General features: G+C 38.1%; 1 protein-coding gene across 3 annotated transcripts; it reads right to left on the bottom strand.

Moving 5' to 3' along the window:
* Positions 1 to 8573: 8573 nt before the first annotated feature.
* On the bottom strand, positions 8574 to 44960 carry LOC106066176 (homeobox protein engrailed-like). Of its 3 annotated transcripts, none has more exons than XM_056004543.1 (6): positions 44825 to 44960; positions 44278 to 44389; positions 31666 to 33680; positions 11438 to 11549; positions 10687 to 10861; positions 8574 to 9568 (listed from the first exon to the last, which is right to left on the bottom strand). In XM_056004543.1, exons 3-6 carry the CDS (start codon positions 33632 to 33634, stop codon positions 9506 to 9508), a joined length of 2319 nt encoding a protein of 772 aa, XP_055860518.1. In that variant the 5' UTR covers positions 33635 to 33680; positions 44278 to 44389; positions 44825 to 44960; the 3' UTR covers positions 8574 to 9505. The 3 variants fall into 3 exon arrangements, with proteins under 3 accessions (XP_055860518.1, XP_055860516.1, XP_055860517.1); XM_056004541.1 differs by having other exon boundaries at positions 44559 to 44939; XM_056004542.1 differs by having other exon boundaries at positions 44685 to 44939.
* Positions 44961 to 60948: the final 15988 nt, after the last annotated feature.

Raw genomic sequence — 60948 nt, 5'->3', positions numbered from 1 at the left:
AAGTTGGGGGGGGGGGGGTATAATGTTTGGCACTATTCGTTACAACGGTGGAGGCGTCTGGACATTTGTTACGCAAGAAAAGAAAAACAAATATTGAAATGAAATAACAAAACTTTTGTGGATTAGTTTGTTATTAAGTTTGTTGACGTTTATTTGTAAAATTATTTTTATGAACAAGTACAGGGGTCCCCTTGACTTTCTAGAGCGTTCCTAGAATTTTACTAACCACTGTGTGATAAACAACAAATACTAGTGTACCAATAACATGGCTTTATTCGACAAAATTAGACTACAGTAGACAGTGACTTAAACCAGCACGTATCACATAACACTGGTAAAGTACTATAAACACACACACACGCTGGACATGACCTTCTGACCACACTGCACGCACGCAGAAAATAAACAACTCAGTTACACTACACACTGGTTTTCAACAAAAAAATTGATGGAATAAATACCCCACCTTTTGTTTTAAAACACCACGGTGGCCGCCCGATTTATGTGTACATTGTACAGTATTGGGGAAGAAAAACTGGATACCTCATCACAGCGCCGAAAGAATTCGATAACTTTTCCCATCATTTCTATCCAGGGCCGGCCTTACAAATTGCGGGGCCCAATTTAATAGACGCTTGCGAGGCCCATCTTCTAAATTGTACAATAACATCTACTTCTATTAATTAGATAGTTCTATCAACATTTATTGTACAACGTGCATAGGAAGCAACTCGTACGCAATAAGCGACAGTGGGTTGATAACGTTGCGTCAATCGTACGATACACTATATATATTAACCATTTAAGTCCTGCATCTTTAATAGCCTGTGACAAGAGCCATGACCGATACTGTTATGCTAAATGTAAATTGAGGGGAACCTGCCAAGCGCGGGGCCCAATTTAGAGCGATCCTTCTAATCGACTTAAGACCGGACCTGTTTCTATCGAGGCCATGATGAAAAAATGTGATTTTGGGAATTATGTCTTGGTTACAAATCGAAGTTACTAGTTCAGTTACTCTGGGGGGGGGGGGGGGGAGGGGAGTATTATGTTTTGTAACGATTTGTTACTAGGTTTAGGGTGGGTGGGAGGGGATAAAAAAACATTTTTTGATGTTACACAATATCCGAACGTTGCCTTAAACATTGTACAATGTAAAGAGTATAGTGTCTCCTTCCATAATTGTGATCTATGGGGCAGACGACATCAACGTTTCCTTTTAACGAAGGTGTCTCGTGGCCAGCGCAGTGACGTTCTTTTAGTTAATGAAGATGATTACGTCATAGCTCAGTACTCATGCAGGAGATAGTTTCGAACTCGTGACCCTAGCGATGACTTCCGGAGCGCATAAAGAGTAAACATAAAAAGAGCTATACTGTTTTAATTTCTCCGTCTATACCACAATATATATAAAACAATCTTGAACGGGTATTATTAAGCTTTTTGCTGCAATATTACAAACGGTAGAATATTTCCTATTACATAGGTCTGTGTAATTTAAACCGAAGTAGGGGAGCTAACCATTTATAAAACACTTGCAGAACAGAGCAGGCAAACCAAAAGTGTAAGAGTTTCCTCCACTTGAGCTGATGAAATTCTTCAAAGATTAGAAATGAAATGATAAAAACATCTTCACTCAAGGGCTGACCTTTCATACCTCTCCTCCCCCCCCCTATTTTTTTCAACACACACTTTAATTATGACTAAACTTTAACCCTCTCCGGCCCGCCATTTTTTTCTTTCTTTGCAAACAACACGCTTCATGCCACCATCTTTGTTACATTAGATTACGGTCTAAACATGCATCTGCTTTTTTTAAACATCTCCCATGTTATGGTAGGGGGCTTGCTACGAGCGTGCCTGCAAGGGAAGATAACCCCACTGTCAGTCTATCTTCAAATGTTTTAATTATCCCCCCTCACTCCCTCTCAAGAAGTCGCGCGAAAAAAAAGGGGTTAAAATTTTGAAAGAACCAGGGAACATGCATGTAGAGCAGCACGTAATTTTTGAAGTCCAGGCATTTCTGCGATATCTGGGCGCGTGCGACCTACTTGACGTAATCGCTATAGGTCATTGTGTGTCTTGCTATTGTCTAAATAAAGATTCCAAGGGGAATTAGCAGTTTATTTTTGATAACAAAAACATAAGACGCGTATTTTTTTTTGTGCCAGGTCTCCCAATGAATAATCAGCAACTGAATCAGAAATGATTAAACAACCTCCCTCGCCCATTTTTTTTTATGTTCTTCTGTTTGTGATAAATGTGTGTTTGTAACTCCATTTCCATTTTTACTTGCTGACGTATATTTAATGTGAAGTTAAAAAAATAAATATGGAAATTAACTGAAGCTCAAATTTAACAAAAATAAAATGACATAGACATTAAGTTATACAATTAAATTAACAAATGCAAATAAGTAGCCTATTACTTGCGCATCTTGGACACTGACTGCAGAACTAGAGAGGATGATCCTGGCAATGGAATTGAGATGCTACAGAAAGGTCCTAGGTATCACTCACAAAGACCGCATCACAAACGAAGAAATTAGAGACAGGATTAGTTCAGCAATCGGACCCCACGATGATCTTCTAACTACTGTCAACAAACGCAAACTAAAACTCCATCGTCATATCACAAGGTCCTCAAGGATTGCAAAAGATTTCCTTCAAGGAACATATCAGGGAAAAGAAGTTGATGCAGATAGAAAAATAAATAGGAAGAAAACATTAGCAGAATGGCAGGGTCTGTCATTTAAAGAGATTCAGTCATATGCAAAAGACACAGAGTAATTGATAAAGGCGGTCGACAGATCTTGTGTGGTACCCCAACGGTTCAACAGAGTAAGGTGAATAAAGGTGTTATTAATATTCTAATCACAATTTTAAACACAAGATGTTATAGGATATTCAATTATACTGTCAACTTTCTTAAATCTACTAGCTATCGCCAAACAGTTTTAACAAGCGTCTCCGAGTTGATTTTCACAGTAATGTCCTTTTCCCTTTGATACTTCTCATGTGACTAAAGAGGTTAACTCTTTATATACAACTGCGGTCACAGGTTGGGCATGTGGAATGACCTATCCGTTGCTGGGGAAAAGCCTGGACGGAAAATTTACAAGGGGCTTGACTGTCCACACGTCAGCACTCGCCTCTTTTCCATACTGACCGGATTCAAAGGAATGGAACACTATCGCACTTTGTTCACTTTCTAAAAATATCATCTCTCTTCATACAATTACCGTATTTTCGACCATATACCCCGCACTCACGTATGCCCTGAACCTTATATACCCCGTACCCACGTATGCTCTTGAACCGTATATACCCTTCACCCACGTATGGCCAGAACCGCATATACCCTTCACCCACGTATGGCCAGAACCGCATATACCCTTCACACACGTATGGCCAGAACCGCATATACCCTTCACACACGTATGCCCAGAACCGCATATACCCTTCACACACGTATGCCCAGAACCACATATACCCTTCACCCACGTATGGCCAGAACCACATATACCCTTCACACACGTATGCCCAGAACCGCACATACGCCGAACATGCGTATATCCTGAACAAATTACAAAATAAGTAAAAATAAATTCACACCCTTATATACCCCACATGTTCAACGCCGGACTAGCCATAAACGTGTCTCAGTTGATTACAGGTATATATTAAAGTACCTCTGCCTCGTCGGTACTAGATCTCTCTATTTTCTAGAGGTTTATACTAAGATGTACATTTCACAACCACACAGCGAACTATAGGAGGTATAAAGACCTGCTTGTTTGGGATAGTTTACGTCATGCTATGTTTAAAAATGAAATAAATTATGTATATTCCGCACAGCTGCCATTTATTTAGAAAAATAAAATGAAGAAAATACAGCGTATTACCCGCGGGTTATATGCGCGAAATACGGTAACTCATTCTAAAACTTATCTGCACACTGTCTAAAACAGTCCCTTTTCTTATTCTCTTTTTTCTTACCTTTTCAAAACCCTAAATAATAATATATTTATATTTTTCAAGTCATCTATTTAATTAGGAGAACGACACTCTAAAATGATGACTAAAATCTAAAAGAAAAGTTCCCCCTTCAGACCTTACGATCTATAGGGCAGATGATATAAAAGTCATCTGCTACTGTGGCCTACAATCAACGAGGCTGTCATGTGGCCAGCAAAACGACAAACAGACCTTTAATTTTTCGGCCAACTAACAACATGTACCCATTAGAGCTGGGGGAATTAAAAATCTCATCTTTCATTAGAATTCGAACCCGGGAACCCTCGGTTCTGAAGCCAAGCACTTTACCACTCAACCACCGTGCCTCCATAACTAAAGATTCTACATGTTAACTAAGGGTGAAATGTTGAATTAATCAGCCGTTAACGTCAAACGGTATGAAACGCAGATTTTGGCGAAATTGGTAGACGTGTGTAACAATTTAAAATATACAATCACTTTATTTTCATTTTGATAGTCATTTTTTTCTTCTTCCATAAAACTTAAAGTCGCTTATGGGATGCTATGACTGGAACTCGGGACCATTGTGACACAGTAAGAGGAGCAGGCCACAGGACAAATCTACTTACAATATTAATATCTATGCATATTTTCAATACCATGTTTAAGCTGTAATGAATGGACTATTTTTGTTACTCGTAAAATTACGCTACAACCACGGAACGGGTAGAAATGTGCATAACATATCAATACAATATTCTATCAAAACTAATATTCTGACCAATAGACTTATTAATTTAGAATTTCATTTTATTTTATTCACCCTGTGAATCTTTTAGGAAAATGGATAAAGCAAGGAGGAAGGGGGAGGGGCAAGCAATATAAAGATAATTGTATGAATCACTATATCCTCGAAGAGGCTTTTAGGTGTGGGGGGGGCGCCAGGGGAGAGGGGAGTGTAAATAGCAAGAAGAAGTAGTTGCATACAAACCATAACAACAGGAATGATAACAAATGCAATCTCATCTTGTCATTCCAACGCCCCCCCCCCCCCAGTGCGCCTTCCCCCCCCCCCCACCGTAAACACTTGTAGGCCCTCCCGTGCTGGTCCACTCATCTTATAACCATCAAGGGGGCCAGATAAGAAATGTCTAAACTGTGGCTCTAGCCTCTGATAGAAACATGTCAACATCTTGCAGCGTGGATTATGTCCCCCTTACCCCCACTTGGCTCATTTCTTTTGTTTCCTGTGATAAATTTTTCCGAGTCCAACGGTCAGACTCTAGCACTATCTCTGGCCCTTTTTTTTTTTTCTTTTTACATTGCTATAGGTCAAAGAAAAAGTTAGTAAACATTGTACAAGGCCTGACTTCTTTTTTTTTTTTTTTTTTTACAAAAAATTAACATGATCATAACTGCAGGTGCCATCTGGTAAGCGCTTCGGATTATTAGCACGTCTGTTCAGGTTCGAACCTCAGTCTCTGTTCTCCCCCTTTCTATCGCCTGATCAAGAAAATGTAACGACAGTAGAACCAACTTTTCCATGTCACAATCTTAGATTTTCATTCTTTTTCTTTGCAATAACATTTATTAACTTATAAAGAATGCCAACCTAATTTACGAAGATTAAATTTTACATAAGCGTACTCGAGAATAAACGTATACAATAGAGGCAATGCAATTATTAAATAAGATATTTTACGCTTTTCTTTTGCATTAATTCACAATGCTGATTACCAATCAGCAGTAACCTTAATATCTTCTACAGGTTAATTTATATGACTAAACTGAAGAATCATGCTTCACTCTTGTTTTGAAACTATTCAATTTTGGTCCTTACTGTTTCAAAGTAACTTTGTTGAGTACAACGGCTTTGTCTGCATTACTTGTGGCAAAATATGCAAGTTGCAATTGGGTCCGCTTAGTCACGTGAAATTCTGCGCTCGTCATTCATATTCAGACTCAAAGACACTGCCCTAAAATCCGATGTATATGATTTAAAACAAGATGTACACAGTGAATACTTTAAAAATAAACACTAAAAAAGTGGGCATCTCTGTAAATGTTACCGTGGTGGCTTTTTAAATGCATACAAATAAACCTTGATCACTCAGGACTCATGCCTTCTCAGGGAACTAATTCAACTTATACCACCACATCTTTCAAGTACGATTTCTTTCCCTTGTTTGATACCAAACAAAATGATAAAATACAAATAGTTAACTAATTGATTATTTATTTTTTTTAATTATTCATTCTTGTTTTGTGAGGTACTACAAATAATTGTGCTAAATGTCAACTTGATCCGAGATTGTGTGTAGGAGAAATAACGTGTACAAACTTTTTTACCAGACAGACAGAACGAGTTGATATTACCTTTGTAAAATGTTTACTATTGAGTCAAAATACTGTAAGTGATGTGCCATTCGTCCATTATTATTTGCCACAAGATGATATGATGATTGTGTCACCGCTTGAAAGTGTCTATTCTAATTGCAATCGCGTTGTACGTCCGTACCATTGTTGGTTTAATGCGCATGTCATATGTATCAAGTTTCATATGTATATCCTATATATCATGTATATATTTCAACTATATTTACATTATAACATCTCAGAAGTGGTCATTCAGACATATATTTTGATTTGGCAAACAATGATCTTTCGTTTCACTAACCATTCGTTACTTCCATTACAACCAGTACTATTTATCAGAAATTTCATTTGTTGATATCCAAAAGGTTTAAAATGTAAGTTATATCTGTATCATTATAAATTCTTTGTGATAGAAACTGAAAATGTTTTTAAAAATGTGTACCTAATTTATGATAAAAAATTTTTATTCATGTGTCATGTTAATTTTGGTCGATTTTATTATTTTATAGTTTCATATCTTCAAATATACAGAAGTTTTTAAAAAACCAGAAGATGGTCACGACCTACGTGTACGTGTTCATCTAGTTATCCGTGTTATTGAAAGACGTGAACACACAAGGTCCTCAGGGATCGCAAAGACCTTCCTTCAGGGCACCGTACAAGGAAAAAGAAGAGGCAGACAGAGAAAGCGATGGGAAGACAGCAGAGAAGAATGGACTGGCCTGATCATTGATAGTGATCCTATCCAACACAAAAGACAGAGCGGAATGGAGAAAGATCGTCTATAGATCATATGTGGCGCCCCAATCGTTCATCATCTATGATTTAGGTGAAGGTAATGATGAAACCCTGCTAAGTCATTGATTTTCCAAGCTGATTTATACAACCCGTTCCACGCTCTTATGGCACAATGGAAGAAGAAGCAATTCTTATCTTACCTTATAAAATACACTTGCACGAATTTGTCCCAGCTTATGGAATAAGAAAAGTTCCTTTAATTTGTTATCTTATCATATATACCAAAATAAGGGATCCCCCCCCCCTTGCTTGGACAGAAAACAAACATGCTTTTTAAAACATGCAGTCGTATTATTAATTACTTAGCCTAAAATCATTCCATCAATAGTCTTGTGTCTTTCATTTCGCTATGCCATTTCTAGTGTGAGAGCACTTCAGGACTTTGGTCCAAGAACTAAAATTTGTAGATTTAACCTTAGATTTGTACGCATTTCGACTAGAGGTGTACCGAACATTGTTTTTGGATAACCCGCGTACAACATTCGAATTTTGTTACTGTTTAGTGAAAAATTAGAAACTTAGAGGGTTTTTGGAGGTAGTTTCATTGAACCCACCTTATGGTCTCCGCCTCTGTCTCCAGAGTCCAATGTCGATGATGATGTTCTGTAAATGTCTTCCTGTCCCTAAACACAAACACGGCGATAACATGGCGCGATAACAAAGTCATCCTCTGGCACGTGATATCAAAGAGCTTCTTTATTCTCTTCAGTAGCTCACATTCTTCACTTGAAGTACGGTGGTAAAGGCGGGCGGGGGGTAGGGAGGCGGAGACACATACTTCTGGTATGAGGCAATATATGTAAGCTGGTGATTCCAGAGCTTGGGGATGGGGGGGGGGGGTGTTTGAAATGGGACACAACGTAAGGGGAGGGGGGGTATGTCGCGTAGGAAACAGATCATGATATCTTTGACACTTTCAAGAGTGTCATATGTAGAGCCTCTTTGTCCCCTCCCCCTCCTCCCATTTGTCTTAACAGGAGATATCAAATATGTGTTAGTATGTATGTTTCTAAGTGTGCCCCATGTGAGGAAGTGTACCGGGTCTGTAGCAGCATATGTGTATTCAAACAGACTACTAAATAAGGGGAGTCATCTGTTTATAACAAACTGTTTGACGAATATAACAATCTAGATCCATACGAGAGTGTTTCATTATATAGTTGGCTGTCTACTTATTATGATATTTATTCTTTCTCTCATTCTTTCTTCCTTTCTGTTTTTTTTTCCTTTCTGTTTTCTTCCTTTCTGTTTTCTTCTTTTTTTTCTTCTTTCTATTTTCTTCATTTCTTCCTTTCTGCTTTCTTTTCTTCGTTTATGTTTTTTTTCTTTCTGTTTTCTTTCATTCTTCCTTTCTTTCTTTCTTTCTTTCATTCCTTTTCCGTGAATTAAAAACAAACATACTAAATTTATAAACAATAAGTAGCTTTATTGATTTTTTTTTCTTTTTTAAAATTAATTTTTGTTTACACATAAAACAAAAAATTAAATATGCAAAGACATAATTAATGAAAATATATCTATGCACCAACTCATAAACTTTTTTTAAAACTTCAAGCTGAAAGAGGATGAGAGATATAAGATTTTCTTAATTGGATATAACAGAATGGCAAATATACAAAAGTTTACAATAGCAGAGTATAATTACTTTTCCTGAAACAAAAAAATAGTTAGCGCCTAATGAATTTAGTCTGCTGTTGTTTTCTTTTAACAAATCATTCCCTATTAAAAAGTTTTCTTTTTTTCGAAGGCAATTTTACATTTCAAATTAAGCATTACATTAGCCATGTGTCATTCATGCTACAATCATTCGTGGATGATTCGTCAATCATACTTTTTATATCACTTTAAGTATATATATACATTGTTTCATATTTTCTTGACAAACAAACTAAAAAGCAAATCTAATAACATCGATGCAATGGCTGCATGCAGGACTTTAAATTGGGAACTATTTTTATTGAACAAGAAAAATCAAAACAGAAAAATGTTACATTTATAAGTCTTCCTTTCAGACCTTGCGATCTATAGGGCAGAAGATGTAAAGATCGTCTATTTCAATGGCCGGCGGTTAATAAGGGTGTTATGTGACCAGCACAACGACCAACCGACTAATGTCAGATACCTAATAGAGTTTGGGGGACTAAGAGGTGGTCCTAAAAATCCACAAAATTCAAAATCCCAGTCTTCACCGAGATTTGATCTCGGAACCCCTCGGTTCGGGAACCAAGTGCTCTACCACTCAGCCACCGCAGCCCTGTTACGTTTGTAAGAGACAACATTAATCATCGGGAGTCGGTGTCTTGTTTGTTCGACCTATACTTATAGATCGGATAGTTTCGATCTAGATCAAGTAACTAGCTGGACTCTTCTCCAGCATCTGATGATGTATCTTTAGACGTCTCTTGGTTAAGGAAATCCTGAGAAGCATAGAAATCAGATTGTCAAGGTTGGAATCATATTAACTGTCATTTAAAAATCAAATTAGTATTTTAACAATTGGAGTTCTTTTGTAGGTTAGGGGGAGAAATATTTGATGTAGTGTAGTTAGAATTTCATCTGATCGATCAAGCCAAGAGAAAAATTTACTCCAGGCGACTCCAGCAATAAGGTAATCTATTAATATGTAAATGTTTTGTTCGGTGATAGGGCGAAGGGCTGCCAACCAAACAGTCTATGTTTAAATCCTAATGATTAGAGAGGTATTTTAAATTTTTAATCGCTAAGTGTGTAGACCATAAAAAGATGAAGCCTACTAGTAGCACTGTCTACGGATGTAGGCTATTACATTAACTCGTAAAAGAAATTTGTTAGATCAAATAAGTATTACACTGTAGAGACACTTCGTTTAAACACCATGCTCTGAAGGCCGCTTTTATAAGAGAATATTATCAAACCTTTAACAATTTAATACATAGCATAATCCGTGCGGCCCCTTCGGCGGCCCTACCGGTCCACTTAGGTACCGGTCCACCGGGCATTTCCCTAAATGCCCATATAGCCAGTCCGCCCCTGCCACTAGTACTAGTTAGACAATATATGGAAGGGGCTTTTTGGAAGGGGCTTTTTGGAAGGGGCTTTTTGGAAGAAAATGTTCGGGACGCTGTCAGGTATAGAGATTTTTCAGACGTCAATCCCTAGATGAAAACATTGTGTCGTTAAAATTTCCATATATAACGGTAATGGTTTTATTTACTTTGCACTCATTAAAATGTATTTGTTACAACGAGTGAGAAAGTAACAGTTTATAGGATGTCAATGTTACAAAAGTAACTTTAAAAAATAGTTATTCGGGACATAAAGTGCACTATTTGTCTGTGTCATGTTGATCTTTGGCCACAAAGAGCTATGTGAAAATTCAATGTTACAAAAGTAACGCAGAATGATCAAAACTTCTGCCTCATGTTATGCTGGAGTTATATACACTTAATGAATGAGCAATGTTGACCATTGGTCATTTAACGCACAAGGTTCATGATAATTAAGTAGGCCAATATTAGTATGTTTTTTTTTCCGACTAATTAGAGTCGTCACTAACTTTGACGGTGGAGTGGTTGTATAGTCCTTGTTCCATCAACTGTAAGGCCAACGGGTTTCTGGAGCCGACTGTCTTCTTGATCTTTGCGCGCTTGTTCTGAAACCAAATCTTGATCTGAGATTCCGTCAGGCCGAGTTCGTCTGCTAGATTTTTCCTGCGAGTCTCCGTCAGGTACCTGGAAATACGAAGAAGACTTTTTAAAAGATAAAAAATAAACTTACTTATGGACTCTCACAAATGTTGCAACAACTTGTGTCTGCTAACAAAATAAATGTTAAAATTATTACGCTTATTGCAGGTAGATTAGTATTTTCCATAGTTTAAAGAGTGGTATTGGTCTGCGCGAGACAATTATCACTTTGCTGGAGGCAATACAGCTTTTTTCGTTTTTTTTTATATAATTAGCCCACAAATGAGTAGCCGCACAATGATTATGCTTGCCCTAAATATGGCAAAATATGTAGGTTACAGCTGGGGCTGAGTTGTCACGAGAAATACTGCGTTCCTCGTTAATCCTCGGACTCGAAGAAAGGCCTTATTAGTTTTATTTTCTTAAACAGTCAAATAGAAATGCACGGATTAAAGAACCGAGCGGTCTGTGACTCAAATCCCTAACTTTTAAAAAAATCGAATGGGTACCTGTTATCAGTTGATCACGATGTAAGTAAATTTGGTCACTGCGTTGGCCACACAATATCATCCTGCTAATAACCTTATGCCATAAACCCAGCATAAAAAAAAAATTACTGACCTGCAATCATCAAATTCTCTCTTCAGCCTTTGGAGTTGATCGTTGGTGAAAGCAGTCCTGGGCCTCTTCTCGTCTTGTGCCTTGTTCCGTTTTGGCTTCCTTGACCTTGGGCCTGAAACACAAACAAATACTGCCTAATAAACAGTGACTGCACCCACGCTAGTAAATAACCCAAGTATTCAAGTAAAATTGTCCTCCTGAACGAGGCAAAAACTGGCCACCAAATCTCGAAAAGATCTGATGCCTCCGATTGGAAACAAGTCAGCCCCTTGTAACACTCAACAGCAATTGCAGAAAACTGTTTCCCAATGGATCCCAACCCATATTGAAATAGAAGACAATGTGAAGGCACTTTGCCAAGTGTGGAAGAACCAATACACCACTGAAAATAGCGCTCTACCATGAATAGCCGGTTCGCGGCACACAATTAAGATCCAAAGAAAAGCCTTTACCAAAGACAGGGTCACACGAAAAAACTCTTCAATAGAACTCCAGCTGACAACGGAGTTATTATTATTATAGCTTTTATATAGCGCTACTTATAGCATGCTCCAATCTCCTTTGTGGACCAGTGGGGGGGGGGAGGGGGTATCTAGGAGTTGGTTTTCCGTGCTGCCTTCAGGCGCTCAGTAAACACAACTCTGCCCGAGTCGGGTGACGAACCTCGGGCCCCCTTCTAGGTAGCCAAGCCAAGCCAAGTTCAAGCCTCTCGACCACGCTTCCCACAACATCGGATGTGAGAAAATATGTAGGTCACAACTAGGGTTTGCGTGGTCACTTATCGAAAACAAAGCCGCATACTGCTGGTGACATCCTATCATGTTGATTCAGAAATATATATATCTTTTTTTTTGTTTGCTTTGTTTTGTGTGTGTGTGTAACTCATTTATCTATAACTAGCTCATAATAATACTTGTATGATGACATCATTTGCATCATAGATTTCGTTTAACGTATAAAAAAGGCAAAATACATAAGCTACCACGTTTCACGTGGATTGGGATCACTTAATGTGAACCTTACTGTTTCCCTATTGGATATAAATATGATGCAATTGGATCTGATGCAATCGAATTTGGAAAATTGAAAATGTACAATAACTTGGTAAGAAAATAATGACTTAAAATTTAATAATCTCCTTCTACATACATAATGCATACTGGCTGCTTCTAGTAAAACTACTTCTATGAATAATACTGTTAGAATGAAATGTGATGAAGTTCCAATGAGTGTGTCTTGTGTCCAGAACGAAAAGTATTTTCTCAACGTATGTCGGGTACTTATTAAAGTTGAGTGGACTCAGTTACGTCATACACATTCACACATCACAACATCCCAGTCTTCATCGCGACCCGAGGTCGAGATCCCTCGGTACTAAAGCCAAGCGCTTAGCCAATTAAACACTTAAACACCACGCCGCATGTAAGACGTATAAAACTTAGATCTCCGTGACACTGGTCGCATCGCCGCATGAGTCGAATGGAACTTTCACCCTGCGACTTAATTGAGCAAGGTCGGCAGAAAAATCGTGGGCCGGATCAGACCACATCACAGGCCGGATGTGGCCCACGGGCAGTAGGTTGAGCATCATTAGGATAGCGTGAATTTAAACAAGAAGAGCTGCGTATCTTATATAGCTTCCATCTCACCCCCAAGTCTGAGATCACGGCCGTTGTTTGCGTGGAATTTCACGGGTAATTTGCGACATTCATGAAACCAACATTGGAGTCACCCAGAGTGTTCTGTCTAATAAAAAGTTGGATAAAAGTAAGCTTAGAGCTTGCGAAAATCCGGGATCCAGTTACAAGGAATTCTGGAAAAGTTGGACATCTCAATGGTAGTAATTAAGATATATAGGCGACCGAGACGTCGCGGTTGAATGCATTTTCACGCGTAGGAGAACCAGAGGACTAAAGGTGTTACACAGACAATGGCCCGAGGGTCAGATAGGGCTGACATTTTGTAGTTTATATTTTGTTTTATTATTTTTTTGGAAAATAAAAATTCCGTTTTAAGGTGTCTTTTTTTCCCCCTAGTTCAATTGAAAGCATTGTAAATGGGTATCTCTTGTCTATTATAGCACACATTTAGGAAATACTAATATAAGAGCTTAAACTCATGTTGAGATAATAAAAGCTTTAGAAGACTACTAGACGCAAATAATGGAATAGGTTTCATTGTTAGCGGAAACATAATTCTAGAAATGGATATAATTTAATGGGAAATTAAGTTGGATCGGTTGGAATCCACTAGAAAGCCACGAGACGAGCGTATTTGAGCACCTGCGGTTGACAGGTTCTCTCTTTACAGTTTTATGCCAAGTCATGTAGGCACTGTTTAAAGCCCTCCCCTTCCCATTTGTACACAGACACCCTCTGAACATAGGCTCAGGTGAAATGCAATTGTCGATACATCGTAGGAAAAAGAAAAAAACATCTGAATTGAATTATTGTTTTACGCGTTTCGGGCGTTCCTTCGGAATTGAATAGAATTAACCCCTGTCCAAATTTCCAGCAGGGCGGCAGGGAAAGAGAAGGTATAAGGGTTTGAAATAATGACTATTGAGATGACAGTCCAAAGCGCATACAACTCGACCAGGCAGAGTGTTTCCAAATCAGAAACCCCATTAGTAACGATACATGCTGAGAATTACTCGGAGCACGTGAAAGGAAGCGGGCAGTGAGTTTTAAGGCTGCCTTGCCACCGTACAAGGACAGCCCTAATGCCGCTCGCGAACCACTTCTCTCTCTCTTTCTCTCTCTCTCTCTCTCTCTTTCTCTCTCTCTCTCTCTCTCTCTTTCTCCTTGTCTCGATCACCCTTCATTTAGAACGCGACATTCATAAAGATTGTGGTCTTCAGAGTCCTCGAGGCAGTGGCGACATCGTGTGTCGTAATTCTCTCTGGACCATCCGAACCAACTGGACAGTGACCGACTCGGCACTGAACTAGGACAGCCAGTTTCGCACGATTAAGTTGCCACCACGCGTCTTTTCGGCCTGGTCTACTCTGCTGCCTATGGAGCTCACGGCTTTTGTCGGAAGAATCCCAACTGTCGTACCAAAGTGCCAGTACTCGGGTGTCGGCCAGGGATCGTACACTCTCGAAAGTGCACGGTTCATCATGCCGCGGACTGTTTCCAGATTCGGCTCTCACATCCAGTGGCGTAGATAGGGTGGGGGGAGGGAGGGGGAGAATTTGAAAATTCCCCCGGGCCTTCACTTGAGGGGGCCCCAAAAGAGGTTTTTTTTTTACATTAAATATTTAATATTACAGAATACAGTGGTCCCCTAAGAGGTCAACCCCATCGGGCCACCAAATGATGACAAATTACTAGATACGCCCCTGCTCACATCTCTACTCTGGAGAGATTCCTGAATACTGATTCTAAAATGAACAGTAACTAATATACACCTACTGATTATACGGTTATTAATAGCAGATCTACTGAATGGAAAGTCTAGATACAGGGGCCGGCCTTAGTCATAGGCAAACTAGGCAGCCGCCAATAGTCTTCAGTTGGTGGGGGGCCTTGCTGATGACTAAAAGAAAATCAATGAAAAATTCGAAGCTTGGATCAATATTGGCATTTCCGGTGAAGATTGGGACAGCCACATTAAAACTTTTCGTAATGTTGCTTTTTTTTCTTTTTTGTTTTAAGAAAAAATGGATTTACATTAAAACCCGCCAAATTGGAGGTGGGCTTTAGTAATGTAAAAATTTCTGGGTCATAGTGTCGGACAGGGAGTTGTCAAACCTGATCATAGTAATGTGAAAAAAAAAAAAAAGATTTTTTTTGGAATTCAAGACACCGACTGCAATAAAAGTAACTTGGCGGTGTAATAGGTTAATTAACTACTACAGGAAGTTTATACCGAAACACGCGGATCTAGTTTTTCCTTTTACGGAATTACGTCGAGGAAAATCCACGAGAGTACACTTGGGTTCAAATCTCAAACATAGTAGAGCACTATGACTCATCTTTATAATTATATCTATGTCTCTACCGAAATAGCCGTGTGTCAATTTCAGTTATTTGTCGATTAAGGAAAAGATGGGCAGGCATGAAATAAATTACGACATTTAATTATTTTATTCATTTTTTTTTTGGCTGTCTGTTTTTTTTATCATTTAATTTGGAGCCACCAAATTTACTTCGACTAGGGCCTCCAAATATCCAAGGTCGGTCCTGCTAGTTACTAAGGGATTTACCGACTAGAAAGTCCAGTTACTTTATGGAATACTGACTTGAAGGTCTTGTTGCTTAGAGAACTACTAACTAGGAAGTCTATTTACTAAGATATCTACTGACTAGGAAGTCTATTTACTAAGATATCTACTGACTAGGAAGTCTATTTACTAAGATATCTACTGACTAGGAAGTCTAGTTACTAAGATATCTACTGACTAGGAAGTCTAGTAACTAAGATATCTACTGACTAGAAAGTCCAGTTACTTTATGGAATACTGACTTGAAGGTCTTGTTGCTTAGAGATCTACTGACTAGGAAGTCTATTTACTAAGATATCTACTGACTAGAAAGTCCAGTTACTTTATGGAATACTGACTTGAAGGTCTTGTTGCTTAGAGATCTACTGACTAGGAAGTCTATTTACTAAGATATCTACTGACTAGGAAGTCTAGTAACTAAGATATCTACTGACTAGGAAGTCTATTTACTAAGATATCTACTGACTAGGAAGTCTAGTAACTAAGATATCTACTGACTAGGAAGTCTAGTTGCTAAGAGATCTACTGACTAGGAAGTCTAGTTACTAAGATATCTACTGACTAGGAAGTCTAGTTGCTAAGATATCTACTGACTAGAAAGTCTAGTTGCTAAGATATCTACTGACTAGGAATTCTAGTTGCTAAGATATCTACTGACTAGGAAGTCTAGTTGCTAAGATATCTACTGACTAGGAAGTCTAGTTGCTAAAATATCTACTGACTAGGAAGTCTAGTTGCTAAGATATCTACTGACTAGGAAGTCTAGTTGCTAAGATATCTACTGACTAGGAAGTCTAGTTGCTAAGATATCTACTGACTAGGAAGTCTAGTTGCTAAGATATCTACTGACTAGGAAGTCTAGTTACTAAGATATCTACTGACTAGGAAGTCTAGTTGCTAAGATATCTACTGACTAGGAAGTCTAGTTGCTAAGATATCTACTGACTAGGAAGTCTAGTTGCTAAGATATCTACTGACTAGGAAGTCTAGTAACTAAGATATCTACTGACTAGGAAGTCTAGTTACTAAGAGATCTACTGACTAGGAAGTCTAGTTGCTAAGATATCTACTGACTATGAAGTCTAGTTGCTAAGATATCTACTGACTAGGAAGTCTAGCTTCTAAGATATCTACTGACTAGGAAGTTTAGTTGCTAAGATATCTACTGACTAGGAAGTCTAGTTGCTAAGATATTTACTGACTAGGAAGTCTAGTTGCTAAGATATTTACTGACTAGAAAGTCTAGTTGCTAAGATATTTACTGACTAGGAAGTCTAGTTGCTAAGATATCTACTAACTAGGAAGTCTATTTACTAAGATATTTACTGACTAGAAAGTCTAGTTGCTAAGATATTTACTGACTAGAAAGTCTAGTTGCTAAGATATTTACTGACTAGAAAGTCTAGTTGCTAAGATATTTACTGACTAGAAAGTCTAGTTGCTAAGATATTTACTGACTAGAAAGTCTAGTTGCTAAGATATTTACTGACTAGAAAGTCTAGTTGCTAAGATATTTACTGACTAGGAAGTCTAGTTGCTAAGATATCTACTAACTAGGAAGTCTATTTACTAAGATATTTACTGACTAGAAAGTCTAGTTGCTAAGATATTTACTGACTAGAAAGTCTAGTTGCTAAGATATTTACTGACTAGAAAGTCTAGTTGCTAAGATATTTACTGACTAGGAAGTCTAGTTACTAAGATATCTACTGACTAGAAAGTCTAGTTACTAAGATATTTACTGACTAGGAAGTCTAGTTACTAAGAGATCTACTGACTAGGAAGTCTAGTTGCTAAGATATCTACTGACTAGGAAGTCTAGTTACTAAGATATTTACTGACTAGGAAGTCTAGTTACTAAGAGATCTACTGACTAGGAAGTCTAGTTGCTAAGATATCTACTGACTAGGAAGTCTAGTTACTAAGAGATCTACTGACTAGGAAGTCTAGTTGCTAAGATATCTACTGACTAGGAAGTCTAGTTACTAAGAGATCTACTGACTAGGAAGTCTAGTTGCTAAGATATCTACTGACTAGGAAGTCTAGTTACTAAGAGATCTACTGACTAGGAAGTCTAGTTGCTAAGATATCTACTGACTATGAAGTCTAGTTGCTAAGATATCTACTGACTAGGAAGTCTAGCTTCTAAGATATCTACTGACTAGGAAGTTTAGTTGCTAAGATATCTACTGACTAGGAAGTCTAGTTGCTAAGATATTTACTGACTAGGAAGTCTAGTTGCTAAGATATTTACTGACTAGAAAGTCTAGTTGCTAAGATATTTACTGACTAGAAAGTCTAGTTGCTAAGATATTTACTGACTAGGAAGTCTAGTTACTTAGAGAACTACTGACTCTAGAAAGTCTAGTGACTGCACAGTTGTTGTATCTACAAAGAAACGATGTACATTTCATGTTTGTCTGCCATCACCAACCGACACACAGGCCTACAAACAGACACACAGGCCTACACACTTAAGTATGCACAGAAACATTGGTACGGGCGCCCGCTGTAGGCTTATTTCTACCGCCCCTCTTCCTTTCCTGTAGTGTCATGTCAACTTTCCTCCCCCGGCAGCCCTAAGTGGGGTATCATTAACCAAAGTGTTGACTTGTGTCTATTCAGCCCATTCACGAGCAGGACAAGGGATGGAAGCCTTATTAAGGAAGGAGATCGACCATCGTTAGCGTCTAGGATTTCAACGGGCTGGGTTGTTGTTTTTTTTTTGTATTCTAGAATTTTTTTTACTCCTGTGGGACTCCAAAAAGGGCATCTCTTTATTGAGCAGAGAAAGAAGTCAACCGCCTCCCTGGATTCTGCGCCCCGCCCACAAAACAACACGTCCAAGTGTCGAGGTGACATTAGTGATCCAGGCGATGACTGAAATTATGCTGCCAGGGAAAAGGTTCGGAAGGAAAAGGGGCGAATGCTGAGGGATGACAAGGGCGCCGGGAGAAAGCGGGGGGTAAAAAACCAGGGGCGCAAGGGGGCGTTCGTAAATCATTCAGAAAAAAGAGTGGCTCACACCTCATCCATCATCCACTTGAACGTCATTATAATCATCAAACGCACGAGGAGTTCAATACAAGGAAATACACCACAGAAAGATGGGGCGGGGAAGGGGGGTTCTTACACTATTTGACTGCCTGGGACCACCAAACGTGTACACTGTCCTATAGGCTCTCACGTGAGTCCCAAAGCCCGAATTATGTCGCGTTCTTGTATAGGTACTTATTTATTAGTACAATCTGTATTATTCATATCCGACTGTAATTGTTGGTGTGTTGTACTGAGAAAAAAAAAACTTGTCTTAAAAAGTGTGAGAAGTTATGCTTGCATTATAATATAGTTATAAGATGTTTAATGTTGGTGAGATCAGTTTTACAGGATCATTTTTTGTTTAGGACTAATATATAGAACTGATAGTAAGCAGAGGGAGAGAGAGCGAGAGAAGAGAGAGAGAGAGAGAGAATGAGAGAGAGAGAATGAATGAATGAATGACTGAAAAAGACAAATAAAAAGAGATAAAAATGAGAGAAAGAAAGAGACTAAGAAAAAGAGAGTCAGAGGAAAAGAGATACAAAGAGATAGAGAAAGAGAAATGATTAATGTAGACCTTTCACAATTTCCTCTATTTGGTGGCTGCTGGAAACCTATCAGAAACGTGTAGAACAGTGTTTGTATTTATAGTCATAGTTTCGACTGACTTATAGAACAGAAGAATATGATTGCCCATGGAGACTCTAGTATTAAAATAAAATCATTTAACAACATGGACATTTAATTAGTTCAACAAATTTCACATCCTTTAGAAAAAAAAAATCACTAAATCAAGTTGTCGTGGCTCTCTGGAAGACCATCAAATTTTCTATGTTTGTGCTTTCTGTCAATATAGTAATTTATAAATTCTGAATTAAAGAAAATATCTTAACGAACAAGAATTGAATATATATTGTGGGTTGTTAATAGAGCAATATTTGTCAAACTTCAATTTTTTAAATTGTATTTGGGATTCTCGCAATAAAAGAAACAATGTCAAGGCCGCTGAGTTGAACCATTATGTTTGCATAATGTACAGTGCAATTACTGAGCTACAAACGACAGAGCTTAAAAAGTTATACTCTGCAGTGTGAAACAAGTTACAGAAGCAATGAATAAATACCTTTAAAAAAAAAAATCAAAGATTTACTGCTGCAGGGGTGAACCACCGTATAGGGAAATACAATAAACATGCGTATGTGTGACCCTGCCGAACATAGTAAAACAATGGACGTTTGGGCCACGAGGCCTTCAGCAGCTACTAATCAAACACACAAAAAAAAAAAAAAGACAAAAAAATAAGAAGTAAATATAGCTTATCAATTATCAATACTTCTTTTATTCTGTAGATAGGTATGGTGTGGGAACTTTCTTTTTAAGGTTGTTGTTTTTTCCACCACATATGAACATCTCTAAAAAGGTTTTAAAAATTTGAAATATAAAATAAAAATTGCGAAGCTACATGTTTTGACTTCATTAATGAAAAGTTGAATAGAACGCGTATATTTAGAGATGGAAAACTTTTCTACAGTTGCAACTCAACATTAACAATAATTATGAAAATTAGGTCGAAAATTACCCAATCAACCGCTGAGTTCAAGTCATGTGACGAAACAGTATCCCATGGTCGGCGTCATGTAGATTTCAATTGGGAGAAGGGGCGGGGGGGTTTAAAAGGCGAGACAGGAAGGGACTGATGATAATAATTAATGGAGTCTTCAGTCAGTGAGAAGCCAGGCATTGGAAGAATGTCGAAAGAAAGAGGAATTATAGTCTCGACTTGGGAGAGGGGCGCTGAAAGGGGTTGCAGGCGGCCGTGGCGACGTTTAGTAGCTAATGGGTAACAAGATCCCCCCCCCCTGTTTTAAAAAAAAAAAAACCAGAGACCCAAAACAAAAACAAAAACAAAAAATTGGAAAGGAAGTCGGGTGGGAGGAGAATGGAAGAATAGAAAGAGAGGTATCGGGGCGCCTCGTTGACGTCTGCTGCTATTCTAGATTTCCCAATCATCCTAAGATGTCTCCGTCTTTCTCAGTGTTTTTTTGTAGACATTTGGGATTTAAATCGCTCAGCGTTCGTCCTAGCAAGATGTACATAGCTCACACTCAGTTTTCATCGCTATGAGTGCCGAAACGTTTATATAGGCACTCACACACAAAACACATACACTTATTCAAATCTCTCACTCACACACCTTCCTGGTATGGTTTTAAAAAAAAAGGGAAAAAATGAACGAAAATCAGAAATAGTACAGACCAGCAAAATATAAAAGAATGGAAGAAGACTCCAAGATAAAAGAATGTCTCTTATTCTCTATGCTTGGACGTATACATACAAGACCCAGTTCATACTATGAGATAATGCTTCTGCTGTATGGCCGCCATTTCGTTGTCTGCACTGATTAAGTCAACCTAAAGCTCGTTATTAAAATATCTTATTTACATAATGGAATGCATCAAAGAAATCCTTTTCCCTGCATGGAAACCCAACCCCAAACACACATACATTTTCACTCAGACACTCTCTCTCTTTTCTCTCACACACACACTAGTAAGCACATATACACACGCACGCAGCTCCGCCTGAAACTGTAAAAGCCTGTTTTAGATTCGATCCCTAGTGGCCCATATTAACCGCGTTTCTTACAAGGGGTGTAACTGAGCTGAAGATCTACACCTTTCATTATATCCACAGCCCAACTTGGTATCTAGAAATAGTTCTTATATAAATATCATGACATCATCTGTTCATCACACTAGTATCTCATTTCCGTACCATGATTTAGGCCTAATTATTTAAAAAAAAAAAAGGGGGGGGGGCGCAGTGGCTGAGTGGCTAAGCGTTTGGATTCAAACCTGGGGTTCTGGATTTAAATCTCAGTGGAGACTGGATTTTTCTAATTTCGGGATTTTTAAGGCGCCCCTGAGTCCACCCAACTCGGGTGCCTGGCTTCAGTTGGGGACAGTAAAGGCGGTTGGTCATTCGACATTGTGCTGGCGACACGACACCCTTCTCGTTAACCGTTGGCCAAACAAACAGATGACCTTACCAACATCTGCCCTATAGATCGCAATGTCTAAAAAGGGGAACGTAACTTTTATGAGGCCCCTCCTGTTCCACGAAGAGCGCAAAGGAAAGATGATGATGATTTTTAAAATAATATTTGTATCGCTCAGATTTCGTATTTAGTTCTAACAGGTGGTATCTCAAACTCTGATAGTTCTGACACACGCCATCTTACATGAAATGTTACATTGAAATCGTTGTAAAAAAAATACTTCCATAATACAAGAATTAATATACAAATTTTATAATTTCTCCTATTTTATATCAAATATCCTTTTAAAAAATTATAACTGACATTAATGAACGCATCCAATCATTATTTGATTTAAATATATTAAATTTAAAATATTCTTTTTTATGTCTAATCCCCAGAAGGTCTATTTCAGACACGAATTGTGCCTGTAAAGAAAGTATATCCTTCACCCTTTGGAAAAGTAAAATTATCTCATAATAAATGGGCGACTGCCTAAGATAAGATAAGAAAAGATAAGATAAGATAAGATACGACAGAAAAAAACTGCTGAAAACAACAACCAAGCAACAATGACAAGCTTGTACGATGTGGATGTGCTTGAGTTTGAGAAGGATTAACTTTAGGAAGTGGGTTTTCTCCCTAACTCTGATGCGACCTGTAAATCTGTGTTCAATGACCTGTCAAATGTCTATAAAGATGTAATATGTCAGTACGATCCTGCCCCCCCCCTCCCCCGATGTTGGACACAGGGATGACAGGCGGACACGGTTCATCTATCAATGTCTGCTGTAAGTACTCTCAGTGTTTCACACGAACTAATGCTGTGAGAAGATTTGTAACAAAAATTGTAAAAAAAAAAAAATGTGTCTCGTTCAGAGGAGATGGGGTAGGGGTGTTATGGAGTGTGTGTGTGTGTGTTTGTGTGTGTTTCTATGGTGACGGTGGGAAGAAGTCAACGATTGGTTCTGAATGATACAAAATAGGCGGCAATGTCAACAGTAGTCTTAGAAAGGAGAGAGACGACTCCATATAGCCAGGCTGAAAGAGTGTGTCATTGTTGGGAGATTTTGTTCAGAATACCATTTTATATTATTTCTAAAGTCTACTACATTGATTATGTATCATCTCAAGTTGAATTTGTTTATAGTGTAAAAAAACCCACTCTACTTAGCTTTGTTCTCAAAGAAATTATTCAAGTTATTTCAAGTTAAGATATAATACGCCCACAGCGGTTTAATTGTCTACTAAGGGGTGGGCAAATTAAGACCCGCGGGCCACATGCGGCCCGCCGAAATGTTTTATGCGGCCCGCGGACACCTATAGAAATCAGTATATACATTTAAAAATGTAAATACACTAAAAATAATATCTATATAGATTATTGAAACTGTCTCAAAATAAAAAGTTTCAAGTAAACGAAGATTATTCTTATTGGCTATACTTCAATACACTCTGTCTAAGACACAATCTTAGGCCAGTATTTATTCAATGCTATGAAGAACTGTGTTGAATTTTGGGTATGCTTGGAACAAGATGGCAAGTGTAAGTATATATATATATATATATATATATATATATATATATATATATATATATATATATATATGCGGCCCCCCATTCGCAATTTTTTTTCAATGCGGCCCTCGATACAAAAAGATTGCCCACCCCTGGTCTACTAGCATTACAGTGTTCATAAGTCAACGACTGTCTACAACAAGTGGCAACGAGCTATTGGTTCGTAACGACCACAGGTTACCACGTCACAGTCGATGTTTAGGCCTACTATGACAACTAGTCTCAACCCGTCTCACGGATAGCGTTCCATATGTGTATCACTCATACCTATCTTCGTGTGCTAGTATTACACTTTTGAACCTCTAAAAAATCTTTTAATAATCTTAACTCAAGAAAACATTAAGAAACTAGATCAGACACAAAACAGAGCAGCGAGAGGCATAACAAACGAATATTCATATTTGACTAGAGTAGGATCTTTAGTAAAATCACTAAATTTAGAAAACCTTCAGGACAGAAGACTCAAAAGTAAAGTAGCAATTATGCATAAAACACTTAACCAAATCTTCAAATACAAAAGCAAAACCTAATAAAGTACTCAGAAAGACACATATGCTAGGATAGAGACATGCAGATACGCCTTATTCCCAAGTGCTATTAGAGCATGAAATAAGTTGCCTGTGTCAGCCAGGAAAACTGATGACTTGGCTTAATTTAAGTCATTGATTACCATGCGTGACTAAATTTACCTAAGAACACGCGTAATCATCTTCTCTTTTCTCTAAGTAACGTTTGAATTTTATAAGATAAGATAAGATTGCTGCAGTTTTTCGCCCCTTTCCTCCCCCCCCCCACTCTCAACCAAATCTAAAATTAGTTTTGTGCCCCCAAGGGGGGCTTTCGTAAGTTCCCACGGAAGTGTCTCAACACTGAACAACATCCCGGTATGTCTTGAGTGACAAGACGTAAACATTAAAAAACATGGATTAATTAGATCAGTGGACGAAACAAATCAACACCTTTCAATTAGCTGAGAAACACTAGTTACATGGTTCCCACCGATCTTCAAGTACCATCAAACACACAGGGCCGGTCTTAGGCCACTGCAACCTATGCGGTCTCTAACTTATATATAATAACAGGATTTCCACGGCCTCCTGATTTTCAGGAAATTTCCTGAAATTATGAAAGTCTACTGAAAAATGGACAATATTGTCATATTTGGGGTGTCAATAAATAAAAACAGCATTGTGAGCTTTCGTTTAATTAAAAATTTATTGCAAAGACGAAAATATTTTCTAACTAAAATAATCTTAATTTTGACATTATGCTTATCCCTACCCAGACTAGGCCCCGCGCAATCCGTTTCGCATAGGGCCCCGCAATAGCTAGGGCCGGCCCTGCACACACACACACACACACACACACCAAAACACACCTAATGAATATAGAACAATAAACTCAAACAGGCACACACATACAAAGTGTAAAGGGCAAGGTCGACGCAGAATGAGGAGAAATACAATCGAAATAATAATAATAATAAAAATAAAAAGCAACGGGGAAAGAAATGAAGTAATTCGTACTACAGTTGAACAAGGAGAACAAGAAGGGGAAAAAACCCGGGACATACGTTTGACAGACGATGTTGGAAAGAAAGACAACTATGATCTTTTATTAGTTTCATATACCAGTTCCTTCCCTTACACGCTTAATAAAAATTTCCTTCTTCAAACCAAGGCTTAATTATCCCCGAAAGGGGAAAAGACGCTATTAGTTTTGTGTGGCCTGTCTGTCCGTCTGTCCGTCCGTCCGTACGTTCGTCCCGTTTAGATCTCAGAAACTAGAAGAGGAAATGAAAATCGGACATCATGATATTTTAGATCATTCAAAGTTCTGATGCAATGGCTACTTTCTTCTTTTCCAAAAGTGAACCATGTAATTAAAAAAATTATCTATGCAAGCAGATTTTTCATAAAAATACACCACTTTTACAACTGTTCACTATTAATAATAATAAACAATGGAAGCTCTTTAGTAGGGATATACATGCTTCACATATTTTAAACCAAACTATGCAAACGGATTTAGATTTTTTTGTCAAAATTTTTTTTTTATATTTGTATTGTTAAGTCAGGTAAGTTACATCAACTAGATATTCATTATAAGACATCAGTTAGGCCAGGTTCACATCTGACTTCACATTCAAATTCACCTATCCTTTGGTCTGCTGAACCACCGGGGCACCACACAATATCTGTCAACCATATCTGTCATTTGATTTTGATAGAATTTCATTCTGGTGTCTTTTTTGAAAATATTGAAACCTTCCTTTGTACCTGCCTGGTTGGACCACTTCGGGGGCCGATTTTGAGTTTGTGTTTCCACACAAACTGTCTTTTTAACCTTGGTATAATTGTTTTTATAGTCATTAATATTATACATTCTAATTATTTCATGTAAGAAAAGCTGAAGGAGACACATTTAACAAATTGCAAAAGTTTGTAAATTTTTGCTATTTCCAAAAATGCTAGTTTCACAAATCGCTACATTTCACAAATCGCTGATTTTACAAAAGCTGCATTAAAAAAAATCCTATTGCTTATTTCATAAGATAATGATTCTACTAATTTTAGTTTCACAAATTGCTATTCACACATTGCTAAATATCACTTATAATTACATAAATAAATAGCTACATTTGGTAAATGGCTATTCTTCGTAGACAATTAACTTCATTACTCTGCTCGGTTCTAGTTTTAAGATAATAAATGACTCTTATTAAAGACGCCCCAAACTATTTCTGGACAACAGCGCGTGACGCATCGATTCCACTGACCTCTACAAATTGTAGCTGTCAGCGACGGGTCATATAAATGGCCAAGAGTGTCACCAGCGTTTCATCGAACTCCCGGGTTAAATCACGTTGATTAACTGACCATGGGACATCAGGGATTCATTTCGACCTACACCCTTCTTTTTCTGAAGTGCGCAGGATCGCGCTGATTTTCTGACACATCACCAATTATCTTTCGGGCAGTGCCTGCTGTCATCAAGCATCCCTGGAACCTTCGGTCAGTACCTGCTGTCATCAAGTATCCCTGGAACCTTCGGTCAGTGCATGCTGTCATCAAGTATCCCTGGAACCTTCGGTCAGTGCATGCTGTCATCAAGTATCTCTGGAACCTTCGGACAACCTATGTGTTTCAGTGTTTGGGCTGTATGTACCACCAAAGGAAGCGACATAGCCAACTTTCCAGTTTTTGTTGTTTTTCTGGTGGGGGGCGGTTTGAATAAATCCATGTTTCTACTAATCTGTATTCTTTGCGTTATTGTTTGAATGTTGCTTTGTTTTACATATTATGAATGTTCCTACAGAAGTGCCAAAACCTCTCGCGAGACAGCAGGGAGGAGGGGGGGGGTAGCGGTGGGTAGGATGGGAACCAGGGACCATCGAGACCACAGTACACAGCGCATGGAGCACGACCTGGTTTGAAAGTCATGGTTATTGTCTATTCTTCATAAAGTCTTTAGCTTCAAGCAACAAGAACAAGCTCAATCATTACGTTTAGAAAAGATCTTCCAATGTATGTATCACGTTTTAATAATTGTATTCTTACACCTTTTTTTTTTCAAGTACAACTTCTTACTTGTAATAATGTTATCACACCCAAAGCAAGTCCGTTCTGAGTCCATGTAAGTCAAGAACCCGGATCTAATGAACCCCTTCACGCCATGGTTGTTACGCCGCTGATGCTACTATTTTCCTTATTTTGCTTAGCTTGCAAGAAAATTGACATAATGCCCAAAGTCATCTAGAAATTGTTTCTATAAATGAACAGAATGTGTGTGTGTGTGTGTGTGTGCTCGCGTGCGTGCGTGTGTGGGTAGGAGGGGTGGGGGTGGGGAGTTCTCCCAAAGGACTTAACAATCAGGGGAGACGATTCATTGAATTGAATATGCTTCTTCTAATCGTCCTCTTTTGAGAGTTGTCCGCCACGGCTAAAGCTAGCCTCATCTTCATGGCCGCTTTCATATTCCATGTAACATACCTCTCCTCCCCTTGCGTTAACGTGGAAGGGAGGGGAATGAAAAGGAGGTGGGGCGCCGCTAGACGGGGAAGCAAAGTTATGATACAAAGACAGAGAGAGAGAGAGAGAGATGGAGAGAGAGAGAGAGAGAGACGGCAAAGGTTATCTAATTCACAAATTAAAATCAGTAGTTTTTTTTTTGGTTAAAGACGTGTCATTCGAAGGTCATAGAGCAACTGTCACCCATCTGACAAATAAATGGCTTATCTGTCATCTTAATGAAAATTGTCTTGTATTTGAACGAATCCTATCATTTGACATCTGCCATCTATTTTTTTTTTCCTATCAAGAAACATCAAATACATTTGAAACTATTTTAATATTTGTTTTAAACTAAAAAAAAATAACATATAAAATGTAAATAAAAACTCGCGAGAGAGAACAAATAAAGCAATACAGTATGAATTATTAGAATATTTTACAAAGCTCACATCAACTTAATCTGTCTGTCTGTCCGTCTGTCTGTCTGTCTGATACAAATTTTGAGCACATTGTTTCTTCCACTTCCCTTTGCCAGATCAAGTTGAAACTTTGCCAAATTATTTTATTGTCGAAGACAACACATTAAGTGTTTAATTTATTTGCAATTAATTAATTTTGATATCGAAAAGGGGAAAATAATTATTACAGTATTGAGAGCTATGCCTGTAAATGTGGAGTTATACCCCCTAGATAACCTTTTTTTAATTATTTAAAATATTTTACTTGTTAAGAATAATTAAAAAAGCGTAAAACGAAGTTGCGTCTTAGGTCTTCATGTGTCCCACAACAACAAATGATAATGCAAGACTTAATAACTTTTGAATTAAAAAAAACATTAAATTAATAAATTTTTAATTCATATATATATATATATATATATATATATATATATATATATATATATATATATATATATATAAAATTGAAGACTTTCCTTATTACATGAATGATACTACAACCTAAACCAAAACTCCTCAGGGGTGTTGAGGCAAGATTTGAACTCGGGACTATTTTGTCAACTCTTGGAAGTTCATACCACACGACCGCTACTTAATCAGATGCGGAAGAGAGAACCCGTCTGAAAAAGTAGTCTTCTGACATCATCATTATCGATACGATGGGCTTAGTAGTGTTACATAACAAAAAACAACATTACTTTTTTGTTCTAAGAACTAAATGTTGTCAGCTCGATGGCTAGGAATAATGGCACATTTGATTTTTGTCTTGAATTATGGAGTCGGTGATCTGAATATCTCATAACACATAAATAATCAATAGCCTAACATAAAAGTTATCTCTTCAAAGAAGGAAATAGCATTGAAAACTAAGGCCTGGTGCAAGTGTAACCGAAAAAAACAAAAAACACTAAAAACATAGCGAAACTATCTGGGTATTTCCTGACACCTAAACGAAACAATTCAGATTTTGTGTTTTTTTTTTGTTCGGTTATTAGATTTAAAATCAGAGCACATTAAGAGGGGCCCCCATCTTGTGTTTGGTTATTACAGTGTTTGATTGTGTGGTATAGGGACGTTTACAAGTCTCATTAAGCGGCTCTAGCTTCATAGTGACATCTTCAAGAGCACTAAAGACTATCTTATCCCTGCAATCTTCTCCGTCCCTCCCTCCCTCCCCAGCCACCCTCTCCTCTCTCCTCACCTTTCGTCTTCCGTTTCTCGGCTGCTACCTTCGTGGCTACCCCCACTAGGTAGCGTCTCTCTACTAATTTGCCAGCTAAGTCTAGGAAGATAACTCTTGAGTTGATCAGTCCGTCAGTTATCTTAGAGTGCTTCCCCCCCCCTAACGAACAAAGTGGAGATAAAGACAACTATGACACAATGGTGTTATCGTACAATGAAACTGTTGCCATAATGAACATCACATTCTATTTTCTCTCTTTGTTTCTCTCTTTGTTTTTCCATGCTCTCTCTCTTCTCTTTGTTTTCTATTTGTTACTCTCTCTCTCTCACATGGTGTTTTTCTTTGCTTCTCCCTTTCATTTCTCTTTGTTTTTCACTAGTCATGCTTTCTCTTTCTCTCTCTCTCTCTCTTGTCATTGTTGTTTCTCTTTGTCTCTCCCTCTCTCTCTCTCTCTTTTCTCTCTTCCTCTCTCTCTCTCTGTTGTCATTATTATTTCTATTTGTATCTCTGTTTACCAATTGTCACACTTTCTTTCTCTCTCTCTCTCTCTCTCTCTCTCTCACTCTCTTTGCGCTTTCTCTTTGCTTTTCTCTTTGTGTTTTTTTTTGGCTTGCAGCAATGTTTGCAATAGTTTTTAAAAGGGGTGAATACAATATTTATTTATTTATATTTAATGTTTACAAGGGCTTATTGTATGGTCTTGCAACTGCCCACACAATTTTCTTTGTCAGCTTAGTTAAGGTTCTCATGGATTTAACCCAGGTCTGCAATCAGAGGTAATAATCTCAGCATCATAATAGCTGCTAGTGACAAGAATGACTTCTCATGTAAGTGGCACTAGTCTATTTTATCGGAAATTCCCGTAAAGACGTCACCATTCGAGAAGCTTAAAGATATAACTCAAGAATTTTCAATCACCAAAATAAAGTTGTCCATAGTAAACTATCTACACGGGAAAAGGCTGCTGTCAAGAAGATATCTATATATAGATATAAGTACGTAAGGGGAGAGAATATGGGTCCAACCAGTGAGTTCATGAATGAATTTTAATTAACAAAGCTTACTTGTGTATATATTAATTTAATTTAATACACAGCACTGTTATGTTCAGAAATACTATTCATAAATTTCACGAAAGACAAACTAATGTCTTGGACGCTAAATAACACTTCACAGTTACCAGCTACATTTATCTAACAATGACATGAAAGTCATGATGTCTAATACCTTCTAATCATTGAAGTTAATCATTACTACCAACAGCAGAGGTTAGGAAATTTCATTTGACAGTACTGTACAGTGCGCCATATTCCTTTTTGGAAGTGCAGTACAGTGCACCATATGCCTTTTTGGAAGTGCAGTACAGTGCACCATATGCCTTTTTGGCAGTGCTGTTCAGTGCACCATATGCCTTTTTGGAAGTGCAGTACAGTGCACCATATGCCTTTTTGGAAGTGCAGTACAGTGCATCATATGCCATTTTGGAAGTGCAGTACAGTGCACCATATGCCATTTTGGAAGTGCAGTACAGTGCACCATATGCCATTTTGGAAGTGCAGTACAGTGCACCATATGCCTTTTTATCAGTGCTGTACAGTGCACCATATGCCTTTTTGGCAGTGCTGTACAGTGCACCATATGCCTTTTTGGCAGTGCTGTACAGTGCACCATATGCCATTTTGGAAGTGCAGTACAGTGCACCATATGCCTTTTTGGCAGTGCTGTACAGTGCACCATATGCTTTTTTGCAAAATATAGCAAGTCGACACTTTGTTTATTCTGCACACCGGATGCACCAAAAAGATAGGGCGTGTCTTCACAAAACCGGGATTATCAATGGGAGAGAACTCGAAAAGTATTTGAAAACGCTCCTTCTCGTAAAAGTTATCTACTCTTGTCTGATCAAAAATGATTTTTAAAGATTTCATGTCGGTTCAAAAACAAGAGACAGAAATAAAAATTAAAATAAAAAAAAAAAACAACCTTTTGAGTAAATGGAGCAGACCGCCCAATCGCTGAAATGTATCATAATATTGTAAGGTTTATCTCCCTTTTTCTATATTAAATAATAAAATAAATGAGTATCTAATTAATTAATATTGTTTATTAAATTGATTAATTAATTGATTAACTAATTGGTTTACTTTTTTTTCTTCAAATGATTCCTGTGTTGTTTTCGAGAATAAATAATTGTGCGAAATTTCAGCTGGATCACAGAATGGTAAGTGGCAGAGTGTAAAAGAGTCCACCATGACAGACAGATTCAGTTCAAATAAGCTTTGTCAAAAATAGGCTGAATTTTGAAAATGTGTGTGTTTATTGAAACACTTTGCCTTCGTTTATTCCTAGAGTCGAGCACTTCATTTAGACCCAGTTTTTAGTAGTACAAAACATGGTGTACTTTTGGTGTAAATAGGAGTCGGTAGTCGTAAAATTTCTTATTGTTGAAATAGTTAATTAAACCACAAAATATAAATTTTGATGTTCATAACAAAGCCTTGATATATTGTTGTGGCTACGGAGAATGTGGTGAGGGGTATATCGGGTAGTGTACGTCACTATCCCCGACAAAGATTAAGGACAAGAATTAGTCAATGAATATACTGCAGACGAAACCATTATACTATTTTTTATTGAGCGGGTGTGAACACTAGAACAACGTTAAGTATTAAATTATAAATTTTTAACTTACCAGATGAAGGTCTGTCTGAATATCGTGTACAAAAGACCCAGGCAGGCCAAAGGGGATTCTGTCCCTTTTCTTTGGAATCTGTTTTATCTGAGTTATTGTCCTTTTGTTTCTTCGTTCTCAAATCACTGCTTTTGTCTTTCTCTTTGGTGGGAATGTTTGCAACGTTATGCCTATGAGAGGCTTGGTTATTCTCGGACTGCCCGGAAACGTTATTGGTTTTGGTGGTGTTGGGCTTGTGGGAAGATTTCATTTCAGCCAATGATCTTGGCTCGGCATCGGCGCTAGGGAGTTTTATGTTGGAATTTGACACAGAAAGCTTCAGATGCTGGGACTGTTTTTGAGAAGCCGACTGCGGCTTTTGAGAACCGGTTAGATGGTTTTGAACTGTCCAGTTGATCAGTTTGGAGATGTCCCCTTGCACGGTTCTCTCGCTCTTCTGTGGGACAACTTTGGGGACGAAGCAATAATTGCGAGGGTCAACAAAATCTCTAATGAAAGACGGAGATGTCTGTGAAAGGTGTGGGAATGTACGCGGGAAGTGAGCTTTGGCTGATCCGTGGATGGCTGGGTTGACCAGTGGATATTGACCACCCATATACATATCGACACTCTTAGTAGGGGCGGAGAAAAGTCTGTGGGGGAAGAGCAGGTGCTTTCTTCCGTAATAAAGTGTTTCTGGGTCGATCTCCTGTGCGCTGTCCCAGTTTTTTTGGGAGGACACTGGCGATGAGGATGAGAATGGCGATGATGGGGAAGACCTTGAAGAGGATGAAGAACAGGGCGATGACATTGATTCCGACCTCGTTTTCGTGCTCAGGTCAACTGCCGTGAAGGCAGACGGAGAAACCGGACAAGAAATGTCTTGCATGCTAGAACTATCGTGAAGAAATTTGGAATCATTATGCAAACTGGTGGAAGTTCCGAAATCTGGCCGAAGTATAGCATCGATGGAGAAGTTTGTCTTTTTTTCCGAGGATTTCACTTTAACTTTGACGCTATCCCCGCAAATGTCTGTTTTGAGAACCATCGGGGTCGTCTCGTTCGATACACTATCGATACCAACACGGCATATGTCACCGCTTTTAAACAGCGAGCCTGGATGCGTGATGTCGTGTGGCGCAATAGCCTCGGTGTTCGTCGACAGGTTCAGTGGCGACGACGGTGGGGAACCGTGTGGGGTGTCTGCCTCGATGTCGATAAATCCCGAAGATGGCGTCGAAGAGCGAGATTCGAAATCATCTCTTTCATCTTCATCGTCACTCTCATCACGTTCGTGATAATCTTTCGACCCAAGGGAATTATAGGATGTCTTTAAAGCTAACAAAGGGGAATTAACCATTGAGCAACCTTTGTCAGTTATTGCCTCCCTTGGTAAATTATATGCTACATTCAGACTGAAGCTGTTTTGTGGGGAAAGTTGTTTTGATATCGTGTTTTTAACACTCTTGGCATTGTCTGTTGAGTTCAAATCGGTATCAAGAATATCGTCAATAGATTGATACAGTTTCTGGCGAGACTGCTCCAGCATCTGATTAAGATCGATACTTCTCTTTTGTAGAATCGAATTCTGCAGCATTTGCTTCAGGCACAGCTCTTTCAGATCCAGGCTTCGACGTCGAAACTCGGAATCGCAGATCGATTCTGATTTGTTATCTTGGTGGACATACGTCTGCGTATTCGGTTCAGCTGGTTCGTCTTTACAAGAGTTGGCAGAGCTGTGTTTTTTGTACATTTCCGACGGATCCATTCTCAAATGTTTGAAAGGGGAGAGAGCTCCAATATAATTGTTGACATCTGTGATTGCCGCTCTTTTTAACGGCGAGCGATTCTTCGTGCGCCTTTCTGGATCTTGGTAAGGGGTGATAACTCCAAACCCTGATGAGATCAAGTGGTTATCGAGGCATACTGTCTTCATGGTAGGCATTGGAAATGATGTCTCCATTTGATTAATTAAACATACAGTTTCCATGTCACCAAGTCTGGAGTGTCTGTTAAAACATTAGTTCTCTGTTACTCTGAAATGAACAAAAATATCAATACAGTTATCAAGCATCCAATTCTTAACTAAAGTAAGTAAGTTCCCCTTCAGACCTTGTGGTCCATAGTGCAGATGATGTAAAGGCCATCTGTTTCTGTGGCCTACTGTTTACGAGGGCCAGCACAACGACCAACCGCCTTTACTTTTCCCCAACTAATGTCAGTTACCCATTAGAGCTGGGTGGACTCAGAGGCCCCCTAAAGATCCCGAAATTAAAAATCCCAGTCTTCACCAGGATTTGAAACAGGGACCCCCGGTTTGTAAGCCAAGTGCCTTACCGCTCAGCCACCACGACTCCTACATTCTTAACTGACCATACAAATAATAATAATAATATTAATAATAATAATAATAAGGCTTGTCTTCGAGTCCGAACATTCACTAGGAATGCAGTATTCCCCGTGGCTACGTAGTGAAGGAATGCATTGACAAAAAAATAAAAATAAATGGTTGTTTTGAAACTACGCTTCTGAGCAATTTTAGCTGTTGGCTATATTAAAACCTTTATTTCACTTTCACCTATCCCCTCAGTTGTTTGTTTTGTCCTTTATAGTATGTGCGCTAATAGACATCTACACTGGTAAAAACAAGCAAAAGAAAAAATAATAATTTAAAAAAAAAAAACAAAGCTTATTTGCTGCCATTTCACTGAAAATTACAGGGTATTGCTTCCTTTCTGCTATATAAAACGAAATTTATTAATTAGTACTGCATGATTAACTAATTTGGTTAACTTTTGGATTGATTCGTATATTGTCATCGGCCATGAATAATTATGCTAAATTTTAGCTTGATTAGAGAATAGGAAGTGGAAGAAAAAAGTATGTCAAAATGTAATAGGGATTAAATCCATATATACATTGACATCTCTCATTAAGTAGCATTTATTCCCCTTATTTCAAGATCGAACAAAATAATCGATCACCAACAATCAATTAAGTAATTGTTTTTTTTGTTTTTTTTTTATTGATTCATGCCTTGTCAGTTTCAATGAATAATTGTGCAATGTTTAAACTTGACACGAGAATTGGAAACAGGAGAAAAAAAAATGTTCAAACCTTTTACCAGACAGACAGACAGACAGACAAAGTAAGTTGACAGGAGGTTTGTACAAATCGAGAAAGTTGTCTACAAATAAAAGAGTTACGGTAAGGTTTCTTCAAATAGAAATATCTTTATTGTGTGACATTTGCACTGTAAAGTTTTGGGGTTCAAAACCCTTTCTAAACATAATGCTAAAGGCTTAAGAAAAGGTTACCTGATTATTATTTCTAAAAAAAAATGACTTGATGTTATAAAACACTTTTAAATTAGTCACCTTCTCTACTGTTCTTTATTAAAAGTATTTTAAGGCACCTACTATCTTATAATTTGAAAAAAGTAAAATAAAAAAGAGCTATTAATATAGATAGTTGTACACTCTAAGTGGACAGATAGACAGGGCATGATTAATATGTCTCTAGATTAAGGCTATAGAATGATAGTCATTTAGAGAATTGATACACTTGATTGGGAAACAGAGCCCGCCACTTGTGGCTGCTGGTACTCTAATCCAGCTAACAACATCATCCTGGGCTTACGACACGGGATCACTGTTCAAGAGTCTCCGGGGTGTAGGCCTACGAGGGGACCGTATCAACTGACGGTTTGTCTTAGGAGGAGACAGGGAGACATTCGTCTTGGCGTGAATCTTAACATTTTACTTTTCTAGTGCGTCTAGTTTTGTTAAAGGTCGTGTAATAGTAGATGAGGGGAAAAAAAACAAAGAAAAAAAAGGGGGGGGGTAAAAAGAAAAAAAGGGGGGTGGGAAATACCTGCGCAACCTTATGATTAATTCACAAAGGGATTAGAAGCAACAGGAAAGAGAAATGTCTACCATCCGTCCACCACCACACCCCTCAGTGTTGACTACAAGGGTATGAGCTATATCATAGTAAAACAACATCCTGTAATTTTTGGCGAGTTTCTTTTCTGTCTGTATATCTGCGTAATGCCATCAATAAATCAGAACAGCGTGGAAGGCAAGACGTAGGACAATTAGAAGGCAAGACTTGGGACATTTAGAAATCAAGACTTAGGACATGTAATAAACAAAACTTAGGACACGTAGAAAGCAGACTTAGGACATTTTGAAAAGCAGGACTTAAGACATCTAGTAAACAAAACATAGGACATTTAGAAGGCAGGTCGCAGGACAGTTAGAAGGAAACACTTGTAACATTTAGAGCCATAGGATATTTTCCTATTGAAGGTCTGTCATACAAAACTCGAGGCGACAGTTTTGTTTCTCATCATCAGAGTTAAGATTATTTGAAATAAAAAATTAAAAAGTTCAAACAAGAGATTTTACTATGGGGACAATTCGTTATTTTCTTTTCCCAAATATATCTATAAACTGTCAAATTTCTAGGAAATTGTTGGGGGCTTCTTTCAAAAACCCGCCCACTAAGTGTCCATCCACACATTTGAAGAGCTTCCAATAATAATAATATTAGTCGGAATTGTATAAAAAAAAATAAAAAATTAGTACATTATCTTATCTTATCTTATATAATACAGACGTTACTTCAAAAAAGAAGATGATTACGTCCTACGCGTTATGCATTCAGTTATGCATATTAACCAATGACTTAAATTCTGCCAAGTCACTGGTTTTCCTGGCTAGCTCTAATAGCACTAGGGAAGAAGGAGTATTTGTACAAATTTGTCCTAGCATATGGAACGAGGAATGTGCCTTTATATTACTTTTACATTTACATTTCATTTACATTTATTTACATTTCTGAAATGAAAGCCCCCCTACGCTACATATACACATATAACTATAACATGAACTGTTTAACCAGAAGGCCTAACCTTTTTTCGGCCTGTGCGCCTTGTAAATTGTATCGCGGGCCGAATCCTGGGAAAAAAATCCACAGAGCTCAGTGGATTCGAACCTTTGCGGCTTCGTTATTCCCAGTGGGCGGAAGTTTTGAGAGAGCACGATAGCATGGTCGTAGTTTGGGTATGACAGTGCTAGACACGTTAAAGAAATCCTTACTACTCGTTTTAACTATAGTTTCCAAAATAGAAGAGGTTGAGTGTCAATGTAACTCCAAAATAGAAGAGGTTGAGTGTCAATGTAACTCCAAAATAGAAGAGGTTGAGTGTCAATGTAACTCCAAAATAGAAGAGGTTGAGTGTCAATGTAACTCCAAAATAGAAGAGGTTGAGTGTCAATGTAACTCCAAAATAGAAGAGGTTGAGTGTCAATGTAACTCCAAAATAGAAGAGGTTGAGTGTCAATGTAACTCCAAAATAGAAGAGGTTGAGTGTCAATGTAACTCCAAAATAGAAGAGGTTGAGTGTCAATGTAACTCCAAAATAGAAGAGGTTGAGTGTCAATGTAACTCCAAAATAGAAGAGGTTGAGTGTCAATGTAACTCCAAAATAGAAGAGGTTGAGTGTCAATGTAACTCCAAAATAGAAGAGGTTGAGTGTCAATGTAACTCCAAAATAGAAGAGGTTGAGTGTCAATGTAACTCCAAAATAGAAGAGGTTGAGTGTCAATGTAACTCCAAAATAGAAGAGGTTGAGTGTCAATGTAACTCCAAAATAGAAGAGGTTGAGTGTCAATGTAACTCCAAAATAGAAGAGGTTGAGTGTCAATGTAACTCCAAAATAGAAGAGGTTGAGTGTCAATGTAACTCCAAAATAGAAGAGGTTGAGTGTCAATGTAACTCCAAAATAGAAGAGGTTGAGTGTCAATGTAACTCCAAAATAGAAGAGGTTGAGTGTCAATGTAACTCCAAAATAGAAGAGGTTGAGTGTCAATGTAACTCCAAAATAGAAGAGGTTGAGTGTCAATGTAACTCCAAAATAGAAGAGGTTGAGTGTCAATGTAACTCCAAAATAGAAGAGGTTGAGTGTCAATGTAACTCCAAAATAGAAGAGGTTGAGTGTCAATGTAACTCCAAAATAGAAGAGGTTGAGTGTCAATGTAACTCCAAAATAGAAGAGGTTGAGTGTCAATGTAACTCCAAAATAGAAGAGGTTGAGTGTCAATGTAACTCCAAAATAGAAGAGGTTGAGTGTCAATGTAACTATATGGAGAGCTCCCAGATTTTGGAAACCTCAGCGCAACTCATCTCGTCTATTGGTCTAAACCTCAGCACAGTTTATCTCGTCTATTGGTCTAAACCTCAACGCAGTTTATCTCGTCTATTGGTCTAAACCTCAACACAGTTTATCTCGTCTATTGGTCTAAACCTCAACGCAGTTTATCTCGTCTATTGGTCTAAACCTCAACACAGTTTATCTCGTCTATTGGTCTAAACCTCAGCGCAGTTTATCTCGTATATTGGTCTAAACCTCAGCGCAGTTTATCTCGTATATTGGTCTAAACCTCAACACAGTTTATCTCGTATATTGATCTAAACCTCAGCACAGTTTATATCGTATATTGGTCTAAACCTCAGCACAGTTTATCTCGTATATTGGTCTAAACCTCAACACAGTTTATCTCGTCTATTGGTCTAAACCTCAACACAGTTTATCTCGTATATTGGTCTAAACCTCAACACAGTTTATCTCGTCTATTGGTCTAAACCTCAACGCAGTTTATCTCGTCTATTGGTCTAAACCTCAACACAGTTTATCTCGTCTATTGGTCTAAACCTCAACGCAGTTTATCTCGTCTATTGGTCTAAACCTCAACACAGTTTATCTCGTCTATTGGTCTAAACCTCAATCTAAACTCTCCAACATAATAATGAGAACTAAGAAGAAGAAGGCTAAAAATCCAGCTCATACTATCTTATCTTATCTTATCTTATCTTTTCATATATATATACTGTTGGAGATTCAAACCCAGGGAGTACACCATAAAGGGACACTGCGCTTCAACGCATAATACCACCAAGAAGAACTACACTTGATGTCAATATAGACAGACGTGAGACGTCCAAACTATGTCACGTGTTTTGAATTGTATGGAAGCGACGTTCAACAACTGATAGTTATCCTTATTTCCATATATCCCCGGCCTCCAGTCGTTATCCCTTTTATCCTTCATTCCTTTACTCTTTACAGTGTTACACTTTGCGTAGTCATGTGAAACAGTGCGCTTATCCTTAATCTTCGAAATTCAAGGTGTTGCAATTATGAAATAATTTCAAATCGGTTTTTCAAAAAAGTTTAAAGGATTTTTTTTTAAATGGATATAAGTGGTAACAAAAATACTAGCCAGCATTAGTTTAGTTTTCTTATATGACAATGCCATATAGTATGCAGAAATATGTTGACCTAATTTTAAACAATAATTATTTTATTATAAAATTATAATTATACAAGGTTTTGTATTGAGGATATAAGCTTTTGTATGTTAAAAATTATTATAATGAGTACTATAATGGTACCCAATTTCCGTTACATGGGAAAAAAAATTCCTATTGATCGTTAAGTTCGGACAGTTCATTAACAATTTTAACGTGAATTGTTGTGTAAACCGTGAAATTAGGTTAGTGTCTTATGTGTTGTTGGCAGTGTCATCTCTTCAGTACTGAATAAACATTTATCTTTCTTTGGGAAAAAAAAGATTACTATTAGCATAACGTCGATGTCTTATTTTGTTTAATTAACTTAAGGAGTTAAAGAGAGCATAATTTAATAAATATCACTTCATTAATTTTTACAAAGTTTACTATAATCCTTGGTATTGGTGCTAGGCTTATACTCTGTATAATCTAGGCTGTTTTAAAACAAGTCACATACAAAAAATATAATATAAACTCGATTCCTCCTTTACAATGGTGATAAAAACAATTCTCATTCGTTTCATTTCTTGTAAAAAGTGGGCCATGCTTCATTGTTGCAAGGAGACTTTCCAGTGAATTTTATTCTTCAATCAACAGTCCAGCTAAAGATGTCTACATAAGACGGTGCACCAAATTCCTAAATACATCTGTTTATTTGGTCAACTCTTAACTGAATACAAAGAAACATTTGAGTCGAGTGCGGGAATTCCCGCTGACCGATTGCGGAAATTCCCGCTGAAGCAGTGTTGAAATGAAAAGACGTAAGCCAAATATGATTTTAAGATAATTATATTTTGAAAAAAGGTGACGATTTTTTTTTTACCACAGACAGGATTCCTCTTCGGTTTGTAAGTCTAGCACTTACCCACTCAGCCACCGCACATCCAGGATATATATATATACTCCACCAGAGAGACCACCAAATGTTCCACCAGAGAGACCACCAAATACTTCACCAGAGAGACCACCAAATACTCCACCAGAGAGACCACCAAATACTCCACCAGAGATCAAGATGCAACGCAAGAGGAAAGCAAGAAAAAAGATGGATAAAGCCTCACAACTTGTTTCATGGCCTCGTGAGGCCTAAACGATAAGCCTTAATAATAATATATATGTCAGATATAATATATAGGCCTATTGGTAAACGCGCACATAACTACATTTGCCTGTAAGACCAAAAGGTATAGCCATTTTAAACTAAAATCTCTTCCAATCCACGATTTTTTTGTTCAGCTTTGAAATTTGAGACAGGAAGTTTGCGACATTAAATGGAATTACGACTTCTGAAAATACAGCCTGGATGTCTCAATGATAGTAACTCTATGATAGAGATGTCAAACACGAGATAAGATTCTAGGAGAGATTCTAAAACACCTAAGTCCTCGTAACTCTGGTTTTCAAACAATCACTCGCGGTTATCTCCTCTTGAATGTGTAATAAACAAGAAAAAATGCGTGAAAATGTTAGACCCCAGCTCTGAAGGCAACTCGTCTAATTAATCCCTCAGGTGATCCCCACGTAAATCTTTTGGCTGATCCTTCAGTTTAACCCTAAAGTTATCCACATTCTTGCTACGCCTTTGATAGGCATGCACTGATGGTGTTGATACAGAACACGTTTCAAAATACATCTATGGATATGTGAAATGTGATACACTCTACAGACTGACTCCGCATCTAACATTTAGTTATAAATCCAGCAGCCTTTTTTTTTAAAAATAAATTTTCTAAATAGAAGTAGTTTTTTTTTCTTTACAATGGTAAGATAATTAATTAGAAATTCTAAATTTTAAACTAAAAAAAAAATTAAAAGTAAAATCTTAAAAATAAAAAAAAAGCTTATCTGAGGGGAAAAAACACGCACTGACAACTATATCTGTCAAAAATGTACAAATTATTTTCCTTGTTCGATATCAAACAAAATAATTAATTTCCAATAATTGACTAATTGTTTAATTTCTTTACTGATTCAAGATATGTGTGGTACAGTGAATAATTATTAAAAGTTTCAACTTGACCCGAGACAGTGTGTACTTATCCAAGGGGATGTATTTGTGAATACTGTAGGATTAATTTTCCTTGTTGGCTTAAACAAAATAACTGATTACTAAAAAATGAATTGACCAACTGTTTAATTTTTATTCATAGATTCATGTCTTGTCTATGTCATTGAATAAAGTTTCAACTTGATCCGAAATTGATCGTGGGAGAAAATGGTTGTGTTCAAACTTTATACCAGACAGACAGACAGACAGAGTGAGTTGATAGAAGTTTTGTAAAAATAGTAAATGACCCCTTTAAGATCTAGCGATCAATGTGTCAGATGACTTGCGATCTATAGGTCAGATAATGTCAAAGGTCATTACGTTATCAAGTATGAAAATGAGTTCATGACCCTCTTTACCCCGTTTGTTTAATTCTTCTGCAGAAATTTATAATTCGTTCATTACATAATCCAACATATTACTTCAGTTTATACTAAATAACAGGCACATTCCACGTTCCATATGCTAGGACAAATTTGTACAAAAGCTCTTTCTTCCCTAGCGCTATTAGAGCATGGAATGGGTTGCCTGAGCTAGCCAGGAAAACCAGTGATTTGGCAGAATCTAGATCATTGGTTAATATGCATGACTAAATGCATGACGCATAGGACGTAATCATCTTTTTTTTTGAAGTAACGTCTGTATCATATAAGATAAGATAAGATAACAGAATTAAAGAAATATTATAACAAAATACTAAAACCATCTCTTTGAAATGTATACGTTAATATTAGCATTGAAATGTGATACTTGGCTTGTAATACTGTGTCATTGTTCAGTTCAGGACTCATAAAAGGGAAACATTTTTTTTTTGGAGTAGCCTTTACAATGGTAAGTAATTTTGATTCTATTATTATTATGTTAGAAATAAACGAGTAGTCATTCTCTGGCGCTGCCAGGGTCAAGTTTAATTTTTTTTTTATTCTCTGACAAAGTACTGACATCTGACTGTTAGACAAGTCTTCTTATATCTACTCAGAGTTCTGAGATAATTAAAGATTATTTTATAATAACTATATTATTTATATGGTAACTAAGTGCGATTAGTTATTCTGTAATATTTGAAAACGGGCAATGCTTGGAGTTCCGTAAAATTTGTCCACTGGAGAGTTTCCTTCTACATCTTAATTTTTAATTAATTAATTCTGCATAAAGCATCTATTGTTTTCTAATTGATTTGGCTATTTTAAATAAACAACAATATAAAAATATTTCCTTTCAAGTTTATCTTGTCCTGTATATTAATTGTCAATTAACTTGTAGATTGGAATGTGTGACAAATCCAAGATATTTCAAGTACGACTCGAACTGTCCACTACAACCGAAACCCTCCCCAAGGATGGTCGCGATCAATATAGGCCATAGATAGAGGAACTACCCACAGGATGGATCCTTTCACCTTATAATTGCATATTTTTTCATCGTTCTATTATTATTATTATTATGTTAGAAATGAACGAGTAGTCATTCTCTGGCGCTGCCAGGGTCGAGTTTCGCTAAAGAGAAACAAAATTCATCGTAGTCCCTTTAACAGTTTCCACTGAGGAATTTTCTGGTGATTATTATTATTGTTATTACTATTATTATTGCTATTATTATTACTATTAAGGTAGAAACGAACGAGTATTCATTCTCTAGCACTGCTAGGGTCGAGCTTCGTCAGAGAGAAACAAAATTCATTGTAGTCCTTTTAAAAGTGCTCACTGAGAAATGATGTGGCAGGTCTGCAGCAGTGCCGCCCTCTGGCAACGATAATCTTCTTAGGGATGTTAAGGACCTTGATGTTATCTGTGTGGTCAGTTGTCATCTTCCCCTTAGTTGATATAACAACAGGATATATTGTTATTTTAGACAACTTCCATAACCACTTTATCTACAAGCTTAGGTTCTCATATATTCCTTTGTTATTCCATTTCATTTATTTTATATTATTATTATTATTATTATTATTAAATTCAATTACGATTTGGTAAACTTAATTTACAGGTGCAAAAAGAATAATAAATAATAGTTTATTCCTACTTTGATAAATACAATAAAAATATTAATTTTATTACCGGTACATTTAAAACGAAGTGCCGAAACAAAGTTTACTAGATCTAATAGCCGAGGGACAGAGCACTAAGCTACCTAACAGTGTTCAGGGGTTTGAATCAAAATATAATCCACTGTTCCTCAATTCTAGACGATGATTTTTCATATAGGTGGGGAAGGGATGAAATACTGACCACTGGCCACACAACACTATAGTGAGCCCCTGAACTTTATTGACCCTCCTTATGTGATCAGTTCGTCTCAAACGTGTTTCTACATTCTATTTAGTTTTTAGTTATTTTGTTTATGATATTGAAAAAAAAAAGTTTTATGTTTAAAGCAAAACATTTCCTTGTCCTTAATTTACAGTAATTCCTAATTAAACACAAAACTTGAGCAGACGATAAGTAGAATTATGTCAGAGCAATAAGGAGGCCCGTTGGCTGAGTGATAAAAAGCCTGGCAACTGAACTGGGGATCCCGGGTTTTGAATTTTGGTGAAGACTAGGATTTTTACTTTCGGGATCTTTAGGGCTCCTCTAAGTCCACCCAGCTCTAATGGGTACCTGACATAAGTTGTGGAAAAAATAAAGGCGGTTGGTCGTTGTGCTGGCCAGATGACACCCCCGTTAACCGTAGGGCCACAAAAAACAGATGACCTTAACATCATCTGCCGTCATAGATGCCAAGGTCTGAAAGGGGTAGCTTTACTTTTGTTTTAAAGGGACTTTAAAGAGGCCTTGATTTAAAGATGGTAACAAGATGAATATTGCTAAATACAGTCCACAAAGATAAGGTCCTTAGCAGTTTGCACATTGTGTTTTTGATTGAAAGGTTCTTATGAGCTTATTTCCTTGTCTACTAATACAACTCGAAGACAAGACTTAAGGGTTGGACCCAAAACATTTCATTTACAGGCAGAGTGAAAATACCAATGTGAGTTTAAAATCAAGATGAAAACAATATAATATCTTTATTATACTGATTTGGGCTCTGCATGTGTATAATTTTACAATACCAAATATTACATGTGCTCATTATATTTAATTGCAAAGTGAACTATAGTTTTCGTGTCTGGATTGAGTACATATATATATATATATATATATATATATATATATATATATATTACTTAAGGTGTAATCACCAATCATATCCTATAGGAGACAAAATATTTAAATAAATAACTATCTTACCTTGAGTAAGTCATTCTAGCCCAATGAAATAGTCTGTTGTGCCGGAATTAGACGCACCTAACAGAATGTTCTATTCTGTCCATTTCTCTAAAATGTGGAACTATTTATCAGCCTGATCCCATTAAAGAAAAGAAAATAATGCTATAATATTTTTTATGCTAATAAACACACAGCTATATACCTAGATTTAGTTTGTTATGTGTAGACTTAAAAACACTTTTTTTAATAAGTCGGTAGTCTACAATAGAACAGAAAGAGTCAACTAAATAAATAAAAATTACAGTATGTAATAGAAGAGACTGTCTTGGTATTGTTTAATTATTAACTTAAACTTAGACCCTTAGGCCTACGCGCATATTAAAGATCATAATGCCATTAATTTAAAAGATCCGTTATAAAATATTCACAAGACGATATCCTTTAGAATGTGGTGCTAGATTGATGTCCATAATGCTCAGTAGGCAATCGTGTGGTCAAACCCTCTGCCTAGCAGGTAAACACTGAATTTTCAAAAAACATATACACAACCAAAAAAAAAAAAAAATACATGCTCCTCATGTCTCCCGCAGTGCAAACTTGAACCAGAAAGCAAGAGAGACCACTCATCATTCACCAGTTGTAGCCACAGTGCTTCCTTCTCCGGGGGACATCACCAGTCACGGTTAACTCGAGGGGGCGATAACTTTGGGGCGAGGAGATCACGAAGAGAAAGATGGTGCAAAATATGGAAGGTGTGGGGGGGGGGGAAACTAAGGAGTCAAACGAAATCTAGGTAGTTAGAAGAAAGAAAAAGGGGGGAGCGGGAGACAGAGGGGGGGGGGGGCATGGTCCCCCCCTCTGCAACGCCATTCGGTGAAAACTGCAGAAGTGAACGGGTTTTTCTCTCGCGCTAGAGGTAGCTCCGCCCACAATGGAGGCCTGAGTGACAAGCGAAAGTGGCAGCCAGCGTCCAATGAAAAATCAAGGGCCTTATGTTGTGAGACCCTAGCATCGAGGTTGCGAGGCTTGATTTGGTGTTGATTCAATTTTGTCACTTAGGGGAAATAGATTTAATACCAATAGTATTAATAAATCTTAATGACAAATAGATCTCAGTGCAGACCTCTGTTAGGGGAAAATGCGATTAGGGAAAACAAAAGTAGCAAGTCCTAGTAAACACTTTTTCAATTCCCATAGCAACAGGCCAGAAGCAGAGCCGGATCTAAGGAGGGCAGGCGCGGCTACAGTTACAGCTACAGGCCTCCACAAGGAAAGGGCCTCCATAAAAGAGATACAAATTTATCCAAGTCTCGACGGATCAGAATCCTTGAATTTTCGCATTTTAAAATGGCAACAAATGTGTGATTAAGAAATGTTCGCTTGTAGCATGCTCGGAATAAGCAAATACATCTCCGCATGTGCGACAGGGAGTTTACCAAGGGCCTTACCCTTCATAAGCTCAAAAATGTACACCCTTTTTAAAACTAAAATATGCTTATTAAATATTTTTTAAAGTAAATTAGTGGAAGTATTCACCCAGACATAGCATGCTATTAGATATACGTATTTTCATTCATAAGTGGATCTTTTTTAAAGCTTTCAAAACATTGTAGGGGCCCCTCACATTCTTAAATCCGGCCCTGGGCAGAAGAAAGACTTGTTCAATAGAAACTAAGAGATGAACGTAGAAAGAGATAGTCATTGACACAATGCAAAGGTATACAAGAATTCGAGGCTAGAAATAGTGCGTGTGTGTGTGTGGGGGGACATATTACTATTGTGGTGCCCCAAAGGTAGACTACGTGGTGGGCAATACAGACCACGTGGTGGACAATGGTGGAATACGTGCTGGACAATGGTGGACAACATAGTTGCCAATGCTGAAATACACGCAGGGCAATTGTGGACTACATGCTGGACAAAAGTAATCCATGTGTTTGACGATGGTAGACAATGTAGTGGACAATGGTGGACCATGTGGTGGACAATGGTGGAATACATGCTGGACAATGGTGGACCATGTGGTGGACAATGGTGGAATACATGCCGGACATAGGTGGACTACGTGGCTACGTGGTGGACAATGTGGTGGACAATGGTGGAATACATGCTGGACAATGGTGGACCATGTGGTGGACAATGGTGGAATACATGCCGGACATACGTGGACTACGTGGTGGACAATGTGGTGGACAATTGTGAACTATGAAGTGAACAATGGTGAAATGTGTGGTAGATAATGGTGGAACGTTTGGTGGTCAATGGTGGACTATGTGGCAGACAATGGTGAACCATGTGGTGGACAATAGTGAACCACGAGGGGGACAATGGTGGATTGTGGGGTAGACAATGATGGACGATGTGGTGGACAATGGTGGAATATGTGAATATATGGTGGACAATGGTGGACCGTGTGGTGGACAATGTAGTGGACTATGGTGGACTAAATGGTTTACAATGGTGAACTACGTGACAAAAAAAAATGGGGCTCGGGATTAGTAACTCAGTGGAGTGAGAGACTGAATGATTGATTGAATGAGTGATGTGTGTGATAAAATGATTGAATTATTGTATGATTGAGGTGAGTGATTGAATAAGGGAAGTTAAAGAAATGAAGAAAGCTAACATCTGATTGATTGTGATTGTGATATTCAGTCACTTAGTGAGCGACTGAGAAAGACAGTCACTGAAAAGTTTAATAAACATTTATCTTATAAAACTCTCTCTCTCTCCCTCCCTCTCTCTCTCTTTCTCTCTCTCTCATAAGCAGTAAACTTCAGTACGTCATTCTGCTTTTAAAACGATATTTAATTCATCTGGATCAAATATTGCTACAGGTCTGTACGACGTGGCAAAGAGCTATCGGTCCAAACTGCCCACAGGTTGTGACGCTGCAGGTCAGTGTTAAGGCCTTCTGTAACGAATGGTGTCGGTCCGTGCCCACCTTGTCATCTTGGCTTCTTGCTCCATTGATATTTATATTATAATAGCGATAAAAATTGAAAGTGTTAGGAAATTGTACAATTTTTTAAATGACAAAGTTTCACATTTAAACAAGAAAATCGCATTAAAGAATCTCCTTGTCCTAGGGAGGTGCCTGTAACAGCCGCACTATAACAACCGCCATTTCTATGTGCGAACGATGTACATGTGTTTGCGCACGCGTTGTGTGCATATTTATCAGGTAGCTGCTGCCCCAGACAGATGGAGCAAGCATCATTTTTAACGACCACTGGTTATTTGTGAATAAAAAAGAAAAAAAAAAAGGGATGTGGCGTTTCCTATTTCAGAGGCACCAAAGTCTAATGGGCTCACCAAGGAGAGATAACCCACTGGCGGGAGAAGTGAGCGTTTCTTTGGGGGTGTGGGAGGGGAGGGGATGTCGAGAGAAGACTGAAGCAAAGCAGGAGAGTTGGGTGGTGGGGGGGGGGGGGGGGAGGGTGTAATGAAGAAGCCACGGTATTAATTGCCGGTGCAGAAATTAATCCTTTTGGTTCACATGGCACATCAAGGGAAGATAATCCACAACTTGTAAAAGCGGGTGTTCTCGATTAGAGTTCAGGTTGCTGTATATCAAGGGGTGATAACCTCGTTGCACATTATACGTGATGTGGAGGCCGGCAAAAAACAACAACAACAGAATAGCTTGGATAGGTGAGTAGATTTCTTGACCCCCCTCCCCCCCCAGCTCCCCACTCACACTCAGAAATACACACACACAAAAAGTGTAGGTATAAAGAGGTCGAAGTTTAATTATTATTTCTCATGTTTCGTTAAGACACTCTACTTTATGGTTCTAATTAGCAGCCATCATCTTGGATGTGCTTTTACTGGTAAGAACGTGAGCGTTAATTCTAGAGACTGGTAGACACATCACGTGCTTGTTCTAATCATCTAAAAAAAAATAATTATGAAAGCGCCCCATTCAGACCTTGCGATATGTAGGACAGATGATGTAAAGGTCATCTGTTTCCTACCATTAACGAGGGTGTCATGTGGCCAGCACTAAGACCAAACGCTTTTACTTTTTCCTTAACTAATGCCAGGTATCCATTAGAGCTGGATGGACACAGAGGCACCAAAAGATTCCAGTCTTCATCACGATTCGATCGAACACGCGACCCCCGGTTCGGAATTCAGCGCTTTACCATTCAGCCAACGCGCCCCTCCCCCCCCCCCAATAATCTTGGTTTGGAGAAATAAAAACAAGCAAAGTATAAAAAAAGCCTTTTTTCTTTTAAAAGAAAGCTTATCTGAAGGGGAAGAACTCCACACTCTTCAAACTATATTTATCAATAATTTACAAGTTATTTCCCTTATTCGATATAAAAAAAACTTTACCAATATTTACTCGACTAATTTATTGATTCATGTTTTTTCAGGTACATTAAAAAAAATTCTTTAAAGTGTAAACTTGATTGGTTAGTAAGTGAGGGAGAAATAGCGTAAACAATAATTTAAGGGGACTAAACCCAACACATTTAGCCACATTTTTGGATACTAAAGGATTAGTTTCCTTTGTGGGCATGAAAAAAAAAAAAAGAATTACCAGTAATTAATTGACTAATTTTTTTAAAATTATTAATTCATGTCTTGTCTATGCAAATGAATATTTTTGCAAAGTATCAACTTGATCCGAGAATGGGTGTGGGAGAAATAACGTGTACACACTTTTTTACCAGACAAACAGATACACAGACAGACAGAATGAGTGGATAAAAGCTTTGTAATAATAAAAAAGATACATAGACATTCTAAATACATTTTCTTATAATAGCAGCCTTGGAATTTCAGGGACCGGAAGATCTTTTGTTATATCAAATGGAAGCGTAGATTGGATGAACAGAAAAGGTAAAAAAAACAACAATAAAGAAATAAGAAAAACAAGAAGAAAAAAAAAACTTTTAACCCTTATAGTGCTGAGCTGTTTTACAATGAGAGCATAAAAAGTGGAGGCTAAACTACCACACGTGCCTTAAGGGTTAAAAAGCCAAAGCTTATATTACGCGTGTAATTGTATCTATACGTTTGGGTCAGTCGTGTAATTACATCTGTACTAGATCTACACTAACAATAATACATCTGTGCGATTACAAATATTTTCACCAATTGTCTTGTTCAGTTCCATTTCATGCTTTTAGCTTTCTCAATGCGCTATGATCCAATCACCTGTCTGGACCAGTTGGCAAAGGAAAGAGGAGAGGGGGAGGGGAAGGAGGGTATCCTGCAAATCTCACCGTGATCGACTTGAATTCGAATTCACTGCGCAGCCTCATCAAGGGGACTAATTCAAATTATACCACCACATAAGTCAAATACAAGTTCTTTCCCTTGTTCGATACCAAACAAAACAATTATTTACCAATAGTTAATTACCTAATTATTTTTTTTTTATTGATCAATTGAAACAATGGTTTAACATTACAATACGATCGGAGATCGGGTGTGGGAGAAATAACGTGTGCAATTTTTGTTACGAGACAGACAGACGGACAGACTGACGGACTGAGAAAGTTGATATAATCTAAGCTTTGTCAAAAAAAAAAAGTAACAAAAAAAAAAAAGTCATCCGATCATGTAATTTGGTTAACATGGGTAAAAAAAATATCTGTTAATATGTTTTAATTTATTTCTAGAGAGACAACTTAATGCTTGTGTGCGTACTTGTGTGTGTGTGTGTACTTGTGTGTGTGTGTGTGTGCGGGTGAGGGGGTGCGAACTTAGCTGTAAAAGTTGCTTGGTCTCATAACACTATACTATACAATTCGTTGAATGAAAATAAGGATACTCTCAAATACTATTCTATGCAAACAAATGTTCCGCTTATTAGTAAGACCTGGTTAATCGCAAACACAGAGGCGGCAAGGTTGCTGTGCCAAAGGTCGAGTTCATCTGTACATAAATATGACTATGTTCTTGTCGGCAGGGCCGGTCCTAACAATTGCGGGCCCTATGCGAAACTGATTGCGCGGGGCCTAGTCTGGGTGGGAATAAGGATAATAAGTGAAAATTAAGATTTTGTATTAGAAAATTAATTCGACTTTGAATTTTATTCATTCTTTACAAAGTACAAAATTGCGATCAAGTTAACTTTACTTTACGAACCTTGCTGCCTTTAGCATATTTTTAAGCCAGTTACTATAAAAGTAAATAAGGTATTGGAACTTCCGGTTAGGGGGAAAATTCGTCCGATTATTACATTTTATTACAGGAAAGGTGACAATTTTTTTTAATTGCGCGTAGGATTGGCATTTTCCAGAATTGAATAACACCCACAAAGGACAATTTTTGTCTATTTTTCAGGAGATTTTTATGAGTTTTCGGGAGATTTTAATAAATGCAGGACATTTCCAGGAATTTTCGTATATATTTTTCAATTAATAATTACAAATAGAATTAGCGCGGGGCCTATGAAAGCACGGGGCCCACTGCGACCGCATAGGTTGCAGTGGCCTAAGACCGGCCCTGCTTGTCGGTACAAAAAACAAAACAAACAAACAAACAAACAAACAAACAAAAACTGAAAGGAGTCGTATATGTTTTTACAATATCTTTATTCGGGTCAGAACTTTATGGAACCTGGATACAGAAACCTGGACAGCTGATCTCAAAAACGGCACAAACAATTTTCCTATAAATTAAACAGTTGATGTATATCGCTGAGAAAAGAATTACTAGCTCGTTGGCCACACTGGGAAGGAACTCTAGTTTGACTATTATAATTTTTCAAAGTAAAAAATAAATAAATTTAAATTTGGCTAGAGACTCAATGTAGGTCTAGATCCAACATCGATTTTCAAATGACTATCTCGTTAGAGATGGGTTTTTTTTAGATCAGCATCCGCCAACCCAGGTTCCATAATGGAGTGACTTGAATAGAGGTATTAAAAAAAACATGGCGTAGTCAGCTGTAGTGTACCGAAAATACTATAAGTGAGTACAAATGTTGCTTCAATTTTATTTAAGTTTATAAGCCTTGCTTACATTTTTACCTAAATCTAATATAGATTACATATAGATTCTAGATCTAGAAGTAGATCTAGACCTGGACTATGTGTTACGAGTTCCAAAATAAGAAATTTAGGTCTAAAGTCTAGTGTAAGATCTAGATGTCCATGTAATGATCAAATCAATAAATGATCGTTAAACCATGTATTGCCCGCTGGCCGGTTCGGTAACAACTAACTATTTAACTAACAATTATAACTAATTATTTTTAATATTTTTTTTTAAGTTGTATAATGGAGATATTGTCTTTTTGAAAAAAAAAGTATTTTTAAATGTTTTTTTTTTTCTTATTCTGGATTTTTTTTAAATTAAAGATAAAATACAATCTAACATAGCAAGATGTATTTATACAAGCTTGTTTTAACTCTGTCTCTCTGTTAAAACGTTTAGGGTGATATGCTAGTTATGTAAAGTCGAAACAATTGTGTTCTTCCGGTTTGAAGAACACATTTTTGGAAACCATTCAATGAACCTTGAGCGAGTACAAACCCACTTGCACTGAAAATAGATCAAATGTCGATTTTAAAAAGTGGGTTGCATTTGATCAATTGGATTAAAGAAAGGGAAAAAAACAACAAAAAAAAAAACAACAAATTTTATGTCGGCCAAAAAAAATTTGTTTTTAAGCGATCAATGTTGGAAAAAAAATAGGCGATGTTGGTTTATATATAGGTTAGGATAAGTGGAGAGTTACAGAGGTGGTGGACGCTGTATAATATGTAATGTTATACTCCAGTAGTCTTTATGTGATTTCATAATCAACTCTATTCTGGTTGTTGTCAGTCTCTTCCTACTCCCACAATAACTCTCTTTCTCTCTCTCTTTATTTCTCTCTCTTTTCTCTCACTGTCTTTCTTTCTCTCTCTCTCTCTCGTTTCTTTAAAAACTATTTTCTCCTTTCCTATCTTTCTCTTGAACTCAATCTTCTCTCTTTTGCCATCTGTCTTTGTGTAACCTTGTCAATGTCTCTGAGCGTTTGTTTACTTGTCTCTTTACAGAATAGAAAGCACTGGACTTGATTGCGGGAGTTCCCACTGGAGCGTGCCCCAAAATAGACCAAATTTTATTTTAAAATGAATTTTGAAAAAATTAATATAACGGTCAAAGTTTTCACCGTGTGGCCTACTAGCTAGTAATCTTCCTTATCCCGAAGATATAATACACCGTTAATATTCTAGGACAACCGTTAGAGCCTGTTTCCGAAATCCGTGTCCACCCTCCAAGTGTCCGTCCAGCAATGAAGAGTTTGCAAGCTAATAAGAGGAATTGGTATACAGTGAAGCGATACTGAGACATGTGTTGTGGCACGAATAGGAATTAGTTATTTGTTTCGTAATTAGGCAAGTTTTGACTTAAGAGACAATGACACGACTTACAAAAAACTTGACTAGGTTTTGAGAAAGAATAGCGAAAGGAACTATCAGCCGATATAAACGGACTACTTTCGACGACTTTAGAGAGACAGGAGCTTTTTATAAACGTAGACATTTAGCTTGACGACATTCGACTATCGCCTTCGTTATTATTAAACTTCTTGTTCGACATTCAGTACCAGCCTCGACTAGCTTCTATTGTTGGCCTTTCGACTGTGTTATTTAATTTCGTTATCTTCTTCTTATCTTATCTTATATAATACAGACGTTACTTCAAAAAAGAAGATGATTACGTCCTATGCGTCATGCATTCAGTCATGCATATCAACCAATGACTTAAATTCTGCCAAGTCACTGGTTTTCCTGGCTAGCTCTGGCAACACATTTCATGCTCTAATAGCATCAGGGAAGAAAGAGCTTTTGTACAAATTTGCCCTAGCATATGGGATGAGGAAAGTGCCTTTATCTTTGTGTCTTTCAGAGTATTTTGTTTTTGTATTTGAAGATTATGGTTCAGTGTTTTTTGTATAATTGCTACTTTACTTTTGAGTCTTCTGTCCTGAAGGCTTCTAAATTTAGTGATTTTACTAAAGGTGTTACTCTAGTCAAATGTGAATATTCGTTTGTAATGAATCTCACTGCTCTATTTTGTGTATGTTCCAGTTTCTTAATGTTTTCTTGAGTTGAGGGGTCCCAAACAGAGGATGCATATTCTATTATTGGCCTAACCAAGGTTAAATAACATTTTAGTTTTATGTTCTTATTTGATTTATAGAAACTTCTTTTAATATGAAAGTTACCTCCGTTTGACTTTATCTGCATCAGACACAGCACTGAAGCGCCTAACACATGGAATTAGGAAATGTCGCCAAAGGTTATAGAGATGAAAGATTACAATAAGGAAGCGATGCACAAAGTCAAACGTAGCAAGCTGTGCGACGCGACGAACAACGCAACACTTTGAAGAACTAACAATCTGCTTTTAATGGACCTAACAATGTCACGAGACAGAGATGTCTGCTCGATATTGATGTTTTCTTTCCCTACATGGTCCTCACGTCCAAACAATGCGCGGCCGACATGACATCGTATTGATTAAATCATAACTTACTCAACGCAGGGGTGGCCGTATTGATTGAGTCATAATACAACAGCCAACAATGCAACAATGCTTGTACTACAAATATGTAGGGCCAATGGGGTGGCGGGGGGGGGAAAGTAGCAGTAGCATAACTTTCTGCTTCTCTGTCTTGGGATTTTTTTATTGGGGGGGGGGGGATAATACGAAATAACATGAATACATTTCCCTAGTATTTACAAGATAAGATAAAATAAGTGCTTTAGTGATGCGGAAGAAGTTAAAAAATAGAAGTTCAAGCTCATCTGTTTGGAACGGCTACGCCTCTGATTAGATGTATAATGAGTTTAGGAGTCTGCAAAAGGATTGGGCGGGGGGATTTTTTTTCTGAAGGGATGCTGAGTTATAAAGAACTTAACCTACAAGATCAGGCTTGAGCTAGAACTGTAGTCATTAATAGAAAAATTTACAGTAGATAGTGTACTTGTGAGTCGTTAAAATGATTGAGAGTAGGTATAGGTAAGTCCCCCGTGAAAGTCTGCAATACCCTTTAACATCCTGCAAAGCTCAGTAATAACATGCAACATCATGCGCCCTCCTCTAGCATCTTGCAACAAGTTAGGACATTGTTTCCCTTTTTCCTTGACGGAGCACTTCACACATTCTGAGTATTTAGCAGAACACTTCGCTTATCTTTTTTAGAAAAAAATAATTTATGTGGTGGCCTAATAGTTAATTATTTCTTTTAGTTCGCGGAACACCCATTCAGGCCTCACGGAACACTAGGGTTCCGCGGAATAAGGTTTTTGGAATCACTGTTTTTGGGTAACAAAATGAAAAAAAAAACAAAACTGTTTTTATTTGAGCTTTAAAAGTTTATTATTGGCCGCCTTCATTCGAAGGACGACCACGGGTCATCTATCATAGCGATCAGATTAAAGCCTGGACAGTAACTGCTCTGGACATAGTCTCCCACAGAGCAGTACCCCCTCCCCCCTCTCCACACAGCCCATATGAGAAATAATCGTTTCATTTTGGGATCAGCAGCGTCGCGGGTTCTTAATCTTATATAATACAGACGTTACTTCAAAAAAAAAAAAAAAGATGATGATTACGTCCTACGGGTGTAGCAATGTGTGCCGCAAATTGCCTAAGGGTTTAATCATCTAGCATTTCCTGTCTTTAGGTATATTCGAAGGCATCAAATATTGGGATTCGGAGTTTTCCTTCTCCTTAGTCAAAGCGAACAAGCCCATCTCTTTCTGATCTCCGTCTCGACAGGTCTTGGAAACCAAAAATTCTCGACCTGTATGTTGACATGTATGCACTACGCAAGACAGCAGGGGTTCTGTCCGGGGCTTTTGCAAGAGAGGATTTGAGCCTCTTAAGTCCTAATTCAAATGGAGTCTAAAGATGATGAGCAAGTCCATCTTGTCCGAAGCTTGCTGGTTTAGGTGCCTCTTGCTTACCTTTATCCTCTACTCCTGTCAGGTCCACAGTTCTCAGCCGCACGCAGAGGCCAGGAGTTGGATTGGTGGTTGAGACACATCCCATCGGAAGCATTTTATAGCCAGTGGAGTGCTTATCCATTACCACTTCCGGCAATAACAACCTTAAGGAATTATTAAGAGGTACAACAATATTTTTTTGTTATTCTTTAGCGCTGCAATGGCCATGGTAACCTCCTCAGCAGTTATTGGGTCTATCTTGACATTGGGATCATTGTCCGGAGAGGGGTCCTTGAATGTGTAAGTTAGGTCTGGCGATGGTTGGTTAAGGGTCTCTTTAAAGTGCTCTACCCATCTTGCATCCTGTTCTTCTTTCGTTTGCAAAGTTTTGCCTTGCTTGCCTTTTACCGGTGCTCCATGTCCACGCTTTGCTCCAGTGAGATCTTGGACAATACGATGGAGAGTTTTTGTGTCATTTCTGCTTACAGCTGCTTGTGCCTCTTGACCCTTGTGTTCAATCCAGTCACGTTTATCTCGCCGACAGCTTCTCTTTACTTTCAGACACTATTAGAAACATCAACATTAAAGGCACTACAAATGTAAACGTTACAAAGCTGAGTAGTGGTTAAAAAAAAACAACAAACTCTACAAACTAACAACATAAAATACAAAGGAACAGAATTGTGCATCTGTAATTGATTACATGCATTGTCAATTGCAAGCCACACAGTTATATTTAGACTCGTTTAAATCAGTCCTGTCATAGGGCGCCGTGCACTGCCACGGTCAATTGCTCAGTACCAGCTGTGGTCAGCCGATAACGTCTCCGACCAGTACGGGTCAGCGCATTAAACCAAACACGTTATTGAATTCAGGGGAGGGCAGCAATATAACTTGAACGATGTGGGCGTGTCTCTCCACTTTGGGAAAACCAATATTCAGTTGTGAATATCCAATATCAGCAGGCGTGATTCTTCAAGGCCCTGGGCGCCGGAGAGAAGAAAAAATGACGTTGGTGGAGGGCTGGCGGTGGGAGAGAGATTGAGGGGTAATAATTGGTTTGTGGGTATCTAGATAATTTATGAAGTAATTCCTCCCCCCCCCCTTCTCTTAAACGGTGTAAAATGAATACGAGTATGGTAGAGTTAAGAGTGAAATTATGAGGTGATGTAAATAAATAGATATAGGGAGTTACACTTGTGAAGATGAAGGAGGACACAGTGAGAGGAGAAAGAGAGAGAGAGAGAGGAGAAGATGATTGAGAGAGATGGCATGTCAGAAATAAAGAAAGGAAGAGAGAAAGAGAGACGAGAAGATGATTGAGAGAGAGAGAGAGGAGAAGATGATTGAGAGAGAGACAGAGTGAGAGAGAGAGAGAGAGGGGAGAAGATGATTGAGAGAGAGAGAGAGAGGAGAAGATGATTGAGAGAGAGAGAGAGGAGAAGATGATTGAGAGAGAGAGGAGAAGATGATTGAGAGAGAGAGAGAGAGAGAGAGAGGAGAAGATGATTGAGAGAGAGAGAGAGAGGAGAAGATGATTGAGAGAGACAGAGGAGAAGATGATTGAGAGAGAGAGAGGAGAAGATGATTGAGAGAGAGAGAGAGAGAGAGAGAGAGAGAGAGAGAGAGAGAGGAGAAGATGATTGAGAGAGAGAGAGAGGAGAAGATGATTGAGAGAGAGAGAAGATGATTGAGAGAGAGAAAGAGAGAGAGGAGAAGATGATTGAGAGTGAGAGAGAGGAGAAGATGATTGAGAGAGAGAGAGAGAGAGAGAGAGAGAGAGGAGAAGATGATTGAGAGAAAGAGAGGAGAAGATGATTGAGAGAGAGAGAGAGGAGAAAATGATTGAGAGAGAGAGAGGGAGAAGATGATTGAGAGAGAGAGAGAGAGAGAGGAGAAGATGATTGAGAAAGAGAGAGAGGAAAAGATGATTGAGAGAGAGAGAGGAGAAGATGATTGAGAGAGAGAGAGGAGAAGATGATTGAGACAGAGAGAGAGAGAGGGAGAAGATGATTGAGAGAGAGAGAGGAGAAGATGATTGAGAGAGAGTGAGAGAAAGAGAGGAGAAGATGATTGAGAGAGAGAGAAAGAGAGGAGAAGATGATTGAGAGAGAAAGAGAGGGCGAAGATGATTGAGAGAGAGAGAGAGAGAGAGAGGGAGAAGATTATCGAGAAAGAGAGAGAGAGAGGGAGGAGTGAGAGAGAGAGAGAGAGATGGAGGGTGAAGATGATTAAGAGAGAGAGAGAGAGGGAGGAGTGAGAGAGAGAGAGAGAGAGAGAGGGAGGGAGAAAATGATTGAGAAAGATAGAGAGAGAGGTAGAAGATGATTGAGAGGGAGAGAGAGAGAGAGGGAGAAGATGATTGAGAGAGAGAGAGAGAGAGGGAGAAGATGATTGAGAGAGATGGCATGTTAGAAATAAAGAAAGGAAGACAGAAAGAGAGAGAAGCAGACGGCAGAAAGAAATTCATTGAGGTGAAACTGAGAATCTCTAACATACGTTGTTGTCACTGTTCTCTTATTAGAATATACTGGCCACCAAATTGTAAGGTCAATATGTTGGTATGCTGAGGTCTCGCTACTGGGTTCGTGTGTCCTTGATCTGTGTCTACGAAGTGCGCTACTACAAGTTTAGTATTTGACTAATATAACCATTATGTACAGACTTGAGTCTGATTTCAGCAGACAAATTAACGTCGATTTCCTGAAGATAGTACATGATAAAATACTGCATCGTCTGCAAGCGTCCAGCTACAGGTCACTGGTTAGATATGAAATGGCATGGTGTCCTTTACAGTAATTACATCCAAGCTAGAATGTGAGTTGCATAACTACAATGAGTACAAGCCAATATAACAAGGTACAATGACACCCGCATCACAGCATTTAGAAAATAATAAGCCCGATTGGGTCTCAAACTAGGAAATCCTTTGCCGAACTGGGAGTCAAACTTGGACCTAAGTCTAAGTCTAGAATATGTGTATCTAACACCAGGTACAATTACACTTCTAAATCACCTCCGCATCATAGCGGGTAACAAATGGCAACTTTAATATATGTGTACTGCAAAGAACTAACTCTGAGTTTGGTAATTCTCAATTCCTCTTTCTACTCAGAGGTTTTCTCGTGTTAACACCTTTTGTTGATCCAAGGTGAACAAATAATACTCAATGTCAAAGGAGGCTGTGACAGAATCTATAACATCATCCTATCCATCTGGAGCACACGCGAACTCACAGACTCCGTGACCACCGCCCACCGCGTTTGATTTTGAAGAATCGTGAATTAATAGTAGGAATAGAATTTTTAAATTTTTGTTTATATTTGAAATAGAGGTAGCTTATTTGACTAATGATAAGGGCATAATGTAAACTCACTTGACGCACAAGAAACGAAACTTCGGTTCCTTCAAAACTCATACTTTAAAATTTCTGTTTGGTTCCTTCAAAAACCAGACTTTTAAATGTCTGTTTGGTTCCTTCAACACTCAGACTTTAAAATGTCTGTTTGGTTTCTTCAAAACTCAGACTTCAAAATGTCTGTTTGGTTTCTTAAGAATTCAGACTTTTAAATGTCTGTTTGGTTCCTCCAATACTTAAACTTTAAAATGTCTGTTTGGTTACTTCGAGACTCTGACTTTTAAATGTCTGTTTGGTTCCTCCAATACTTAAACTTTAAAATGTCTATTTGGTTATTTCGAGGCTCTGACTTTTATATTTCTGTTTGGCTCCTCCAATACTTAAACTTTAAAATGTCTATTTGGTTATTTCAAAACTCATATCTTAAACTGGCTGTTTGATATTCGTTTTGTTGTGCTTGAGTTCGAACTTGGCCCGTAGTCCTCAATCTCCCACTTGCATGGATGGCTTACGTTTTATTTTGGAAGAGATATCTGGAACGTTTCAACACGTTTAGTCTACGTTGAGACAGTCTTTAGTGTCCATCTCAAATTACGGGCCTTGCTCGCTTGCTAAATTCCTCTTCCTGTAACCAATCCCGGGTATTCCGGTTAAATAGTTTGAACTTCTGTCCGAGTCGTGCCCCCTTTCCCGTCACCATTGTCCACATGTTCTCCCCCCTGGTCAAGACAGCAATTTGAGTTCCAGTGGACATTTTTATCCCCAAGTCGGACGTTCGACCCGGCGGCCGACCTATTGAATAAGATGGTCAATAGGAGGGTCAAGAAAATTGCCGCATTTGATGACCCGCAGACTGACCAGCATTGGGCCCGGATGGGGGGGGGAGAAGGAATCATGATCTTATAGAGGGGTGGCGGGGTGGGGGGCGCGTTCTTCCTCTGCCCTCCCCCTTTTTACCCTCCATCTCGTAAATTTAATGTCCTCCGCTAAGCGTGACAGTTCTCCCGGACGCAGCGAGGGTGGACAAGGTATCATCACCGTCTTCGGGAGGGCCGGACATTGTCTTTTTATACTTCTGTTAATTCGCCGGACAATGAGACATTTTGTTAACACTTCACAAAGTCCAGGAGGTCTCCATTGTTGTGGTCAGCCATCACCCCCTACCCTCTCCCGCTGCTCATGTACACAGACCACAGGAGTGAGGGAAATTGAGGACGGGGCTGAGGGGGAGGCGATAGGAAGTGATCTCAGAGTGTAATACACACCAGGGACTGGCATCGACGTTTTAGAACTGACAAGGTCACTCTGACATTTATACGTCTGTCATTTGATAGCCTAATAGATTTTTTTGTTGTGAATACACTTATTTTAAGTACTCAAAGTTTGGAGAACGAAAGATTTGTTTACCCCCCCCTCCCCAAATAAACTCCTCCTTAAATGACCGAACAAATGGTCACTTGGAGAAAAAAAAAAGAGACCTAATTTAAAAACAAAGTGGGTCACGGAATTTTTTTTTTACTTGGTAACATAAAAACAAGCAAAAAAAAATATTTTTTTAAACATCAATTTCTCATTTACTATGCTGGCGTTTGTCTATAATTTGTCATTCAATTAATTTATTGTAATGCTTCATTAGTGCGATAATTCTTGCCGTTGAGCTTTGCACAATTAAGTTCTTCTACTAACATTACAGCCAATTCTACATTAGATCATGCGCGAAATGCCTACCAACGTCTATTTAGTTTTCAACTAGTGAAAACACAAGTGCAGGTACTTGTTCAAAAGAGACCTTGCGATCTATAGATCAGATGATGTTAAGGTCATCTAATTCTTTGGCCAACTGTTTCCGTGCAAGGTGTCATGTGACCGTAGCAAAGACCAAAGACCAACAGCCTTTACTTTTCCCCAAAACTAAAGTCAGGTACCCAGTTATCCAGAAATTCAAAATCCCAGTCTTCACCAAGATTCTAATTCTGGACCCCAGGTTCGGTAGCCAAGCGCTTAACTACTCAGCCTCCGGACCCCCCTGTGGGCTTTAGTTAGTCTAGTTAAAACGATAAACCATTAATGGTAATAGAGTAAAGAATAAATAGTATTAGGTTTGAAATAGAATTTGTATCGAAATAGACACAATGTTGTATTATCTAACCACGTTTAAAACTCTGCATATCAACTCAATGCAAGTTGAATCATTTTTCCTTAAAGGAGCAGGTTTCCTAGTAATGAAATAGTCGGCAGCATCGACAATGCTAAAATTAATGTAGTGCTATTTCCTTCTGTCTATAAAATCAGGTGATAGTCTACAAGTAAGCAAAGGTAAAGCACCACTTCCAGACCTTGCGATCTAGGGGGCAGAAGTTGTTAAGGGCATCTGTTTCCTTGGCCGACGGTTGACGAGCAGGGTGTCGTGTCGCCAGCACAACGACC

Source organism: Biomphalaria glabrata, chromosome 11 (genome assembly GCF_947242115.1).
Source record: "Biomphalaria glabrata chromosome 11, xgBioGlab47.1, whole genome shotgun sequence".
NCBI classification, from domain to species: domain Eukaryota; kingdom Metazoa; phylum Mollusca; class Gastropoda; family Planorbidae; genus Biomphalaria; species Biomphalaria glabrata.
The sequence above is the reverse complement of the archived record's forward strand: the minus strand, read 5'-3'. Positions and strand labels throughout refer to the sequence as shown.

Coding starts and splice junctions, on each gene's coding strand:
- LOC106066176 (XM_056004543.1), bottom strand. CDS start 33,634: ATGGAAACTGTATGTTTAATTAATCAAATGGAGACATCATTTCCAATG. Junction 11,550..31,665: donor TTCAGACAGACCTTCATCTG/GTAAGTTAAAAA, acceptor TTTGTGTTTCAG/GCCCAAGGTCAAGGAAGCCA. Junction 10,862..11,437: donor AGAGAATTTGATGATTGCAG/GTCAGTAATTTT, acceptor TCGTATTTCCAG/GTACCTGACGGAGACTCGCA.